The 72,089-nt window shown below is 46.7% G+C and overlaps 1 protein-coding gene and 1 non-coding gene across 2 annotated transcripts; both read left to right on the top strand.

Annotated features, from left to right (window-relative positions):
- Positions 1 to 19,793: 19,793 nt before the first annotated feature.
- LOC120684137 lies at positions 19,794 to 19,900 on the top strand. Its single transcript, XR_005679119.1, has one exon. It is a non-coding gene; the product is annotated as a small nucleolar RNA R71 (small nucleolar RNA).
- A 4,413-nt stretch (positions 19,901 to 24,313) lies between these two features.
- Positions 24,314 to 24,619, top strand: LOC120683062. The gene has a single exon (XM_039965078.1). The coding sequence runs from the start codon at positions 24,314 to 24,316 to the stop codon at positions 24,617 to 24,619; it is 306 nt and encodes a 101-aa protein (XP_039821012.1).
- Positions 24,620 to 72,089: the final 47,470 nt, after the last annotated feature.

Genomic DNA, 72,089 nt, shown 5'->3' with positions numbered 1-72,089 from the left:
CTTAGTTCTAGAGCGCCCAATTAAGGAAGATGAAACAAAGCAATGATACACGACTAGTCTATGCATATAAATCATTCAAGACAATCATAACTCACAAGAAGGATCACATACATAACAAGAGCATATGAACCAAAGTAATGAATAGAATAAATAAGCATCTAGTACAAACTTAAAGAATTACATAAAGAGAAAGTAATAAACATACCGAACTCTCCATGAAGACTCTAAGACCTCGAACTACGACTCAAACCCGAACTCCTCTAGTCCTAAGACCTCTACAAGAGAAGATGAACTACATCTTGAGAGAGTAACTTGATTGCTTGGATGCTTGGTGATGTCTTGAAATGGAGCCCCTCCCCTCATATATATAGTGGGGAGCCACCCTCTCGTCGGCCGTGGAATTCGCATGGAACCCCTGGAACCGACGTTGTGAGCCAATCAGAGAGTGCCACGTCGACGCCTGAAGGCGGTGGGGCCCATGGGCTGGTCGGCCGACTTGTAGGTCGGCCGGCCTCCCACTGGGCCCACCGACCTTCTCCTTTTTACTGTGGGCTATTCTCAGGGCCCACTGGTCAATGGTGTATGGCTGGGCTTCGTTTCTGCTGGATTTCTTCCCTAGTGGCCTTTTGGTCCATACGTGGCGACATCTGATCGGTCAGTGTTTGCTCCTCGGTACAAAGGGTGTGATTGTCCTCCATTTTCAGCTAAATCCTGCACTCATAGAAATCTAGAGGGACATGTGGAATTTGGTGATTTATTAGTAGCATGAGTGTAAGAAATGCAAGTCCGTCCATTTATTATTGCAATATTGACGCTCAAAAATGGTCGTTAGTGAGCGTCAACAAGACCCCCCAAGCTGAACTTTGCTCATCCCTGAGCAAAGCTAAACTTTAGGTTGTTGATCAGGAGTTGCTGCAATGCTTCATCTCTTCATCATGCACAAGTTACAACTACACATTCTATCTCAAACTGAATAAGTTGGTCAAACTTTGCTCACCCGTTTTACTTTAATCTCCATGGGGCTTTTGGCCTTCTCCTTGTCTTGGGCGGTTGAGAGATAGAACGTTTCATAGAGCACCACTTACCCATTCCTTGCTCAAGATTACGTCCGGAGGTTTTCAAAAGTTTTCGAAAAATAAAAACAAGTTCCTCGAATGACACTCTCATTCGCTCAAAAGTGTTTGTATCCTCACCAAGGCCTTTTTGTATGCCTTGTTTCTCCTACTTCTAAAGGCTTTTTGGTGGAGCTCAAGGTAAGGAGAAAAACTAAGGCATACTTGTCTCAAATATTTTGCAAAGTTAAAGATCGGACCCAAAGAGTAAACAAGTCATACAACCATGATCGAGAAGTGCATGTGTGTGGATATGTGGTGGATAGAGTGGAGAGCGAGAGAATAAGGATGTTCCATGATTTTGTCTCTCCCTTCTTATATTTTGGGTATGGCTAATTTTTTTGTCATGGACCTTAATGTGTCCATTTTTTTCATGGGCCTTCATGTGCCCTCTTTTTTTTTTCATTACATAGCTCATGCCCTTATTGGAGAGAATTTTGGGAGAGACTTTTGTGGAGCAAGGAACATAAAAGAGGGTAAAAATGAATGGATGGTATGGAAATGTTATCCTTCTGGTGTGGAAGTTTTAGCATGTGGGGGTGGTGTGTACGTGATTCTCGATCATGAAAGTATGAAAAGGAACTCACAAAGGTCACAAAATTTGACAAAGCTCAAAACGACACAAGCAGCATACAACAAGATGGTTTCTTTGTAGGCTTCATGCATATGGCTCTGGTAGGTATTTCTCATCATTGAGGAACTTTTTATTTTGTAGTTTTTAAAGATAAAAGTTCCGGACGTAAAATTTTGCTCAGAACATATTTGTAGCAACTCTAATCCATCATATCATATATCTCAACAGCTTAGACTCAGATCATGCACTCGCAACCCACAAATTTCAGGTTCAGGATAAACTTTTTGAGACCAACGAACTCAATTCTTGGAGAATATGAGTTGTAAACTTTGCATAACAAGGAAATTAAAATAGAGCAACTGTTCATCATTTCAACTGGAGAACTTAGGCATTCTTACCGCTCATGAGAAAACAAAGCAAATGACACTTAAAGGGGAATAAAGATGACTGACTCGACTTATTTTTTTTAGCATGCAATGCAAGATGATGAAAAAGGGAAATATGCAAATGCACGATACATGTTACCTTCGGGGACTCCTTCCCCGCAAGCTGGCTTACTGACCGGATGGAGGGTAATACCCGTAGTGCTGGTAGAATACTTGAACATCGTGATACTACTTCCTAAGCAGTTCCATGGTGGCTTCATGATTTGCTTGTTGTTGTGCATGATATCTTTCGGTGTCTTGAATATGTTGAGTGAGGGCTCCGTGGGTTTGCTGTGTCCTCTCATCAATGTCGTTGACTCGGATGTTGATGTCATGTATCCCCTGAGAGAGATCACGATAACTTCGAGCCGAAAACGAGCATCGGGCAGCAAAGAGTGGGGGCGCTCTACTCAAACTAGAACCACTGGCCTGTGCCCAGTTCGTTCGTCCGAGTTGATCCCACTCAGAGCTGCCACCGCTCTGCCAGGATGAACCTCCAGCTTTAGGTTGCGGGATATATCGGTCCCAACTGGACTGCTGCTCGGCCAAGGGTCCGGCTGTTCTAGCAGCGGGTGCATAACCTGCATAACCATGAAAAGCTTGTGGTTGTGGTGGTGGTATATCCATCGTAGCATTTCGCAACCGGCTTCTGGTCATCCTTCCCGACACACTACTCCTGCGAGGTACTTCAATGGGCTGCAACTCAAAAGTATAACCACGGCTTTTATATAAACGAAGCCCCGGGTTAGGAAGCGGGATCTCGTTTACATAGCCGGGAAAGAAAAATATAATAGAGCCGTCTGGAGCACTTTTTAGAGTATGTCCTTGAACTAAATATGCCAAATCGATCGATGGGCGTGGTGTATCAATAAAAGAAACTCGAGCCCATTTCAACACGCCCAAACTTGTGGCAATTCTAGTGACCAGAGAAGTACATTCAACTAGTCTGGTCATTCGAAAATTCCCGAGCCATTGGCGAATCATTTCTTGCATAGGGGCAATTTTTATTTTGTTCACCATGGCATAAAGAATACGGAGTTCATCCACACGAACTGTCCAGACATCATCTCTAGGGAAACACGTAAGAGCAACCCATTTATGCATCAAACGTAAAGTTGGATGCTGAATATCATTGCAACGGGGGTGCGTGTACGCGTTTAACCCAGAGATGGTGTGCCAAAAACTGTCCCGGTGATAACCCTTGGTTGCTTGCTCAAGTTCAAAATTACACCTATGGTGAAAACCCAAAACAATACTCAACTCTTTCCATGACAAAGAAAATTCCTCCCCAAAAAACCGGAATGAAATACCGTCGTTTGTTTCCACGAGAGTGCACATAAACTGAATGGTTAATTCTCTCAACCCCAACTCAGAAATTTCAGCAAATGAAGACCATCCCACAACTTTCCAAACACTCCTAAATTCAGCATCCATACCTGTGTTTTCTAGTAGTTCTGTATCGAACTCCCATGTATGACCGAAGGTTCGATCCTTCAGGATGTTGTACGCTTGGAGTTCTCACTCCCCTCGAATGTCGAGGTTGGAGTCATTCGGCGCCTGCTCTTCTTCTTGTTGTGCTGGCTGCTCTTCTGGCGCCTGGGACTCAGCTTGCTCATCTTGATGAGAGTAGCTTGGCGTGGGGGTGGACGAGCGATGCGAGCTTGATCGACTTGAGCTTGACCCAATCACCTTCCTGAGCGCTCCCGACATCTTCCTTTCGATGTTCCTGAAAGACATTGCAGCAGACAAAACAAGCCAAATACTCGGAAGGATTATGTGAGAGTTAGCAAAAACCAAGTTAGTGTCCAAGAGTTAGTAGTCCTTGTGGGGCATGGTTGCCTCTCACAAAAATCGTTCTTGTGGGTGATAACACTCCACAAAATCATTCTTGTGGGCGATGACGCACCACAAAACCGTTCTTGTGGGGGTAGTAGTACCACCACAAATACATTCTTGTGAAGAGAAGAAGGTAATCACGAAATGCAAATGAGATGCAAATGAAAATGCAAAAAAGGGAAATCTTTTTCTTCTTTTTTCCTTATGAACTTGGAGAGAAACAAGAGCAAAGAGAGAAGAGGAAAGGAGAGCTCGGAGTGAAACTGGTAGAACTGGGTAGAGGGAGTGCTATGAGCTCCCTGTGCACTGGCTCTTATAGAGGGGCGCCACCACTGAGTCGGCCGACCAAGGGGTCGGCCGGCCTGTGGCTGGCCTCGATTTTGTCCTCCTTTTTTCAGTGATTCATAATGGCTGCCACATGGTCCAAAAATGCTTGAGTGAGCGCAGGGGTAGGCCGGTGCAGGCCTAGGAGTGGCCCCAAATGCACTTGGACATGTAAATCATCCAAGTTCATGCATGCACTACACTCCAAACTTTTATGGCTGCCATTTTCTTCCAAAATTACCCCTTGGGCACTTGTCTAATTCCAAGATACATGGGGGTTTATGATGCAAAAGACGAGGAAACAAAATATGCAAGGGTTTTTATGCAAAAGATGCAATGTTCATGCAAGGAAGCAAATGGAATTGAGGGAAATTCAAACATGCAATGGTTGAAATCAAATATGGGATAACTAACGATTTACCTGTCGGCAAGGGCTCAAAATTTAGAGTCTTTTGAATGAGACATTTCATTCCGTCAACTTTTATTAGCTCGACAAAATAATTCCAAAGGGTGACACCGCTTCATGAAAATTATCGAAAGAATTCGTACCTCGATGTGGTGTCTGGGGTCTTCGGGATTATCATTTGGTCCTCTTCGATCGGGTTGAACTTCTCATGATATATATCATCCTGTAGTATTGCCCCTGAGATGTTAGAAATTACTTACCTGGATTGCACCGTAGTGTGGTCGCTTTCTCGGTTGATGCAGTGTTCATCGCTGTTGGTGATCAGGCAACGACAATAGAGCACTTCTTTGAACAGATAATTCGACCCTTTTCCAACGGTGGATGCAATCATGATCAACTCAATTGCCGAAGTGTTGACTTCTCGAAATCAAGAGTGCCAAATCATGCTTGTCTTGAAGTCGACTCGGATTCGTCATGGAATTCATTAGTGAATTGAAATTGATCGGAGACTACCCCTGTCTTCGCACAAAGAGAAGACAGCATGGTTGTCCTGCCAGATCACTGGCCACTAACCATAGAGATTTTCCTTAAATAAATTCTTTTAACCTATGCCTTCCCCGGCAATGGCGCCAAAAATGCTTGTTGGCGCCTACCAACGTCACCACTGGAGATCAGCGATGGCATCCGCAGACGTCAATGGGGTGGCAGGTAAATCATGGGCCACGAATAAATCCGCAAGCGCACGGAGTACCGCCATTGCATTTTACCCGAGAGTAACCCGGGGTGTCATTTATATTTCCACAGGGAAGGCGGCGGTATATAGAAATTAATTAAGTTAGGAGGAACCACTATGGATTAATGTCGATGACCGAACATGATAATAATAATCATGGTAAAAAGGGGGGTAGTGATCACGCAAGCACAACTGAATAACATGCTTAAGACGTCGGAGAAGAAAGAGCAAGATCAAGGATAACTAGAGCTATACTCTATCGTACTCTCGCGAGCAACTAAACTGAGTCGTTCACAGCAAAAGGAAAAGCCTGATCAATGGACTAGGGAGACCGCAACCAGATGAACAGGAGGAGCCTGAACATCCGACGGCTTTATGCACCTCCTACTCCTCTACCCGAACGTGGAGGATTACTCGAGACTGGACAGGGCTGTCACCACCTGCCGGCTACCTCTACAAACTGTGGGGTAAGGTCGCATTCAAACGTGGTCATCAGCCTAGGCACCACGCCTACGCTCACAAGCACCACTCTAGCCTTGCGCAAGGACACCCTTGTCTATCCGAGGCCTTAGTTCTAGAGCGCCCAATTAAGGAAGATGAAACAAAGCCATGAGACACGACTAGTCTATGCATATAAATCATTCAAGACAATCATAACTCACAAGAAGGATCACATACATAACAAGAGCATATGAATCAAAGTACTGAATAGAATAAATAAGCATCTAGTACAAATTTAGAGAATTACATAAAGAGAAAGTAATAAACATACCGGACTCTCCATGAAGACTCTAAGACCTCGAACTACGACTCAAACCCGAACTCCTCTAGTCCTAAGACCTCTATAAGAGAAGATGAACTACATCTTGAGAGAGTAACTTGATTGTTTGGATGCTTGGTGATGTCTTGAAATGGAGCCCCTCCCCTCATATATATAGTGAGGAGCCACCCTCTCGTCGGCTGTGGAATTAGCAGGGAACCCCTGGAACCGACGTTGTGAGCCAATCAGAGAGTGCCACGTCGAAGCCTGAAGGCGGTGGGGCCCATGGGCTGGTCGGCCGACCTGTAGGTCGGCCGGCGTCCCACTGGGCCCACCGACCTTCTCCTTTTTACTGTGGGCTGTTCTCAGGGCCCACTGGTCAATGGTTTATGTCTGGGCTTCATTTCTGCTGGATTTCTTCTCTGGTGGCCTTTTGGTCCATACATGGCGACATCTGATCGGTCGGTGTTTGCTCCTCGTTACAAAGGGTGTGATTGTCCTCCATTTTCAGCTAAATCCTGCACTCATAGAAATCTAGAGGGACATGTGGAATTTGGTGCTTTATTAGTAGCATGAATGTAAGAAATGCAAGTCCGTCCATTTATTATGGCAATATTGACGCTCAGAAATGGTCGTTAGTGAGCGTCAACAATGATGTAGTTGCCCCGTCGGTTTAGTGAAAAAGTACTAAGGCCGCAGTGTGTGGTAACTTTGTTAAGCGTTTGAACATACTAACCACATGCCGAGAAATATTGTAATCGGTAAGCTTAAGTACCTGATTGGACCGTGGGGTGGGACATACCTCCCCACCGTCTTTACTTCGGTTCCATCTAGCTAATGCGCGGGTACATAGTCTGCGTACTCTGTAGTCGAGGGCGGTGGGCCTGTCCCATGACATGAGAAGAAAGGGGAAATGTTGCGGGGTGACTTCGCTCCCCATGCGTGTGTGTTAGGTTTTCCTTGCAAGGTTAATAAACTCTATTCGAATCGTTCTGCCGCTCACGGACAATGAGATTGCTTAACACTTTTGCCACATAGAGTAAGAAGTGGAACAATGATGATGATGAATATGGATGGATGATTAATTGCTTTCCAACATGGATGATTAGAGATAGATGCTCACCTAGAATGGTTAATTGAACTAGAATTATGGAAGCTAAAATATGAAAGTAAAGATTTACTCTTAGATGCTTTTTCGGCAAAATAAACCCCCCAGCCAAAAAGCCTTGCATGTCTAGTTAAGTGGACTAATTTATATCCGTTGACAGGTAACCCTTGCTGAGTATTAGTATACTCAGCCTTGCTTGTGGCTTTGTTTTGAGGTGGGACACTTGAGGATATGATTGATGTCATATACGGGCTTCATCATGACATCTTGTTTCGACGCTAGTCTATCGTTTTATTTATGCTGCAATCAAGAACTCTGATGATCTCTATTATGATTCAAAAGCATTTTCTAAATTTGAACTCAGTTTGTAATAAATTTATGATGCACTCTGAAATGTAATAAATTTTGGAATGTTGTAATCTCTGGACTTGCCTTCGTGCGAGTGTTCTATAAGCTTTGGGTTCAATCGACGCATGAGTGGATTTTTCGGGATTTTACCCAACAGCGCTGCCAGATTAATCCGTTTGAAGTGCATGCTAACCTGTATTGCCTTTACGAAGATGGTTAGTGCACTTAACCTAGATTAATTTTGACGATTCGCCACAGTCACCACCTGCCGGCTACCTCACAATCCGTGGGAATATAGAACAACTGAGTAGTAAAGTCTAGCCTAGACACCAAATGTACGCTATTCCGTACTAATCCTAACCCTGGCCAAGATTATCCTTCTCTATCCAAAGTCTTAAGCTAGGATCAAATGCTACTCTAAGCATACACTCAATTCGATAAAAGGTAGAAGAAATAACTGGCGACTAAACTCTAATTCTAAATAAGAAAGTCTTGAACACTTACAACCGAATAAGCATCCGTCGAGGTACAAGCGGAGAAGAGTGCCAACAAACCCGGCACTTCCCCCAACTCCCCCTCACTCTCCTCCTAATCTCCTACACTCCAAGGCTGCCTAAAGCATCTAGGATGAAGACCTTTAAGCTCCAAGAGAAGAGGTATATGTTGGGTGTGGTGTTGTGTGTTGTTTCATTTGTCCACCCCTTCCCTTATATTTATAGGAGGGAGCCACGGCCGAGGGGAGCTCCATCTGTAGCTGATCCTTGGTGAACCAACCTAAGGAGCCAATGCTCTTCCTCCATGTGGCAAGTTGAGGCGGTGGGGCCCATGGGCCTGGTCGGCCGACCAGGTGGTCGGCCGGCCTTCCCAGGGCGCCAACTGCCCCCAACTGCCGGGGGTTGGGCTTGTTTGGGCCCTCTCTTGTCCTAACACCGAGGCTTGGCCTGTCTTGGATGGATTTGCTTTGGTTTTTGGGCTACACTTGGTCGAATTGAGCTTGAATCTGTGCTCCGGTATTTTCTGTGATTTTCTGTCGGGCCAAAGTGTGCTTGCAAACTGCATATTATCTCAAAAAATCACCTGCACAAATTCTGAAACACCATCTGTGGAATTCATTAGTAAATGAACCTATACTAGCTTTTATTCCACATTATGGTTGAATTTTGTGTAGGAGTTGACGGTCAGAATGAGTCGTTAGTGACCGTCAACAGCGATCGCAGTACCGCGACAGGCGTCCAGAGCCACCTTCTCCCAGATGTGGCCCGGCAGGTTCTGTAGGTGCTCAATGAGCATTGCTTCCACCGGCAAAATGACGCGGAAGATGCCGAGCGCCACCGACGAAAGGGCCTAGTGATGGTCCTCCAGGTCATTGAGGCGTCATCGTAGCCCCTCCGCCTCGTGGTACGCCACTCCCGCCTCCTCTTCTATGCCTGACAGCGCACGCGTCAGAGCAAGCGTACTCGCGGTTGGAACAACCCGAACGACAAAAGTAAAACATACTGGTGGCCCGAGCAAGCACGTCTGCGGTTTTTGCACTCGCCGCCGCCATCTCGCCGTTCGCCGCCTGCAAGGCCGTCTCCATGGCGGCAAGGTTCCCCATCAGCCGCTCTATCTCCACTATGGCGGCAGCATAATGGCCCCGGGCCTAGATCGCGAGCGCACCAGGTTTGTCACGTCCGGGTGCGGCTCCTCAGGCTCCGAGTCGAACGAAGAGGACAACGCCGATGAAGGAGGACCGGCGGGGGTGGCGGCCGCCTATGGTCCTCTGCCACCGCACGCTGCTGATGGTCCACTGGCACCGCAACCGCCGTGACCCTTCGGATGCTCTGGTAGGTCCCTCCATGATTTCGAATTAAAAACTGCTCGCCTATTCATTACGCGTGCTGGAGAATGTAAAAAGGCGATGACATGTGTCAATTAGATCCCGACCAGGGATTCCCGAATCGACCAAGGTTCTAAGACCGGTTCACAAAGAACTCTAGGTCACCTTGTGTCAAACAGAGCCAAGGAAGAAAATAGATATGAGCACCAGTGGCCGAAACCCGACCTGCTCCAGCAGAGCACGGGTCATCTCAACCTTCTTGTCTGATCTAGGCCTCTAGCCATCCCACAGAATTCCCATAGGAGGGAAGGCCGACGGGCCACCCGAGCCGAATGAACGGCTTGGGCATCTGCCGAGACGCGGGCCATGGAGTAGTGAAGTGCCACCAGCGGGCTCTGCCGACCCTGTTGCAAGCGTCGGACCCGAACTTCACTCAGATTGCCCTAAGAAATTACCTGGGCATACCCATTAGCAAGCTCACCGAGTCCAGCCACTCGGGCCAACGAGGCAAGTGGTCAGAACTCACCTCCTCTGACCTGCTGGTCACATATGGGGGTGACGAAACAACAAGTATGGGCACAAAGGTGGAGGGAAAACATTCAACTGCCACAAAAAACACCGCAAAAGCGGACATCTCTATATATCTCATAAAAAGAATAGTCGGCCGATGGCCATTACAATGGATAAAATCCAGTACTCCCACTCGGGGAGCCACAAAAGGGTCTCAAGGGGCGACTGCTTCAAGTGCGGTGAGAAGGATGAGGGCAAAGACTCTCGCAATAATTCTTCTTGCACCTCGCAAGCCTTCTCCTAGCACCAGCCGTGCCGAGAGATTCCGTGGTACCAGGGGCCTCCGAGACCAGCATGGGCCCAAGCCATTCACTCGGGCTGGCTTTCGACAGCCACTGCCGTCAATGAGTGCTCTCACAATGACGACGGCGTCCCGGCCGCACCCCCGGGAGGATTCCTGTTATCCTCCTCGAGCCGTGGGAAAGCGATCCGGGCCACCATGCCCGAGCCGATCACCTTCCGACCAACCTGGCACGGACGGCTCCACGACTCCGGGTTGACGTACGTCCATCATTGGCGCACAATCGCACCGTCACCCCACAGATGAGGAAGCTCCTCCCGGCACCTCGTAGTGGGCACGCATGGCAGAAAATGCCACGCTGACCGACCTGAGCTGGAAGATGAGGCAGCAGACTTGGCAGACCAAGTCCGTCCCAGGCCCCCCGCTCGTGCTCGGCCACGGCGCGCCCGAATGAGGATCTCCCGCAGGTATCCAGCACCCACCGGAGAGGATGCCAAGGTGACCACCAGCGAGCCACACGACGCTCCACCCCGCTCCGCAAGGGAGCAGGAAGAATAGTGGCCTGGCCTGCCTAACGATGGAAGGCAGGCCTCGTGCCCCCTACTCCGATCACTCGTAGTAGGGAAGAACAAAGTGGGGCGCCTTCTCCCTAGAGGATCCCTTACTGCTGGCAAGCATTCTTCTAGCACCAGGGTTGCAGAGCAAAGGCATCCCTATATATAGGGCAAACGGGTGTGCGCTGCGAAAGGTGAAATTATCAGAGCCATCTAAGCCAAGTTTTTGGAGAATGTGAAATGCAAGCTCCATGACATCCCTATATATAGGCGGCTGGAGGAAGTCGAAAGGGCCAAGCGGCTTCAAATGATAAGATCAGCACTGGCATCGGTACCCCCAAACGGACCGGTCAAAGTGACACGGAGGAGTCTCGGGACTCCGCTACGTCCCCGCTCCGGTGGAGGCATTAATACGAGAGGCAGCGCCAACCAGGCTGGAGTCCACTCGAGGCGGTTGGAAGCCCTACCCTCGACGTGATGCTCCATTAGGGAGCCAGCTCATGCTAGAGGCAGAACGGTGTAGATTCTCCGCGTTGCGCCGCTCATGATCGACCCGGCTAGTGGAAAAGATGTCTCCACTGCAACACAGCAGCGCGACCAACGGCTTCATGATTAAATAAATCGTAAAGCCACTCGGGGGTCTCTAATGGACCCAGGGACCGGGGGTCCCCAACGGGACACAAACAAAGAGAACAACACTCAGACGAAGGCCAGACTAAGGGCCTCCCAACCTCATCAAGAAAAGGCCACGTGGCCCCTGTCCGACTGGGTGCGAGCAGGCTTGCTCTGCACTCCACGCCCCAGCACAGAGACGTGCGGAGTCCCGCATAGCAGGGAGCGGATGCCTGGGGTCAAATCGGGCTGTACTTTTCGCATGCCTCACTGGCGCGGGCCGTTCCCTGATGCATGCAAGGTAACAGCTACACCCCCTACATGTCGTCTAGGGTGAGGGACGCTGGGGACTGTCAACTCAACCCTCTCCGGACACCGTGCCGCACGGCATCGTCATCACCACCCTGACCGCTACTCCACTACTCTATGAGGGCGACAGGGCAGGGCTCCCCCTGATCAGAGGGCGTCCTTCCAACAGGAATACCGCCTCCGGCTGGAGAAACTTGACAGGACGAGCGGCCATAACTAGGGAAATCCAGGGGAATCAGCAACCAGGTGCCCCCGACCGAAGACGGATACCCTCCCGACTGACCAAGATGCAACGGAAAGTATAGCGACCCATCAACCAAGGAACCTGACGGCAACCACTCCTCCATTCCCGACTGGCAACGTGGAATGCCCGGACCGAACCAGATAGAGAAACTGCTTCTTCAGCAAGACTCCACCAATAGACACATCTAAGGAGGGTCCCACCTTGAGGTATAAAAGGGGGATCCCTCCATGTAGATAGACAGGCTCATTCAGTTGCAACCTCCACTCGAAAGCTTGCAGCTCCCCTCTCATTTTTGAGCTCCTGGGCTCGAGCAACACGAAGAGAACACCACCCTCTCACTGGATGTAGGGCATTCACAGCTCGAAAAAGTATAAATCTTGAGTCATTGTGTGCTAAACAATATCCGATCCAACACATGACAAACACACAATCGAGTAGTTTGATAATCGACCATTTCAGGAACCGACAGATTGGCACCTTCTGTGGGGAGCGTTTCGTGTGTTCATTGCTTCGGCGATTGGATGGTTCCCACCACTCCTGCCGCCATGGCAGGCCAGAGTGAGGCGATTCGCTTTGGCACCTTTGTAACACCCGGTTTATAAAAGGACATAAACCGAGCAATCATATACGTGCCAGGATCAAGTCACATGTATATACAACAGAATGAACATTATATCACAGCACATATCACGTAAAAAGATATAATAAAGTGAGTACGAATGTTATTTATTACATTAATGACAAAATGTCTGATACAGAGTATGCGGAAGCGTAAAACAAGTACGGAACTCTCGGAAGCTGGGCGCCATAGGGACGTCGACTGGGAGATGACCGCCTAGAAGTCCTCGTACTCCTGGTAGCTCTGGGTGAACTCCCTCGCGTCGACAGGAACTGAGCAGCAGTAGTGTATCCCCAAAAAGAACAAGAGGAAAGAGTAGAGAAGGCAAGTGTGAGTACACAACTTGTACTCAACAAGTATAACACAAACTATGAGGCTCTAAGGTTGGCTGACTCAACTGCATTAGCTTTTAATCTTGGCAAAATTTTATTAAAACTAATTACTACAAGTTGATGAATTACCATAAACCCAGTTACATAGGAATTAATCAAATTAATTATGAACTACTGAGAACCAAACCAAACCAAGCCACCCGGGGAAACCCCCCTAATCAAAGGAAGATAACCCCACTAATCAAAAGGAGTATCTGGGCCACTCATGACCGTGAGCACGGCTAGTATACCAGTTTTACACTCTGCAGAGGTTGCACATCTTTACCCACAAGTCGTGAGCTACGCTAGTTGTTCATCACACTTCCTTAGGTGAGATGGCTAGCAAGCACACTACGAGGCCGTTACAAAGAATCTCGTTGGTAAGGCGTAACCGCAAAGAGTTAGATCAGCGACAATGGGGCCCACCTCACGGGGGTACAAGCACACAGCACAGACCAAGCTGGAGGAGCAGGAACCATAGAAGCTTACCACCCTTGCCCCGCAGGTAAGTTACTCCAAACCAAAAAGACCTAATTAGTAAGCCAAGACCATCCCATTCCAGTCTTGTTGTAGCATGAACAGTACCCGAAAATAATACAAAACATGTACTGGGGTGTCTTACACACAAGGTTTAGGGTCAGAACAGTGATTAACATGGTATTTAGGGGCTAGAAGGCAATATTAGCATGACACAGAAAAGTTGTGCCGCAATATCTATTAAGGACAGGGTCTGAATTGCGACAGTGCATCTATACAGCAGCCTTCACGTGGAGATATGGTTGTGTACTATACTGTGAACTCGGTCTATAGGATCCATGGACCAGAGGGCTATAACTGCAGTCTACGGTGAACCAAGAACACACGAAGGGGTATGCATCACATCTAATATGGACCGTAGATCTTAGATCTAAGGGCTCACAGGCCTTCTTCTACCTCTGGATGGCAACGAACAAGACCAGAACATGATGAACGCAGACTCCATGAACGTGTGTCCAGAGCTCTCTACTACAACCCTAGATCGATCTAGGCTCCACGGAAAACGTTTGAAAGCGGCAAAACGGAAAGCTCTCGGCACGGGGATCTCACCTAGGGCACTGGGGAGAGCTGCGACGGTGCGAGCTGATCTCGGGACGTGGAGAGCTCGAACTGGGAACTTCCTGGATCGGCAACAACGAGCGACGTCGAGCGGCGGCAGTCCCTTCTGGCAGTCCTGTGATGAGAAAGAGGGTGCGAGATGGATGAGACGGTGCCGTAGCGGCGTCGCGCCGATGGACAGGAAGTGGTGGCGGTGACGGCAACTTACTGGAACCGAGAGGAAGGGCTGCGATGACTCAGGCGACGGGAGGAAGTTCGAGTAGATGGGAAGGGCGACTGGCGGTCCCTCGGTTTATAGAGGGAGAGGGGCACGGGAATATTGCAGCTGCTCCCGTCATCAGCGCACACGATCGAGCGGAACATGGCCATCAATTTCGGAGTCCGTTGCTGCAGCGAGGGCGTCCATACTCGGATCGATGAGTACGTCGAGGTGTTGCTGTTACCGGGTTGGGCTCGGCCTAGGAGAAAAGATATGAGTTGGCTGCGAGAGCGGGCCATGCGAGGAGGAGCTGGCGCTAGCTGGGCCGAGGGCTGGCTGCTGGGCCCGCGCGTGATGATGTGGGGGAAGGTAGCGGACCGCCCGAGGCGGGGTTTGGGCTGGAGGGAAAGGAGGGCTGGGCTGGATCTGGGGTTGAGCACGGGTTGGGCTGCCTGCGGGACTGGGCTAGATTGCTAAAGGGTTTGCATTTTCTATTCACTATCCTTTTCTATTTCAAAACACCACTCAAACTATTTGAATTCAAATTCAAATTTGAATTCAACCCTAGCACTCAAACAAATAAAACAATGCGCCAGCATGAATGCACAAACAAGTTTAACTTAGAAATTTTTTAATTTCTTATGAAACTAAATTTGATTAAATGCAAGACTAATCATACTAAACCTTAGAAAATTAAATAAAGCCAATTAAATTTATTATTAAATGCTAAAATTTAAATTAGGGTGTTACAACCTTGGAGTTCCCCGCGATCCCCCATGTTGGATTATGGGTGCCTCCAACGTTCCAGCCATCCCAGAGCTTCCGCTTCGGGAGCTAGGAGTTCGTCGCCGATCAACTGGGCGCGCTTCGCCTCCATGAGGATGATGACGCCCCAGCAGCGCCCGATGAGCTCGTCCCTCCGACCCAGCTCCCTGAGCCGTCACACCGGCCGAACACTAGCCGGTGCCCCAGGGCCTGGGGTCCTTCGGGCCCTACCCGCTAGTGCTCCGACGCATCTCGCTCCTCCTCGCATCCAACCCTTCCGCCAAGGACGTTGTTGGCGCCTACCAACATCACCTGGCGATGACGCCCGCAGACGCCAAGTTTGGAGTGGCAGTATTTCATGAACCACGAATAAATCCGCAAGGGCACAGAATACCGCTGTAGCATTTTACCCGGGAGTATACCGGGGTGTCATTTATATTTCCGCAGGGAAGGCGATGAGTGGGAGAGTATATAGATTAGTTCGTGAGCTCTATCTAGATTTGATATTCTCATGCATAAACAGGGCTAAGATAATAACATGGTAGGAGGTAGTGTGACACACACACAAACTACCCTCTTGGATTAATAAAAGATAAAGATTGCTTTAGGCCGGGAGCAAGGTAAAAGTCAGAGCTCGAGTCAGCTATGCTAGGCTAACTATATCTACACTTTCTCATTAGTTAGCTTGTCAGAAATTAAACTACACAACAGGGAGATCACTATCGAAGTAACGGGAGGAGCCCGTACACCCCGGCGACTTTATGTACCTCCTACGCCCCCATACCGAACGTGGAGGATTACTAAAAGGCTCGGACAGGGCTGTCACCACCTGACGGCTATCTCTACAAACCGTGTGTATAGTTGACATCCTGCAACTCTTAGCTAATCTAGACACCATGTTTACACTAGTAAGGGATACTCTAGTGTCCCACGCGGAGCCCCCACCCTCCGGATGGACAGACATCACACTAGAGCAATCATACGAATACTGGAACAGTTGATAGAGTTCTAGGAACAAAAGACTATCTATCTCCAGCACAGGGCAATTATGCAATGAGATCATTGAATAATAATGCAACCATGACAAGAAGCATATACTCGATAACTCAGAATATACTTCAAGCAGATATCGGTAACCATAGTCTAATTCTATTACAAACCACCAAATATTACAAGAGAGAGCTAGAGATGAACCCATACCAGACTCTCGAGCAACTCCGGTGACTCGATGACTCCTAAACTTCTCCTAAACTCCACTAAGCCTAAAGACTATGCAAGAAGGAACTTGAGAGGTGAGTGAAGTGAGGTGTGTGTGTGTGTCCTATTCTCTACCCCCCTTGTATTTATAGGAGGGAGCCACCGGCCGCAGCACCCCAAACCGACCTAAAGGAGCAACAGGAAGGTGCCACATGGCAAAGTTGAGGCGGTGGGGCCCATGGGCCTGGTCGGCCGGCCTGCTCTGGCCGCCAACCGCCCCCAACTGCTGGGGGTTGGGCTTGTCTGGGCCTCCTTGTCTGATCCACGCTGGGGTTGGCCTGTCTTGACTTGTTTTGCTTTGGTTCTTGGGCTACACTTGGTCCATTTGAGCCTGAATCGGTACTCTGATATTTTCTGTGATTTTCTGCTGGGCAAAGTGTGCTTGCAACTTGCATATTAGCTCAAAAACACAACTTGCATATTCTAGAAGGTAATGTGTTGTTTAGGGAATTTATTGAATATAAGTACGTGTAAGAAATGCAAACTCTCATAATTTTCTGATTAAGTTGACGCCTGGAAATGGTCGTTAGTGAGCGTCAACAATATCCCCCAAGCTGTCCTTTGCTCGTCCCGAGCAAAGTAGGACAAATCAGGTTGTTGATCAGAAAATCACTTTGACTTGTACCTTACCTGTCATGTCATAGTCTGAAGCAAAGAGGTTGATCTTTAAGCTCAAATAAGTTGGTTAGCATACCTTTGCTCAATTACCTTACTCTCTCATGGGGCTTTTCAGCTGTCTCCTTGTCTTGGGTTGTTGAGAGTTAGAACGGTGCATAAAGTAATACTTACTCGTTTGTAGATCTACAATCCATCTGGAGATACCTTTTTGAAAGATTTTTGAAAACATGGCAAAGCTCATCTTGTATTTCCTTACCAGGGCAGTATTTGCCTTTGATCTTCCCTACTACTATAAGCCTTTGTGGAGCTCAAGGTAGGATAAAAATAGGGCACACTTGTATTCTATTTATTGTAAAGTCAAAGAGAGGATCCAAGAAGAAACAAGTCATGCAATCTCGATCAAAAGGTGCAAGTGTATGAGTGGATGGATGGATGGATATGGCTTACTCCTTAAGGTGATGTCTTTTCTCTCTCGAATCATCCCTGTCTCTCTTTTTTTTTGAGACATGGTTGCCCCCTTTTTCTCTCATTTTTTTGGGTCATGCTTCTTGGCATGCCATCTTTTCTTTGTGGGACAACCATACTCTGACTTATTTTATTTTAGAGTTTTTCAAAAGAGATCACCGAGACATGGAGCATTTATTAATGTGGAATGGATGGTAGTACTAATTCCCAGTGTAGGAATGTAGCAAATGGATGGGATGTGTATGTGCTTATGATCGAGAAAGCATGAAGAGTATCTCACTTGGGTCACCCAATTTGACAAAACTTAACAGAACATCAAGCAGCATATGTATAAGGGTTTTTCATGGAGTATGACATATGGCTCTGGTAGGACATTGCATATCGCTGGGGAACTTGCCTTTTTAAATTTTATTTTTGAAAACAACTCCAGACTTCAAGCATTACTAGAACAAGCTTGCAGAAACTTATTTACCATATCTAAACTCACAACAACTTAGACTCAGATCAAGCGTATGCAACCCACGGAACTTTCAGGTTTATTGGCAAGATACTTGCGTAACCAACGAATATAAACTCAAGAGAACTCTTATTTTCAAGACTAGGCACAACTAACATGATAAAGCAAAGCAAAACTCATCCTTTCAACTTATCAAGGGGAGTTAAAACATTCTTACCGCACGTCATGAAAAAGGGAAGTAAAGCAGTAAATTTTTATTTTGTTTTTTGAAAGTTTTTTATCAAATTTTATTGAAAGAAAATAAAAGGGATATAGTTGACTTAAGGGAGGGGACCTCCCCCAAGCTAGCTCTTGGTTTAGGGTCCAAAAAGCAGGACCTTTCTCCATACCTGATCAGGTTGATGTCTTTTCGTTCGTACCTGGAGAAGTAGTAGCTATCGATGACGTCTTGTTCTTCTTGCGCCACACCTTCTTGGTCTTCTTTGGTGGCGTAGGCGGCGTAGGAACAGGATCCTCGAATGCAGGATAGACAATTTCCAGATCTTCCCATACTGTGTTGGTGATGAAGTCAGGGATCTTCTGGTCATCTTCCACTGGCTCGGTTGGTGGAGTATGAATTTCCCAATCCTTCCAAGCTGGCTTGGAAGGGGGATGATAATCTTGATCATCCCAACCTGGCTCTGCCCATAGCCCTTGTTTCTCACTATCCACATGAATCAGAAATACCTCCCTTTTGTTCTGGAACTTGAATTTCATGGTCTTTCCCATGATACGGAGGCTGATTCTTCCTGTCCCACATCAATTCTGGCGTTTGTATCCTTGAGGAATGGTCGCTCAAGTATGAGTGGAATTCCAAGATCTCCTTCCATGTCAAGGACTACGAAGTCCACCAATATGTAGGTATTCTTGACTTTTACCATTAACCTTTCCACAACTCATTCTGGATATCTTATCATGGAATCCACCAGCTGAACACACATAGTGGTAGGGGAAATTGATGGATAGCCTAGCTTCTCGAAAGTTACCTTGGGCATGATGTTGACGCTGGCTCCAAGGTCACAAGGGGCGTGATCAAATTCATAATAAAAGATTGAGCAGCTGATCACTGTGGTTCCGGGATCTTCTCGTATTGTGGCTGCTAACTCGCCCCCACGCACCTCTTCTTGGGCATGTGAGCTTCTCTGCGTAGCTGAGGGGTGTCCTGCTATGGGGCTCTTTCCACATAGCATTAACGACATTCACGCTTTCTAGAGTAGACTCGGGTTGCCCTGGGATCTTCTCTAGTTCAGCAGCAGGTGTAGCAACCGCTAATTGAGCCAATTGAGTTTCTAGCGCCTTGTTGAAACTCAGCTGGTTCTTTATAGTTGTGGAGAGTCCGTCCATCTTAGCATGGATAGTCTCCATAGATTTGTCCATAGCGGCCAACTTCTTCTGAACGGACTCATTGATCTTCGCTTGGCCGTAGACAAGATCTCTGAAGGTAGGTTGGTTAGGACCGAAAGAATTCAAATTCCCATTACCTCCTTAGTAATATGGGCATGGTTGATTCCACCCCTGACCACCTTATGGACGAAATCCATTGCTGCCATTGAGAAATAGAGCTTCTTCTTGGGTTTCTGGGCAATTATCGCCTGAATGTCCAACATTCCCGCAGACCTCGCATGTCATGCGAGCTTCCAAGGCTTGAAGTGTTTGCATCTGAGCCTTATCTTGGGAATAATCCTCAAATTTCTTGAGGAGGAGATCAATCTTCATAGCGAGCATGTCAGTCTCCTTGACGGAGTTTATACCTCGCTGGTGCGGTTGGAGGCGATCATTGCTCCAACCTTGGATGGAAACCATCTTCTCGATCAATGATGTAGCTCTTTCAGTGGTAAGTGAGAAGAAAGCTCCACCCGCAGCGGCATCTACATGATCACGGGTTGACTGTGTCAACCCATTGTAGAAGTTCTGTAGAACGAGCCAATTGTCCATTCCATGGTGCGGACACGCCAGAATGTACTCCTGAAGCCTCTCCCAAGCTTCCGGAATTGACTCTTTTGATTCCTGCTGGAAGTTCGAAATCCGACCACGAAGAGCATTGGTTTTGCCCGTCAGGAAGAACTTCGAGAGGAATGCCTTGGCACATTTGTCCCTAGTATCCACAGCAGCCTTGTTAGCATAAAACCATTGCTTTGCTCTCCCCAAGAGAGAGAACAGAAACAGACAGAGCCAGATTGCATCTTGTGATACACCCTTGATAACAAAAGTACTCCAGAGTTCCAGAAACTGCTGGAGATGAGCGCTGGCATCCTCATTGGCCTTGTCACAGAATGGGCTGGCCTGCACCATCATAATGAGACCCATCTTGATCTCGAAATTCTCTCCTCCGGTGTTAACCTCGGGCCCGGTGGGGACCTGGTTAGCAGACGGAGTATAGTAATCACGGAGTGTCTTCTGGGCCATAGCTCTAGGAGCTGACGATGATGCGATGACTGGATTGACTGCCGAGAGTGATCTCCAAGGTGATACGAGACGAGCTCGCGTCCTCCTCAAAAGTGACTCTGGATCGGAATGAAAGTTTTGCGGCAAGTCGAAACCAGTCATACACTATCCTGTTTTCATATCAATAAAGACAAGAAAACAAAGCCAAGTTAGCCTGTTTAGCATGCAAATACCAATCTCGATTTTGTTCACAACTTTGCCTATATATTCCACTCTGTGCCTTCCGGCAACGGCGCCAAAAATGCTTGTTGGCGCCTACCAATGTCACCTGGCGATGACACCCGTAGACGCCAAGTTTGGAGTGGCAGTATTTCATGAACAACGAATAAATCCGCAAGCACACGGAATACCGCTGTAGCATTTTACCCGGGAGTATACCGGGGTATCATTTATATTTCCGCAGGGAAGGCGATGAGTGCGAGAGTATATAGATTAGTTCGTGAGCTCTATCTAGATTGGATATTCTCATGCATAAACAGGGGTAAGATAATAACATGGTAGGAGATAGTGTGACACACACACAAACTACCCTCTTGGATAAATAAAAGATAAAAATTGCTTTAGCCCGGGAGCAAGGTAAAAGTCAGAGCTCGAGTCAGCTGTGCTAGGCTAGCTATATCTACACTTTCTCATTAGTTAGCTTGTCAGAGATTAAACTACACAACAGGGAGATCGCTATCGAAGTAACGGGAGGAGCCCGTAGACCCCGGCGACTTTATGTACCTCCTACCCCCCCTCCCCGTACCGAACGTGGAGGATTACTAAAAGGCTCGGATAGGGCTGTCACCACCTGCCGGCTACCTCTACAAACCATGGGTATAGTTGACATCCAGCAACTCTTAGCTAATCTAGACAACATGTCTACACTAGTAAGGGATACTCCAGTGTCCTGCGCGGAGCCCCCACCCTCCGGATGGATAGACATCACACTAGAGCAATCATATGAATATTGGAACAATTGATAGATTTCTAGGAACAAAATACTAACTATCTCCAGCACAGGGCAATTATGCAATGAAATCATTGAATAATAATGCAACCATGACAAGAAGCATATACTCGATAACTCAGAATATACTTCAAGCAGATATCGGTAACCATAGTCTAATTCTATTACAAACGACCGAATATTACAAGAGAGAGCTAGAGATGAACCCATACCAGACTCTCGAGCAACTCTGGTGACTCGATGACTCCTAGACTTCTCCTAAACTCCACTAAGCCTAAAGACTATCCAAGAAGGAACTATAGATCGACCGGCCTGCCCTGGCTGCCAACCGCCCCCAACTGCTGGGGGTTGGGCTTGTCTGGGCCTCCTTGTCTAATCCACGCTGGGGTTGGCCTGTCTTGACTTGTTTTGCTTTGGTTCTTGGGCTACACTTGGTCCATTTGAGCCTGAATCGGTACTCTGATATTTTTTGTGATTTTCTGCCCGACCAAAGTGTGCTTGCAACCTGCATATTAGCTCAAAAACATAACTTGCATATTCTAGAAGGTAAAGTGTTGTATATGGAATTTATTGAATATAAATACTTGTAAGAAATGCAAACTCTCATGATTTTCTGATCAAGTTGACGCCTGGAAATGGTCGTTAGTGAGCGTCAACAGACGTCAACATGGTCCTTTACTCATTGGCCAATGTCTCTCGGCAGCAGGTGGGACCCCGCTGTCTCCCTCGTGCTCCCCGGACAGGGGCCTCCCATTCGGTCTCACAAACTCCAGGGGCACCTATGCCCGGGAGGTCCACAAGGCCGCGCATGAGCACCTCCCCGCATCGCAGTTTGTGGGCATGGCTGGGAGCTATCCCACCTTCGTCCACGACCTCCTATGCTATGAGGATCCTCTGAGTAACACCTCTAGAATGGGGGACAACTGTGCCGTCGAGTTGTCACCACCTCCTCCACGCATGTGCGCCATGGCGGACGCCCCACGGGACCTGCCCCCAGAGGTGGATCTGTCCCACATGACGCACACTCCTCCTGATCTCCGCACGCAGGCCCACGCCAATGCACAGGCCCATGCTGATCAGCTTCATCAGCCTCCGCCACCACACCCGCCACAAGTGTCTCATCCCCTATGGCCTCATTCCGAGCCAAAGGGAGGGAACGCCGGGAGAGGCGCCAGGCAGCGCGCGCAGGCGGTCAATCACAACATTGGCAATGACGCCCGCATGCAGCTCCCACAGGGGCTCCGCGCGGGCCAGAACATTGTCGCAGCGGTAGTCCTCCTCCAGGGAATGCCGGAACCGCAGGATCCTGCCCAGAAGGAGCTCCATCGCCGCGTTCGGGAGCTAGTCGGGCTAGCCACCGTGTAGCAGGCGGAGAGCTCGTCCATGCACCGGTGCCAGGCGGCCTAACGTCCGGCAATAAAGGGGAACCTCGCCACCAGAACCACTCTGCCCTGCAGCCGCCGCCACCAGTGCAGGACGGCACGGGTGAAGTGCCTGCGCCCATCCCAGTGCCGGCACCACATCCGCATCAGCCCCAACTACGACGCGTGGAGCGTCATCCACGGGCGATAGTTCGTGCGCCACAACGCCGGCATCGATCGCGTACCTGGCCGCACAGCAGACGTGTAGGCCTACGCGCCGAACCCTGAGGTCTCACCTTTTCGACGAGGGAGGCGCCCCTACGACCCGGACCACGACCGGAGCCCGAGCCCGGACGCCCCGGGTCCTCGTGCCTTCTGCAGGGCCATCCGGGGCACACTTCCCTCAGCGCTTCCGGCCTCCGGCCAGCATTATCAAATACACCGGGGAGTCAAACCCTGGAGTTTGGCTGGAGGACTATCGGCTCACGTGCTGAGCAGGCAGGATGGAGGATGACAACTTCGTCATCCAGTACCTCCCGATCTTCCTCGGGGAGTTTTTCCGCTCTTGGCTACAGTATCAGCCCACTGATAGCATCGGCTGCTGGTCTTCATCGGGAACTTTCAGGAGACATATGTCCGTCCTAGAAATTCCTGGGACCTCAAGGGCTGCAAGCAGGAGTGGGGCGAGTCCCTCCAGGACTACATCTGGTGCTTCTCCATGCAGTGCAACGCGCTCCCAGACGTGGTTGACGCCGACATCATCGGCACCTTCCTCACCGGCACCACCTGCAAGACGTTGTTGCACAAGCTAGGCTGTCAAAAGCCCCGCACCAGTCGCGAGCTCTTAGACATCGCGACCAACCACACCTCCGGCGAGGAGGCGGTTGGGATGGTCTTCATTCGGGAGCAACCCGCCGTGAAGCCCAAGAGAGCTCCAACGAACCTTCTTCCGCAAGGGAGGTCAATGAGGTTGTGGCCGCCGACCGCCCGGCGAAGTGGCCGGTCAGATCCGACTACATTGAGCAGTTACTGGAAAAGCCGTGCACCAACCACGGCTATTCGGTGAATCACAAGTTCAAGGACTGCGACCTCTTGAAGCGCTTGCTGCACAGGGGCAGAAAGTCTGGGAATGATGACCGTGGCAAGCAGTCACCGCCCGACAAAGAGAAGGAAGGTCCCGCGGACATGCCCTTCCCCGAGGTCAACGAATGCTTGGTCATCCTCAGGGGCCTTGAGGACGACTGTTCCTGGCGCCAACACAAGGTTCGGCTCCAGGAGGTCCATTCGGCCTTCAGCGCCATTCCCAGGATGCTCCAGTGGGCAACCACGCCCATCACCTTCGACTAGGCTGACCATCCGGTCACCGTCCCCTTCCCAGGAAGCTACCCGCTCATCGTCGACCCCATCGTCGGCAACAACCGCATAACTAAGGTGCTCAAGGATGGAGGCAGCAGCCTCAACATCTTGTACATAGACACGCTCGACGCCATGGGGATCCCGCGGGCCAACCTCTGCGCTTCCTTCTTCCCCTTCTATGGCATTGTCTCGGGGATGAAGGCCTATCTGCTCGGGAACATCGACCTCACGATCACCTTCGATGACCAGGACAAGTTCCGCACCGAGACCCTCATCTTGGAGGTGGTGGACTAGGAGGGCGCCTACCATGCCATTCTCGGCCGCCCTGGGTACGCCAAGTTCATGGCGATCCCTTACTACACCTACCCGAAGCTGAAGCTGCCAGGCCCCAAGGGCGACATCACGGTGAGCAGCTTCTTCGAGCAAGCCTACGTAAGCAGTCGCGAGCACTTTGACCTCGCTGCAACTACGGCCAACTCCACGGAGCTAACCCAGCTCCAAGCAGCCGTCGCCGAGTGTCGCCCCGACCCCGGCAAGCCGTCGCCCAGTAGCACTTTCATCCCAACTGAGGAAACCAAGGCGATCGCCATTGACCCCTCCGACCCGACCAAGACTATCTGGATCAGTGCACAGCTCACGCCCAAATAGGAGCTCGCGCTCATCGACTTCCTCCGCGCCAACAAGGACACCTTCGCCTGGAAGCCGTCCGACATGCCCGGCATCCCCAAGGAGGTCGCCGAGCATCATCTTTTCATTCTACAGGATCCAAGCCCATCCAGCAACATCTGCACCGCTTCAATGACGAAAGGCGTAGGGCCATAGGAGTAGAAGTAGCTAAGCTTCTAGCCGCAGGCTTCATAAAAGAAGTGTACCACTCCGACTGGCTCTCTAATCCAGTCCTTGTACAGAAGAAAAGCGGGCAATAGAGAATGTGTGTTGACTACACCAGCCTAAACAAGGCCTATCCCAAAGACCCCTTTCCCTTACCTAGGATAGACCAGATAATCGACTCCACCTCCGGGTGCGAGATCTTGTCTTTTCTGGATGCTTACTCCCGCTATCACCAGATAGCGATGAAAGAATCCGACCAGCTCACGACATTTTTCATCACCCCATTCGGTTTGTATTGCTGCGTCACCATGCTGTTCGGGCTAAAAAATTATGGCGCCACTTCCCAGCGTTGCATGCAAGCATGCTTCTCCGACCAGATCAACCCGCCCGCAGACGCCAACCAAAATGAGCCCCCAAAGCCGACGGTCGCGATCTACGTTGACGACATAGTCGTAAAAACACCACGCGCGAACGACCTGGTCACCACTCTGGAGGCAACGTTTGCCAATCTTCGGAGGTTTAGGATCAAGCTAAGCCCGAGAAGTGCACATTCGGAGTTCCCAAAGGCAAACTGCTTGGGTACATCGTATCTGAGCGCAGCATCAAAGCCAACTGCAAAAAGATCGCGGCCATTACCAACATGGGACCCATACGCAACGTCAAAGGCATGTAAAGGCTCACTAGCTGCTTAGCCGCCCTCACCAAGTTCATCTCCTGACTTGCCAATTCCTGTATTATTATGTAATCCAGTTGCACCAACTCACCCCCAATTCCTTGGTTCATTTTTTCCATCTTTGTACATTTGTGTGAAGCTTTTCTAGGCATCAAGCCCCATTTTGAGCTTTTCCGCCATCTCTTCCATCTCAAGCCCCAGCCCAACTCTACAAATCTGGATGTCATTGGGGGTGCCGGTATTCAGCTTAGGCAAAAGATGGAAAATGTATATATCCCTTACAAGTTGTCAGGCAAAGTAATCGACTGGAAGCAAAAGTGGTTTTATATTGGAAATCACAGCAATAACCTTCAAGTGATTGCCCCAGGGCCCCCAATCCAGAGGCCTAAATGGAACAAGAAGCCAATAGATGATAGCCAGATTCCAGATCTACAAGGGCGGATTGCGAATTTGAAGCAAGACCGAATAACCGGAGAGGCTGTAGTTTTTGACTGGATGAAACGAAGGATCCATCCACTACAAGCCCGGGAAACATTTAGTTTTTAGTATCAAGGAACAAGTGATCCGTCGCGGTACTCGAGTAAAGAGATCTCGAATGGAGAGGCTCTTTGTCGAGTACAGCGACTACTTATGAAGGTAGAGCATGTACCCCATCTACCTGATACTTTTTCAGCATCGAATCCTCCAAGACAGGTATGAATAAAGTAATTGTTTTGTGTTTTTGAGAACTTTATTTATTTAGATAGAACTATCTAATAAAATTGCTTCTGGTTAGGAAGATGTGGATGTATATAGAAGCAGCCTTCCTTTGACAGGCATTTTTTTGCCCTTTTCATCTTCTTCCAAGCGCTCATGCACCGCCAAAACCAGACCCAGAAGAATATCTATCTATGGAAAGTTATATAGATAGTTCTGATAGTGAATTTGGTTGTGTAGAAGCAAGAGAGGATGAGAGTGGGGGACGGAGCCCAGCGCGAGGCCGCGCGGAAGCGTCGGGCCTCGTCACAACCTAGCGACAACAGGTAAGTTAATTTATGTTGCAATCGACTACTTTTCTGAGTTTCATCGAGTTGTTTTTCTCAAGCTATTTTGCTTTTTTAAGTCCGGCAGAAAAAGTCATGCGGACTTCAGCATTTGGGGATGATTCTGGAGTGGGATCAAAAGTGCCTTCCACCCCAGCGGTCCCGTCAAAAGGGTCCAAAACTATTCCACCGAAGACAACTGCGCTGGCGGGTACTTCCAAGGGTAGTAGCGCTGCCCAGGGGGAGAAGGGCGCTAGAGCTGGTAAGGCACTAATCATCGGGCCTTTGCCAATGCTGTCGGCTCCAAAGAAGCTCCCACTCATAAAGGCACCCATGTAAGTGTTTGATACTTGTTTTTGTATTCATATTTTTGGCTTTGAGTCGAGTACTTAAACCCTGCCATTTTTGTAGTAACACGAACCTGGGATCTGAGGGATCTAGGGGTGACACATCCGTAGCCCTCAAGCCTACAAGCGAGGATCCTGCGGGTGTCACTGATGCGGACGCCCGATCTGCTGAGGAAATGGCCGATTCCATGCTGCTGGATTCGCCGTTACCTGACGCAGAGAAAGAGGAGCGGAAGCGACAGGAGGAGATCCCTATAGGTGATCCCATTGTGCCCCCTCCTCCAAATTTAGATTTACTTCCATTCGCTCGGCCTTTTTACTCAAAGAATTTTTCCTTAGGTCCTCAAAATCAAGAGGATCCTGTGGGGAAAGTTGTGGGTACGCCAGATGTCAAGGTGTCATTGGTGGTGGGGGCTACTGCCTCCATCACTCCTTCAGGGGGTGCCCCTCCACTGGTGACTAGGATCAAGCTTGCACTGGAGAACATGGATCTTGTGCAAAAGCTGCTGGCGGTAAGTAATCGCTTGATCGAGTAATTAATTTTTGCAAATCAAGTAGTTTAACTACTAATCTTTGCTGTTTATATATTCAGGAGCAGGCGGAGTAGGGGATCAGCAAGCCCCAGGACAACTCAGAGCTACTCGCTCAGAATGACCAAGTGTCCAAGCTCATACCCGAAAAGGCTGTTCTTGTTGAGAAGAACAAGAAAATCTCCAAAGAAAAAAGAGGTTAGTGTCTGCCTTTATAGAGCAGTCAACTAGTTTTTTGCATATGGTATTTATAAGAATTTTGTTTAACTGAATATGCAGCACTCGGAAAATTGTTAAAGTTTCAGGAGAGCATGGTTCTTGATTTAAAGATTCTTATGTACCACAACGTAGATGAAATTGGAAAGCTTCAGAAGATCAAGGCAGATTCTGACAAGGAGCTGCTTCAAGCATTGCAACAAGTGAAGAACTTGTTAGATTCCAACACTGCGCTGCAACAGGAACTCGACGAGTTGAAGGTTGCGGCCCAGGCTGTGGAGGACATGGTGGACATACCCGAGGATGATGCAGAGGCGCCTCTCTCCCTGGCAGAAAAGCTTCGAAGAGTTCCCCAAGGCGTAATGTGGTACATCTCGGCGACCACCCGATAGTACATATCCCATGTACTCGGGTTGGTGAAGTCCTACTGGCCACACATGATCCTAGATCTGCTTGGTGAGGGCATGAAATCCAATTACAGTGAAGAGCAGTTTGAGGAGTTCCTTGTTGAAGTCTCGCCAATAGCTAATAGGATTGTGAGCAGCTTGGAGAGTGCCTGAACTTCTGAGCTTTATTCGTTTGTAAGATGATGTAATTGGCTTTTGAGGCCCGAAATACTCTTGAATTTGTAAAAAATTAAATCTGCTTTGTACTGAGTATTTGTTGATGTCTTCAAGGAGTAATATTCCTTAGAGATCGAGTAATACTTGTGTATCTCTAGGCGAGTATTTTAAGTTTGGCAGCAGCGTGCCAACTCGACTTAGTGACAGAAGTAGGATATCTATCTTTTGTCTGAATGTAATGTACTCCATCTCATTCTTTAGAAAAGATGGAGCGGGAATTTTTAGTTTTATTCGAGAGTTCCATTCGAGTGGATTGTTCTTATGTGAGAACTGGAGAATCTTCATAGTGCTGACCGGTTAGGATTGAATCTCATAAGATTAACCAAGTGGGAAAAGCACTAAAGAAATAGTTAGGCCGTGGCCTAAAAGGAGTTTCCTTTGAAGAAAACTTTGTGTAGCTATCTGGTTAGGATTAAACCTCGTAAGGTTAACCAAGTGAGAAAAACTATAGGGAATTTTTGTAAGCTTTAAGCCATGGCTTTAAGATCTACTCGAATGTGCGAGTAAAGTGTCCTTATCTAAGGACTGGAGTAACCTCCAATGTTGACTGGTTAGGATTAACCTCGTTAGGTTACCCAAGTGGGACTAACTTTGGAGATATCCAAAACCTACTCGAGCTAGCGAGTAGGGTGTCCTACTTGAGGACTGGAGTAACCTCTAAAGTTGATCGGTTAGGATTAACCTCGTCAGTTTACCCAAGTGGGACTAACTTTGGAGATATCCAAAACCTACTCAAACTAGCGAGTAGGGTGTCCTACTTGAGGACTAGAGTAACCTCTAAAGTTGCCGGTTAGGATTAACCCGGTCGGGTTATCCAAGTGGGACTAACTTTGGAGATATCCAAAACCTACTCGAGCCAGCAAGTAGGGTGTCCTGCTTGAGGACTGGAGTAACCTCTAAAGTTGACAGGTTAGGATTAACCCCATCGGGTTATCCAAGTGGGACTAACTTTGGAGATATCCAAAACCTACTCGAGCCAGCGAGTAGGGTGTTCTACTTGAGGACTGGAGTAACCTCTAAAGTTGACAGGTTAGGATTAACCCCGTCGGGTTACCCAAGTGGGACTAACTTTGGAGATATCCAAAACCTACTCGAGCAAGTGAGTAGGGTGTCCTACTTGAGGACTGGAGTAACCTCTAAAGTTGACCAGTTAGGATTAACCTAGTCAGATTACCCAAGTGGGACTAACTTTAGAGATACTCCTTGACTAGGCCGTAGCCTAGAAACTACTCGATCGTTGGTCCCAAGTCTTGCTGGAGTCAACAGGGAACTCGAAGTAGTTTAAGGGAAGGGTGTAGGTTGTGGTTGAGGGAGAACTAAGTAATCGATTTAGGCGGAAATCAACTTTTATTAAAAAAACTGTTACGATTACAAGAGCTTGTAAAATGATAGACTCTAACTCTTAAGACCTACCCCTTGCCCATAGTGGTATGCACTTGTGCAATGGTTTACATGGCTAAATATAAAATATTTAGGAATAGCTTTAGTTGACTAGGTAGTCGACTAGACTCTTGGTAGAGTAATATTCAGCAAAGGTGCTTCGAGAGCTTTGCGGAGTGAGTTGCACTCGAAGACTGTGTGAGAGCTTTTTGGGTGCAGGAAGCACTTGCGTTGAAGCGTATTGTTGATCTTGTCACCCCCAATAGGCGCATCAGCATGATGCTGATCACGGGACTTGCCCTAAAAATCAACATGATGCTGATCACAGGACTTGCCCTGAAAATCAACATGATGCTGATCATGGGACTTGCCCTGAAAATCAACATGATGCTGATTACGGGACTTGCCCTGAAAATCAGCGTTCACCTGCTTGCGCTTCTTGGAGGGTCTTGGCCCATTGACGGGAATGTGATAGTTGGAAGAGGGGCTATAAGCCTCAATTTTCTCACGCTCCTTTTTTCTTGAGATGATCACGTTGCACGCGTCACGCCCAATGTTAATTACATTGCGGAGATCGCTATTGGAGTAGTTGTAATTATCGCCCTACTGCTCTTGGCGATGGTCAGCGACACGCTGGCGCCTGAACGCCCGCTTTTGATTGCGGACGCGGCGGCGCTCGTAGAGGTCTTCCGCCACAGGCTCGTCTTCCAACTGGACGGTGACTATCATAGCTGGTGGAGCTAAGGGCGGGTCTTCCACCACAGGCTTATCTTCCAACTAGATGGTGACCATTACATGTGGTGGAGCTAAGGGCGGGTCTTGCTTGATGGTTGTCTTGACTTCAATAGTTGCTAAGGGAGTGGACTCTATGTTGTCGGAGAGGTACTCGTCGTAGTCATCATAATTGTAGTTGTCGAGGTTGAGGCGTTCCATCGAATCATCTTCTGGGTCACGGACCTCTGAGATGCGAACCATGAGGATCTCACGGCAAAGGTCTTCGACTTCTTGATTTCCTTTGTGTTCCGGGAGGTCTAGCGGGACACCTTTCTAGAATGGGAGTTCGCCAATCTGAGGATCCGAGATCCCGGCATATCAATTGCTAAGCTCTTTTTCCAGATGCACTGTCCGGCCCTCCAGGGTTACTTTTATGACCAGGTTCGTAAGGGAGTCCTGATCGGTCTTGGAGTTCTTGTACGATTGGGTTTCGGCTTCTTTATTGTACTGGATTAGGTTGTCTAGCTCATCCTCCGAATCGTAGGAGTACTCGGACTCGGAATTGGTTAGGCCACCAATTCTCGAGTAAGTGTGTTTTGGTTGAGCATAGAGTGGGATGCCCATATCTACTCGGAGGGCGTTTTCATTCATCCAATGCTGCTAGGATTGAATTGGAGTTAATCCCTCTGGCTCTTTGAGCCATGGCTTGTCGAAGATCGACTTGCCTGGTTTTTCTGAGGATTTGGAAGTTTCTCCATGCTTCTTGAGCTTGGCTTCCTTCCATAGGATGTCTGCCATATGCGATGAGTGGGATATGGCATCCATGAATAAGTCGACATTGTCTGACCAGTCTAAAAGGTCATCATATGGTTCGAGGTTGTCGAGACTTTCCATGAATTTGTCGAAGTCCTGATCGAATAGGGGATCAGAGACGTCGGTTGATTCAGGAGTCCACTTATGAACAGGCTTTGATGAGGAGTCCTAGGGTGTCCCTGAGAAGGATGGTCCCATCCGTTCAAGCCGGGGGTTTACCTTCTTGAGTTTACCACAGAATTTTCCCTTCGGATCCTGTTTTTTGTGTTGCAGAGTATTCTCAGCTGCGTTAATGCAATCGATGAGCGAGGAATCAACTTGATCGATCCCAGAGAACATATCACCCATCCAGGGGCACCGTGGGTTCAAAGTTTTCAAGTTCTGCTGTATCTTAGATAAGCCGAGGGTGGATTCTGCAAGCTTGATGCATCCTTCGATTGATCGTGAGACTCGATCCATTCCGTCGAGTAGTTCTGCGTTAATGACCCTAGGATGTTTGATTTACTTGAGATAAGCCATGTATTTTTCCAATGTTTGAGAAAATTAGAAATTTTCGAAATTTGGGTTGGTATCAGACTCGGCTAACTCGTCAGCGCGAGTTGGAGTCGACATGTTCCCAAGGTTTTCCGAATTGAGCTCGGGTGGAACTTGATTCCCGCCGAATTCTGCAGCACCGTCTGCTTCGGCGGGGTGGTTGTCGAGTTTTGCTTCTAGAGCTTTGGGCGTGATTAGGTGGCCAGAGAAGCAGCCCGATCCATCATCTGTACAAGCCCAAGAACCGAAAACGAGGGTTGTGCCTTTAGGCACGGCGTTGGCGTAACTTGGTTCGGTCATCAAATTCGCGGATGGACTCGCCGAAACCCCTAACTGGCGCACCAGCTGTCGGTGTTTAGCTGCCAAGCTTGCTCAGAGATATCCTTAGCAGTAGGATTGTAGGCAAGGGATCAACTAGGTCTGGAACTCGATTGTGCAAGGAACACAAGGATTTAGACAGGTTCGGGCCGCGAGGTGCGTAATACCCTATGTCCTATGTGGTTGCTTGTATTCCCTTAGGTGTTGTTATGTTTTGAGGGGGTCCCTGCCCGCCCTTATATACTCTGGGGGGATAGGGTTACATGAAAAGTCTTAGCCGAGTACTGTTGGAGTCCTACTACAACCTGGTCGGGTAGTTTCCTTGTACTACAGCTAGTTCTACACCTTTTCGGGTAGTTACAAAAGAGGTAAGGTACATTCATATTCTATTCCTTACTCTAGAATCTTCTATGCCTACAGTCTTGCTGCCCCGGATCTGACAGATGTCAATACCTGGAGTAGGTGACTAACAGACCAGACATTTTGAGGCTAGCAAACAATGGGTACACGAAGGAGAAAGATCGATAGATGGCATGTACCCTTCCCTGAGCAGACACACCATTCGATAAAGCTCAAAGTAACACAAGATAGCTCATAGTGGTTCATGGAATTTATAAAGCTCTGGATGGGTCATTTAAACCAAGGGGAAACCTTCACCATGATTAAATTTTCAAAAGAATTCCGAGAGGTTCCCTACTAGAGCAAGCAGTTTAGATCCGGTTTGGGCTATCTCGAATCCTGCAACAACTTAGACTTTAAAAATTAAACTCATGCCTCCACACATCCAGATTTCAGTGGAACTATTATGTGCCAACTAGTTCAGGTACTAGGAGAGTAAAAAGTTGTATACGAGGCACATACAAAGCATAAACAGAGCAACTATTCATCATTTCCAAGGTAAAAGCTTACACGAATTTCCACTCATATGAACTTTATTCAAAGCTTGGGAATATTTTTTTTAAAATTAGAATTGTTATTATTTTTTCCTCTTTTTTTCGAACTTTATTTAGAACTGGCATGGTTGCTAGAAATGACGGACGAGATTGACAACTTACCTGACGGTGTGACCCCCCAAGCTTCGATGAAGCTCAGTCCTCCTCATCGGAGTCCTGTTCTCCCTCGTCGGGGTTCTCCTCCTCCTCTTCCTCATCAGAGTTCTCCTGTTTAAGCTGCTGGTATGGCTAGTGCTGCTGGAATGGCTGGGACTGCTGGTAGTCCAGCCCCAGGTGGAGGAAGACGTTGGACATGTCGTACTACATGGCGGATATCAACCCCCAGCTCTGCTGAGTGAGCTGGGTGTTGTGTATCATTGTTTCCTGCATTTGCTACTATTATGTACCAAGGGTGGTGATGTGGTTCGAGAGATCCGAGATGCTCTGTAGAATCGGATCCTCATAGTTGAAGCGTGCTGACGATAAATGACCCACCTGTGGACCATAAGACGGATGCATACCTGGGGGTAGTAAGGTTCTTGCCCACCAGCGTACCCACTACTGCCAGCCTGATACGAGGTCGGGTCGGTATGGGTGTAATACCCATATGCCTCCTTGAAACTCATGTTCTGTGTGGAAGGCCCTGGTTGTGCCGTGGTGTAGACCGGGGGTGCCTATCATGATGGTCCTGCTTCGGTTTGCTGTTGTTCGCGCTGGGTCCTACTCCTCGTCTATGGTCCTGCAACACTCCGCCGTGCGGGTTCTCTTTTCTCCATCTGTAAGGTTAGACTTTTCACCGAGTCGAGTAGAGAGAGAGAGTCTCGGGCATGGCAGCTCGATCTTCTTATCGTACCTGGGCAACACATAAAGATAGAGTTCCCTCGCCCCTCTCACATCATGTTCCCTTGCACAAAATGCTTCAAACCGACCTCGTATCTATACGCCTCCGTCTCGGGCAAGATGGTGACTTCGGCGCTGTCCATCACTTTGACATACCTCGCAATGCGAGTGACCAAAGAGGTCATGTCGATGGGGCTTTTGCCCGAAATTAACTTCTTCCAGTGAGCATGCATGCTCCTGACGGGAGAGAAATGAATCTTGTTTGCCATAGCATACAAACACTATAGCTCAGGTAAGCTGTAGAGGCGGAGGTCTGCACGAGGGTGCACGACTATGGTGAGCCACTTGGCAAAAAACCTCAGAGTAGGATTATGGATAGAGACTATGCTGTTCTTACTACTCACATGTTCATCAGAAGTTAAGCTCCACCAAGAATTACAGTCGTACTGGTATTTTTTAGCAAGCATGTTGGGGTCAAGGATGCATCTTTTGTGATAACCCAATGCTATGCTAAACTATTTTAGGGTCATTTCAAATATTTCTTTAAAGAACTGAAAGTAAATTTTAGTTTCGGAACAAGTTTCTTCAACGGCAAGAGAGATGAGGAATTCCATGGTTAAGAGGTGCGAACCTGGTTCAACGATGTCAGCGAATTCTTCCCATCCGGTGGTGGTGAACGCTTGATTCATATCCTATTTAAGTCCTGTTTTCATGAGGAAGTGGGTTTCGAACCTCTTGGCGTGGCCGAAATTTTGCCACTTCAATAGGTCGAGTAACTCCAGCTCGTAGTCATTCTTGACGACGATTTGTTCGACCATCGTCAGGATCCTGATGCGAAGGCGGGGCCTCGGGATTGCAGGAGTTTCTTCTTCCAGCTAAGATATGTTTGTACGGCAACCGGAGTCGACCGACATATTATCTCGGGAGGAGGACGAACTCTGCGAACTCCTCGAGCTCCTCGAGATTGCCATCTTGATCTTCTCCTTGGCTCGATTCAGCATGGTTCCTGCAAAATGTTAGCACAAGCAATACCCAAAGGATATAGAGATTAAAGAGAGGGTTAGTTTGCTAGTCGTTCTTGCGGGCCGTTAAACTACCACAAACGTTCGTTGTTCAGCGTGCCAGAATTTTATTCAAGGAAAATATTTTTGATGTTTTTGATTAATGAACTTCACTAACTACTGAATTTTTATTTGTTTTTAGGTGAGCTAGCACTTAATTTCTTAACTTAATTAGCTCAAAAGAGCTTGATTAAGCAAAGAGACTTAAGAAAAGGTAGAGGAGAAGCTTGAGCTCGGGCTGAGGCAAGTGAACCTGAGTCTCTGGTGCATCAAAGAGCATCATCCTCATCGCCTTATATAGGCGGGCGCAGAAGCCAGGCCGGCCGGCCTCTGAATGGCGGCGAGCGAGCCACGGCGGCGGTCTACTCCTTAGGCTTGTAGGTGAACGTGCCTTGGTTGGTGGTGACGGGATATGAGCAGAGGAGAGGAGCCGGCCGGCCTGAAAGGAGCCGATTGGCCTGCCCCCTGCACATCAGTGCTCCGCTCTTTGTCCCTTTTGATGTAGACTAGGCCCGATCTTCCGAGAGGTAGGGGTAAATTCAATTGGTGGAGTATGTGAAGTTGGTGATCCGGCTTCTAATCAGACACGATTCGAAGTCCCACAACCGTTACACCATTGCTCCGTTGGTTATCAAACAAGCACAACTTGATTGACCTCGCCGAGAAGGCTTTTCCTGCAAGCGAATCGAAGAACACAAGCAATAAAGTAGAAACACGCAATCTGAAATTGCAAATATAAATGAAACAAGGATAAATATGGGGTTCATGAACTCAATTCCAAAGGACTAATCGACACAGTGGAGGAGATCAAGAACGGGGGCCTTGGATCACAGTAAAAGGACTTGTCGCCACAGTTACAATGAATCTTTCTCAGATCCTCAATGGAAAATTAGATCTAAACAAAACCCAAGTCTTAAAGGCAGCGGCTACTGAGTTTATATCCTAAGGGATGTCCTAGGGTTGCTGGTGGAGGCCAAGGGGGCGTCCACCACTTGGGCCAACACGGTACACAGGCCAACAGCCCAAAAGATGGTGTTGCAACAACTTGACAGATTCTGAACATTCACTTGTTTCGACGATTCCAGTCGACTCCGAATAAATTTGGGCCTCAAACCAGGGCCATTGGAAGCTCCTTGAAATTATCTTTCCATCCATATAAAGAGCATCCCAAACAGACTCCGTATGCGGCCTGGGCATTGATTTTAGTGTGGGCTGCTCCTGGACTCCGAAGCAGACTCGAACTCGACTTGGATTGGGCCTCCAACTCGGCTTGGCTGCCCTTGCTGGTCCACCATGCCTCCAAACTCCTCCCCAACGTCCTCCTCATCATCTCCATGGTTTCTAACAATAATTAAATCATTAGGTAGTAATCTATTCTCAAATTCAGATGATAAATTTATTTGGAACGAGCTCACCTTATAATCAATGGTCGTATCCGAAGGTGTCATGCCCTCATCATCCTCCCATTCTTGACAACAAACCATCCTCGGTTTGATCTTAGTTGGATGATATGGGGTAGGTAACAACCAATATTGCTCCCCTTCTTTGAAGTGAACCTGCTTCTTTAAAATAAAACTAGAGTAACTTGACATTACATGATTAGTAGTATTGCAGCCCTCTACTTGATCACAATGTTGCACGATAAGTGTAGAATTCAGATTTGAACAAATATAAACTCGATGTACCATGTATTCTCCTTTGTTATTATATTTGCCAATAACATAATATGTATGTCTAGAAAAACATGGCAAATCAGCATATACAAAATGTTTTTCCTCCAAATCACTAAGATTACACAGAACATCAAATTCAATGTAACCCAGAGTTTGTAAAGAAGACAACAATTTCATCTCATCTATATCACTAGCAACATGAATCACATTTGTAAATTCAGCAGAAGTGTGTGGTTTAGCTCACTCATGTTCATGATCAGGTAAGTCATCTTTATCACAGGGAATATGAAGCAAATCATCTTGTGACAAAGGTAAATCAAGAGTTGGTTCCACTAATTGTTGCTGTCATAGCATGATTGGTGGAAAAATTTAGTACATCATGAGAATTCTCACCTTCCGTGAGTGTTGCAGCGGTAGTAATGTTGAGGGCATGACACCTTCGGATACGACCATTGATTATAAGGTGAGCTCGTTCCAAATAAATTTATCATTTGAATTTGAGAATAGATTACTACCTAATGATTTAATTATTGTTAGAAACCATGGAGATGATGAGGAGGACGTTGGGGAGGAGTTTGGAGGCATGGTGGACCAGCAAGGGCAGCCAAGCCGAGTTGGAGGCCCAATCCAAGTCGAGTTCGAGTCTGCTTCGGAGTCCAGGAGCAGCAAACATTAAAATCAATGCCCAAGCCGCATACATAGTCCGTTAGGGATGTTCTTTATATGGATGGAAATATAATTTCAAGGAGCTTCCAATGGAGCTGGTTTGAGGCCCAAATTCATTCGGAGTCGATGGGAATCATCAAAACAAGTGAATGTCCAGAATCTGTCAAGTTGTTGCAACACCATTTTTTGGGCTGTTGGCCCGTGTACCGTGTTGGCCCAAGTGGTAGACGCCCCCTTGGCCTCCACCAGCAACCCTAGGACGTCCCTTAGGATATAAACTCAATATCCGCCGCCTTTAAGACTTGGGTTTTGTTTAGATCTAGTTTTCCATTGAGGAACTGAGAAAGATTCATTGTAACTGTGGCGACAAGTCCTTTTACTGTGATCCAAGGCCCCCGTTCTTGATCACCTCCACTGTGTCGATTAGTCCTTTGGAATTGAGTTCTTGAACCCCATATTTATCCTTGTTTCATTTATATTTGTAATTTCAGATTGCATGTTTCTACTTTTTGCTTGTGTTCTTCGATTCGCTTGCAGGAAAAGCCTTCTCGGCGAGGTCAATCAAGTTGTGCTTAGTTGATAACCAACGGAACAGCGGTGTAACGGTTGCGGGACTTCGAATCGTGTCTGATTAGAAGCCGGATTGCCAACGTCACATACTCCACTAATCGAATTTACTCCTATCTCTCGGAAGATCGGGCCTAGTCTACATCAATTGGTATCAGAGCTGGGCCCTTGTTAAGGAGGTGGGAATGATGAGGACATCCTCCACTATTACCCGCTGGCAAAGACGCAACAAAAATGGGCCAAAAGTGGCCCAATTGTAGTCGGGTGGCGACCGTGTGAGCCGCATAATCCCGCCTTGCTTAGCTTGGGAGGAGGAAGCCACCTTAAAAGGGAGAGCCACCCTTCCCCTATTGGACTAGTCTTTTGGGGCGATTGGGTCTTTTCCTGAGTGGGTGCGCCGGAGTGCGCTGCTAAGATTGCCGAGGCACAACAAGAGGCCCTAGTGGCGTTGTAGGCCGGATCGGTGCGTCGTAATTTCGGATGTCGGTGCTAAGATTGCAGGATTCGGGGAATCCGGATCGGTGTGTCGGGCTTTTCATCCAACCCCACCTGGGCCGGACTCATCACCTTTGCTTCATGTGCACTTCAGCATCTTGTACCTTGCTGCTTCTGGCCAAAGTGAGGAAGGTGGGGCGGCCGGCCTAGCATTTGGCCGAAAAATTTTGAAAATTATTGTGAAGTTCTATCTAATGCAAAGTTTCAGAAAATAAACATGTTTTGTTTGAAATCAAAAATGCTCATGCAGAGATGAAACAAAATTTATGCAAGGAAAATGAAACTATCCTATATGCAATGCGATAATGGATACATACCATGTACCTCATGGCGAGGGCTTGGGTTTTGAGTCTAGAGCAGGACTCTCCATACCTTTGGTTCGGTTGTGGTCACCGGGTGGAGTCCCTGATGATGACACTTTCTTCCGCCACACTTTCTTGGTTGTGGGCGTTGCTTCGACCTCTTTATTTTCCGATTCCAGAAACTTCTTACATTGGATTCTGCATCTCGCATTTCTGTGGTTGTGAAGCTTGATTTGCTTCGCCTCCTCCTGAATCCATAGTCTTTCTATGAATTCATTGAGGGCTTCCATGGATGGGATGGATGGCTTCTCCGGCTCTTTCACGGATTTCTTTTTTCGGTTGAAAGCCTTGACTTGTGAGCACTGTTTGACCTTTGGTTTGAAGGAGAACATCTCCTTTTGCCTGTTGATGTAGAGCTGGATTACTCCGGCTCCCACATCAATATGTGCAATTGCCATACTCAAGAATGGCTTCCCAAGATGAGAGGCGTCTTGGTGTCGACTTCCATGTCGAGAACGACAAAGTCGACGGGGATAAAGAAATTCCGGATCTTGACCGGAATGTTCTCCGCAATACCCGCGGGGTAGCGAACCGATTGATCCGCTAGCTGCAAACACATGGTAGTAGGGGCAAGCGCATGATGGTTAAGTCTGTCGTAGACTACCTTTGGCATGATGCTGACGCTTGCTCCCAAGACGCATAGAGCGTTCATAAAATGTTGGGGTCCCGATTGAGCATGTGATGGTAGGGCATCCTGGGTCCTTCTTCTTCACCAGGAGAGGATCGAGTATAGCTGTGCTACACTCCTCTATTAACTGCACGACCTCAGTGGTGGGCAGCGTCCTCTTGTTTCCAAGGATATCTTTGGTATACTTGGCATACATGGGTACCTGCATTGCATCAAGAAGTGGTATATTGACATATAGCTTCTTTATTACCTCGATGAACTTGCCGAATTATTCGTCGGCCACCAGCTTCCTTATCCACTCCGGAAACGGTAAGGCAGTTGTATCGTGGTAATCCCGTGAAGTTCTATGGGGTTCCACGGGGTCTTCCTGGGTTGTAGAGGTGTTGGATTCGATGGCCTCCTCCCGCTGAGTCCCTGCATCCTGTGGGAAGGGTGGCTCTTGTGTGGACTTACCACCACTTGTAGTCACCGCACTAACATTTTCTTTTGGGGTAACTTCCGGTTGCTCGGGCAATTTCTCCGTGTTAGCGTTAGGACAAGAAGAGGCTAGCTAAGCTACTTGTGTTTCTATCATCTTGTTAAAGCTCAACTAATTTTTAATAACAGAATTAAATCCCTCTAGTGCGCGGCCATAGACTCCAAAATCTTGTCATTAGCAAGAAATTTCTTGCTAATGTTGTCATTTATCTGCTTCTGGCGGTACACTAGGTCTTTTAAGGTGGGCTGAAATTTGTTATTGAAATTCATACCTTGTTGTTGACCGAAGGGGAGGTTGGGCTTTGAGTTCCAACCCTGCTGAGGACGGAATCCCGAGTTAGGATTGTTGTTGGCTCCAACAAAGTTCGCGCCCTCTTGAGTTAATGGGCATGAGCTGCCCGAGTGCCCAGTCTTGCCACATGTTTCACATGTCATCCGAGGCTCCATAACCTGGTTAACCTCCTGGTGTAGAGATTCTAGCTTCTTCATGAGAAGATCCATCTTGGCGGCCAACATGTCAACACTGTCGATTTGATGCATGCCCCTGGGACGGGCTAGCTACCTTTCACCTTTCCAACTCTGGTTGGAAGTTATCTTGTCAATCAGTGTCTTTGCTCTCACAACGTCGAGAGAAAGGAAGGAACCACCCGCTGCTGCATTGACATGGTCCTGAGCTTGCTGATTCAGGCCATGGAAGAAGTTCTGAATGATCAGCCACTCTTCCATGCTGTGGTGTGGGCATGCTTGAATGTACTCCTGGAGATGATCTCAGACTTCTGGGATGGTCTCATCCGGTAATTGCTGAATTCCAGAGATTCTGTTCCGGAGGGCATTGGTTTTGCCCACTGGAAAATATTTGGCCATGAATGCATTGGAACAAGCTTCCCATGTTGTGAAAGCTTCCTTCTTGGAGTAAAACCACGTCTTGGCCTTCCCGAGCAGTGAGAATGGGAATACCCGAAGGTGGACGATATCCAATGTAGTTCCCTTGGGGTTGATGGTATTGCTCACTTCTAGGAAATTCTGGAGATGAGCATTGACATCCTCAGATGCCTTACCGCAGAACGGATTTGCCTGGACCATGTTCACCAATCCAGTTTTCAGCTCAAAACTGTCATTGCCGGCTTGGTCTTGGTGCAGTCCAGCAGGAATGTGGCTGCTAGACAGGGCTGAGAACTGACGATGAGTCTTCTCGGCCATGGGTGATGAAGCTGATGTGGATGGGGAACCTGAAGGCCAAGTAAGTCTTTTCTGAGGTGGGACGATGCGGCGTCTCACAATTCTCCCAATTCTTTCTGGATTCGGATTGATGTTACTTCGTAGGTCGAAACGGTCATGCACTGCTCTGCATCAATCAGAAAGATAGAGAGAGCAATGATAAGCCGGCTAAGATTAGTGGTGACAAACTAGTGAAGTATATCAAACAATTTACGATATCTTTAGCCAATTGCTTCCCCGGCAACGGTGCCAGAAATGCTTGTTGGCATTTCTTATGCCCAATAGAATATATATTCCGCAAGCGCACAGAATCACCACTGTAGCACTTCACCTTGGAGTATTCCAGGGTATCGTATTTTTCCTTAGGGAAGCACTATGGTAAAGAGTATCATAAATCGAATGATAATCGTACTAGCTTAATCAGCAGGCTAATTAGACGGGGGTAAGCCAGATAGGTAGGTAAGATAAATGGCCAGTCAATGACTGAGTGACACACGGAGGCTCAACTCCTTAGAGAGGTATCAGCTAGGAGGACAACGAGCGAGAAAGATACCTGATACACTTCTGAATTATCAAGCTGGCCTCTTCTAGATCAGACTAAACACCTAACTAATCTCCTTGAAACCAGAGCTTACTTCGGCGGCCTCAAGGAAGGACTCAGACTGGGATGAGAAGGGAGTCCAACGGCAGTCGGCACTACTGCTATGAAAGCACCCGAACGTGGTGGACTACAAGGGATGGAGAGGGCTGTCACCACCTGCCACCTACCACAAGGGTACCGTGGGGTGGAATATACTTTCTAGCTAACACCAAACTCGGACACCACGTCCGTATTCGGTGTTTGGATTTCTCACGAGGCCTTCGAGAGAAATCCCCCTCAACCTAGAGAACTAACTTGAGTTCACTAGTCCGGGCGAGAAAACCCATAAGGTAAGATCCTAAAAAGAAGAAAGATAACTTAACCCAAACTAAAGGTAAAACTTACTTCCGTGCTCAAACTGATCTCTTAGACTTGAGAAGGTAAAAAGATGCAAAAAGTAGAGCTGACTCAGATAAATAAAGAAGATAACTTATATTAATAAAGTTAAAAGAAAGATATAAGAGCTATACAAGACTTCCAACAACTCCGGAATCCCGAGCAAGCTCGACTCGACTCTAACTCCCAAACTACTAACCTACTCTAGAAAGTGAAGAGAGATTGAGCTCCAATGGTGTGTGTCACAAGTGAGGGATGAGTGTTCTATTTATTGGCTTCCAAGGTCGGCTCCGGGCACTTGAAGCACGTGGCATCAGTTGCAAGCAAGTAATGTCAGTGCGCTTGTCTTCTACGCGAAGCCAAGATGAGAGACGCTGTAGAGTGGGGCCGGCCGGCCTCTCCTAGACCGACCGGCCTAGCATTGTGGCCACGCGGCTACCGCCTTCTCGTAGACGTCTCTGATCTCCTCTTGTGGTCGGTGATAGTTGCTTTGGACAAACGCACACACATGCCAGGCCGGCTGGCCTCCATCTGGCTCGTCTCGGCCATCTGTTGCGCCGACGTTTCACTTGTACGCTTGTGATCTTCTCTGGTTAATGTGTCAATGACCTGGACATGAGTTTGCACTGAGTTGTGTGTCCTTTGATCCATGTGCAAGCCTTTTGATCCATTCGGTCAAACCGACGTCCAATCCATGACTCAGAGGCATTGTGGGTGTGTCACATTGTCTCTGGATCGAAGACATGGCACTGTCTTCTGGGGTGCCAGGCTGGCCGGCCCAGTAGAGGCCAGTCGGCCTGAGTTCATGCTAAATTTCGTCCTATTTTGGTGCACGATCTCCTGAAATCACAACTCATCCAAAACTTGTGGAACTCGTTAGAAATAACTAAAATATGAATGGAATATAGTGTAAAGCTCTATTTATTTGGAGAAGTTGACGGCCAAAACGTGAAATAATAGCCATCAACAATGCCGAAATCAGGTATTCTCCTGCCGAGAAATTATGTCTTTGCTTATACTTTTCTTGTACCAAGCTTAGACATTATTTGCTATCGGCTGAGTGTGTTGTGGTAAGCAAGGATGATGTGATTAGATATATGCTATCATTGTCGATTTTGAATGGGAGGATCAGTAAGTGGATTCTGGCTTTATCTGAGTTCGACTTAACATATGAATCAACTAAAGCAGTCAAGGGGCAGGTAATGGCCAATTTTGTTGTTCAGCATTGTGGGCCAGAGTTTACTGTTTTGGACCTGCTCCTTGGACCTTGTTCTTCGATGGTTCTTCATGCGGGGCTGGATCTAGTATTATCATAGTGTTGGTTTTCGCCTCGGGGGGCAACTTTTGAGTTTTCGTTTCCGATTGAGGCTTCTGCTACTAATAATCAGGCTGAGTATCGTGCAATTCTTAAGGGAATTCAATTACTCAGGGAGATTAAAGCCGATGAAGTAGAAATATTTAGGGGTTCCATGCTGGTAATTAATCAATTAATTGGGGAATATGAATGCAAAGATGATATCTTGCGGATTTATCATGAAAAATGTCTCCAGTTATTAAGGGAATTCAAAAAAGTGACTATCTAGCATGTTCCCAAATTTTATAATAGTAATGCAAATCGGTTAGCACAACATGCTTCTGGGTATCAGCCGATAGAAAGTGTGTTGACTTTGGAACTGATGGCTGATGACTGGAGAAAAGAGATCACCGATTATTTGAGAGATCTAAGCAAGAAAGTGAATCGGAGGATAAGATTCCAGGCAACCAAGTACGTGTTGCTTGAAGGGGAGTTGTATTATCGGATGATTGATGGAGTATCACTAAAACGCCTTAGCAAAGAAGATTCTAAAGTTTTGATGGGAGAACTACACAAAGGTGTTTGCGGGTCACATCAATTGGCTTTCAAAATGAAATGGGTGATTAGGAGAAATGGGTATTTTTGGCCAACAATGTTGGAAGATTGTTTTGCATATTGTAAAGGCTGTCAGGAGTGTCAGAAATTTGATAATGTGCAAAGGGCTCCGGCATCGGCTATGAATCCTGTAATCAAGCCGTGGCCATTGAGAGGATGGGGAATTGATTCGATCGGTCAGATATATCAACCATCCAGTAAAAATCACAAGTTCATATTGGTGGCAACAGATTATTTCACAAAATGGGTTGAGGCAATTCCCTTAAAGAATGTGACATCTAAATATATGGTGGAATTCGTCAAACAGCATATCATTTATCGATTCGGTATTCCTCAGACCATTACAACCGATCAGGGAACTATATTCATATCTGAGAAATTTGAAGAATTTGCTGCTAGTATGGGAATTAAATTATTAAATTCTTCTCCATATTATGCACAAGCCAATGGTCAAGCAGAAGCATCTAACAAAGGAATAATCAAATTGATTAAAAGGAAGATTGATGAGCAGCCAAGGCGGTGGCACACCACACTTAATGAATCTCTGTGGGCATATCAGTTGGCTTGTCATGGTGCCACCAAAGTGTCTCCATATCAGTTGGTATATGGGCACGGAGCAGTTCTTCCTTGGGAGCTAAAGATGGGCTCTAGACGTGTAACATTTCAAGATCAACTAACAGCCGATGAATGGGTTGTTGTCTAGGGAGTCTTGCGCCTGAAAGAAAAGTAAAGTTAACCGATGGAAGCTTTGAATATTGTGAAATCGTTTGAGAAAAATAATTAGTTGCTTCAGGTTTATTTCATCAAAGCTGGAACTAGGGAGAGGAAGTGATGCAGTCATCAGCAGGGGAGTGACAGTCTCAACATCAAAAGCGCTGCATGGAGAAGCTGACTGACAGGAAGTCCTAGACAGTACTTGCTTTGCAGTAATATCCTGAAGATAATTATCAGAATCAAATGAAAGCTTGCAAGATAGGGGTTCAGAATTTTTACCTGGGAAGGTGAAGCAGTCGTTCTTGCTTTCTTTGATGCTGGAGATAATGTCCTGATCTGAAAGTGATTGACTGATGTTAGTGGTCCAAAGATGACACGAAGAAAGGAGGGTAAGTAGTGCCAAAATTAACTTACTCTAATCGAAGGGGGAGACCTTGGTGTGTCTTCAACAGGTTCTCCAGCTGATAATATAATTGAAGTCAAAGGCAGGAATACTGAATTATTCTAGTACAAGAATTAAAAGGCTGAGTTGATTACTTGGCGAGGAGTCGAGGATGTCCACAATAAACGGGCCAGTGACTTGTACCGATGATGATGTAATCGGTGGAAGAATCTGTTGGCTTGAGGACCCTTGGACTGGAGGCTTGCGCGTCACTATTTTGGTGCTGGAGGGTTTGTGTTTCATCCCAGACATGATATCATCCAAAGATAGAGCAGTGTGACCGATGAGGGGATTTTCTGATGAAGGAGCATATGCAATCGGTCGATTACTCCTGCTCATCGTCAGAGGAGGTGCACTGGGAGCCTATCAAATAACTTTCAAGGTTAAACAAAAGAAAAAACTAAACAATTGATCACCAAAGTTCTTACAGTAATTGCTTGCCGATAAGTAGAACAGGTGTTTTTGCCATTCTGACCACCAATACTTGAAAGGGAGAGATGTAAAGGGGGCGATTTGCCAATCGCCCAGGTCAATGGTACTCGCATCAGCTTCCAAACCTTTTAGACGGCCGTAGGCCAGGACACTATTGACAGCATCCCACGCTTGGAACTTATCGGCGAAGAATGGATGGATTGGCACTTGAACAAATCCTAGTTGCCGAGCTGCTGCCGATGGATAATAGAACTCATAGCTGGGTTGACCTCATCCTAGCGTGAAGTTAGCAGGCAGAATCCATGGAGCAATAGCCTCTCTTAGACTATTGGTTGCGTATTCATCGCCCTTCCAATTATCAAGCTGAAGCTTCACTGGATTTTCAAAATCATGATTATCATCATGATAAGCAAACTAGACGATGGACTCATCGGCAAAACCATTATAGAAGCATTTGAAGAAGTCATTCACACTGAAGGTGTCTATTGACGGTCCTTAAGTGTCGTTTTCGACCATCAACTCTTGCAGCTTTTTACCGGAAATAATCACCAAACATAGATATAGGGCTTACAACTAACCATTTCCACGAGTTTTGGTGAATTATCATCTGCAGGCACCCACATATGTAAAAGAGGGAAAACACAAGTGAACATGAGGAAAAATGCACAAAAGATCCACACTGAAACATGTCACTTAAAAGGAGGGCCCACATGTCAGAGCAAACGGGGGAACCAAGGCAAATGCACCACGGGATCTTGACATGGGCCCACAGATCAGACTCCCCGAGAAAGATAAGGACGAGAGGCGACCAGGTGGGCCAGCTGACCCCCTGGGTCGGCCGAACCTGGCCGGCCTCCCGTCTAGGTGCACCTCGACGTGGCGTGCCCCCTACTCCTCCTGATCACCTTCCATATATGCTTTTGGCGGGAACCGACCTTGAAGACTATAAAAGGGGGCTCCCTCCACCTCTCACAACACACACCATTTCATATGTGAAGGAGAAGAGTAGAGAGGCTGCACCTCTTTGTATCATTAGCCTAGGGAGTGTGTGAGGAAGGAGTTCGGAGAAGAGCCGGACTTGTCAGCATCTCTTTGGCTTTGTACCTCTACGGATACGGTACATTTGGAGTACATATCCGGGTTCTTCTATTTGGTGAGTTCTAGTAAAGTTATTCTTTTGTTCTCATTCGTTCGTGGGTTCATCGTCCGTTCTCGTAGCGGATACTCTAGAAGAGGGCCCCTGATAATGACGGGATAACCCTGCGCAACTCTAGAGTAGTAGTCGAAGGCATAGGCGTGGTGTCTGGGCCTTAGATTACCTTTGTTTGTCTTGTGCTCAGCTGGTATTGTGGGGTAGATGGCAGGTGGTGACAGCCCTGTCCGTCCGCTACGGAGACAGTTTGCGTGGTTAGTACACTCCCCCCCCCCACCTGGGTACGACATAGAGCGATACCGGATATTCCTTGGCAAACCAGGGTCAAACCGGTGCCTGAAGTGAGTGAGTGGAAACATTAGTGTATCTTCGCTTGAACCTATCCATAGATCAGAATCACTCTACCCTAAGGTCTCTTTATCTCCTATCTTCTTCGGGGTAATCTAGATAGAAGACAGTTACACACCTGTTCCTCGTGGAAAATACGATACCCTGAATACTCCTGGGTGAAGTGTTACAACGGTATTTCCGTGCACTTGCGGATTCCTCTATGAGAGTTAAGAAATACCAACAAGTATTTCTGGCGCCGTTGCCGGGGAACGGTTGCCGTAGTTGTCTTTGAACCTAGTTGCTCGTGTGTCTTTTCTTTCATCCTTTCTTTTCTTTTTATCCTTATTCCATGGATACCCTTTCTATCCACCAACTCTCTGCTCCCTCGGGCGAGTTCTTAGAGCCACCACAGTCATCCAAGCCAATCACAGCTTCAGGCTTTGAACTCCACCCTGGCTTCATAGCCATGGTCTAGGAACAACCCTTCTCAGTTTATGAGCTAGAAAATCCCTACCATCACCTACGAGAGTTCGAGCAAATGTGCTCTTGCTTGTCCATTGCAGGCATGGCACAAGAAACACTTCGATGGAAGTTATTTCCTTTCTCCCTTGTTGAGAAAGCGAAACAATGGTACACCCATAACGTAGGAAAGGTAAACGGAGAATGGGAGGAATTGCGGAACAGGTTATGTCTCGCATTCTTCCCTATTTCTCGCATCGCTTCCCTGCGTAAAGAAATCCTCGACTTTCGTCAGGATGAGAATGAGACCCTTGGGACAGCCTGGGCTAGATTCTCACAACTCACACATGCCGGCCTAGATTTGTCCATTCCCGACCATGTGCTGCTTCAGCACTTCTGGTTGGGGCTGAACAATGACACAGCCCAACAGCTTGATATCACCGCTAGGGGATCTTTCGCCTATAAAACCACTTCCGAAGGGGTGGCACTCCTAGATCGTATCCTGGAGAACACCTCCTTCACAGAATCCCTCCCAGTAGTACAACCTTCAAGCCAAGAGGAAGTTTTGATAGCTGAGCCCATTCACTCTTTAGTAACCCATGACGAATATTCGGCCAGACCTTCCCCTGAACCAGAAGACCCGGAGGAGGAAGAAATTCTACCTCTGGAATTTCCGTTTAACATTGAGGAGGATATATTCTATGACTTTGGCAATACCACATTATATTCCCTCCAGAAAAGGCCTCCAGTCCCTTTAGACCCACCGGGCGGTCTCGATAAGGCTTCCCTTAGAGAGACCGTAAAAAGGGTGACCGCTATCATGAGCAACGAATGGGTACAGGAAAGGGAAACATCTTCCGAAATAATCCAATTTCATGCCCCCTCCTTAACCATTCCATGTTCCATAGAAGGGACTGCAGTCACGGCTCTTTACAATCCTACGGTTGGAGTAAACATTTTTTCTGCTTTGTTCGCTTCTGATCGCTTAGGCGAAAGACGTGTTACTCCAACTAAAACATTCCTTAGAACTGGGCCACGTTCCACATTAAGAGGGATCGGGATTATGCACGAAGTGCCTTTTTGGCAGAGAGAAACGGAGATTGCTCTAGACTTCCATGTCTTCGAAGTCCAGGACTTCGACATCTTGATAGGGCATCCCGTAGAAAAGCTCTTCCTAGATGTTCTTAATCTAGGAGAACTTCTGGTGTCTCTTGGGGGAAAACCATTCAATTTGCCTATCGGCCAAGCCAAAAACTCCATGGCCGAATCTGATCCCCAAGAAGGACCAATTGAGGAAGTGTTGGCAGTCATGCCAGAAGATGACTCTAAGCCCTCCTTAGAACGAGATGCTGAACTCTTCATCCAAGAAGAGGATGACTTAGAGGAAAAACTCGAACTGCCCATTCACGAGAAGCCGACACAACCTCCAATAGAACTAATAGTCCTTCCCGACGGTCTTTGCTATGCTTTCCTCAATGGTGACACACAAACTCCCGTCATCATTAGTAGTCACCTTTCCGACGAGGAGACGGCTAAACTCTTAGCCGTATTAGAAAAGCATAGATCCGTCTTTGGCTATTCACTCGAGGACCTAAAAGGGATCAGTCCTACCCTCTGCACTCATCGTATCCCTATTGACTCTACCTGCACACCTTCTAGGGAGCCTCAGCGTAGGCTAAACAATATGATGAGAGATGTCGTTAAGAAAGAGGTCCTTAAGCTCTTACACGCCGGGATCATTTATCCCATGCCACATAGCGAGTGGGTGAGCCCGGTACAAGTTGTACCAAAGATGGGAGGTATGACGATCGTTCAAAACAGCAAAAACGAACTCATACCTCAAAGACCTGTCACGGGGTGGAGGATGTGCATAGACTATCGGAAATTTAACTCGGCCACGAAGAAAGACCACTTTCCGCTACCCTTCATTGACGAAATGTTAGAGCGGTTGGCCAAGCATTCTTTCTTCTGTTTCCTTGATGGGTACTCCGGTTATCACCAAATTCCCATCCACCCTGATGATCAAAGCAAGACCACATTTACTTGCCCATACGGAACCTATGCTTATCGGAGGATGTCTTTCGGGCTTTGTAACGCTCCCGCATCGTTCCAGCGGTGCATGATGTCTATCTTTTCAGACATGATAGAAAATCATGGAAGTTTTCATGGACGATTTCTCCGTCTATGGAAAAACTTTTGATCATTGTCTCGAAAATTTAGACAGGGTCTTGAAGCGATGCCAAGAAAAGGATCTGGTGTTGAATTGGGAAAATGTCATTTCATGGTCCGCGAAGGCATCGTCCTTGGACACCTTGTGTCCGAGAGGGGGATTGAGGTGGACAAAGAAAAAATCGATGTTATAGAACGTCTCCCACCTCCAGTTAATGTCAAGGGGATCCGTAGCTTCTTGGGTCATGCGGGGTTCTATCGCCGTTTCATTAAAGATTTCTCTCAGATCGCTAGACCCCTTACAAACCTTTTAGCTAAGGATGCGCCCTTCGAATTCACGGATGAGTGCCTTCGCGCCTTTGAAATCCTAAAAAAGGCACTCATATCGGCTCCAATCATTCAACCCCCAGATTGGAGCCTCCCGTTCGAGATAATGTGTGATGCTAGTGACTATGTCGTTGGTGCGGTCCTAGGCCAAACCAAAGATAAGAAGCATCATGCAATTGCCTATGCTAGCAAAACTCTGACAGGAGCACAATTAAATTATGCCACTACTGAAAAAGAGCTCCTTGCAGTTGTTTTTGCTATTGATAAGTTTAGATCTTACTTGGTTGGAGCAAAGGTTATTGTTTATACTGACCATGCAGCTTTGAAATATTTGCTCACCAAGAAAGATGCTAAGCCCCGTTTGATTCAGTGGATTCTCTTACTCCAAGAATTTGACCTTGAAATAAAAGATAAAAAGGGAGTAGAGAATATTGTAGCCGATCATTTGTCGCGTATGCAAGTTACTAACCTGCAGGAACCACCAATCAATGACTTCCTACGCGACGACATGCTGCTCAAGGTGACGGACTCCAACCCAAGGTACGCAAACATTGTGAATTTCATGGTTGCAGGTTATGTACCACCTGGGAAAACAAGAAAAATCTTATCTTCGAGAGCAGACGTCACCTTTGGGATCCACCGACCTGTACAGGGTGTGTACGGATGGATTATTGAGGAAATGTGTCCCTACAGCAGAAGGGGTACAGATCATAGAGAAATGTCATACTGCATCATATGGAGGCCACTTTGGAGCTTTCAGAACACAAGCAAAAATCTGGCAAAGTGGTTTCTTCTGGCCCACAATGTATGAAGACACCAGAGAATTTATTCGATGGTGCCGAAGATGCCAGTTGCAGGGAGGCATCACTGCTCGCAATGCAATGCCCCTCACATATAATCTCCAAGTTGAACTATTTGATGTCTGGGGTATTCACTTCATGGGACCATTCCTAAAGTCCCATGATTGTGAGTACATCCTGGTTGCTGTGGACTACGTCTCCAAATGGGTGGAAGCGTTACCCTGCCGAGCTCCAGACGCCAAGGATGCGAGGAAGATGTTTCATGAAATCATCTTCCCTCATTTCGGAACACCAAGGATGGTTATAAGTGACAGGGGGTCCCATTTCATCGACAAGACCTTCCGTCGCTTCCTAAAAGAACTTGGCGCAAGACACAACATTGCTACACCCTATTACCATCAGACCAGTGGACAGGCAGAAACTTCTAACAAACAAATCAAGAATATTCTGCAGAAGATGGTGAATGAGATGGGTAAAGGATGGAAGAATATGCTGCCTGATGCACTTTGGGCATACAGAACAACATACAAGACCCCCATCAGCATGTCACCGTATCAACTGGTCTATGGGAAGACGTGTCATCTCCCAGTTGAGCTTGAGCACAGGGCCCACTGGGCCATTAAGAAATGGAACATGGACTACAAGCTCGCTGGGAGAAATATACAAATGCAGCTGGCAGAGTTAGAGGAATGGAGAGAAAAAGCGTATCACAGTGCCAAGATTTACAAGGACCGTACCAAAAGATGGCACGACAAGAGGATCAAGCCTAAGGAGTTCAAGCCAGGTGATAAGGTACTAATGTTTAATTCCAGGGTAAAACTCTTCGGAGAAGGGAAACTTCGAAGCAAATGGAAAGGCCCATACACCATCATCAACACATCTTCTCACAGGGCAATCACACTTCAGGATGATGAAGGTGAGTACTTCAAGGTAAATGGCCATCGGCTTAAACTTTTTCATGAACCTTTTCGAACTGGTGAAGTTTTTGATGAAATTAAGTTAGTAGACTTCGATTCTACACATCTTCTTCTTAGAGATGAAGCCCATGCACCCCCTGATCACCTAGCCCATGACCTTAGAAGCCCACACAAGAAAACGGAGGCCCAACCGAGCCCAGAGGGGGGGGGGCGGCCGAACCTAGGGGTCCACCTCGTGGCCGTTGGTGCTAGATCTTTGAATTTGAACTATCCAACATCCCTTTTCATGTTTCCTTGTGTGGAGACACCGAACTTCGAAAGGTTTGGCACCATTTTGATCCTCTCTTCCCTTTAAATTCATCTCCTCCCCTCTCCTTCTCCTCATTCACCCAAGATCCAAGCACTCCACCTTTCCTCAGCCTCTTCCCACTTGCAAAGCACCATCTCCATGGCCAGAAAGACGATCGTCCCGTTTGTTGGGTCCGAGTTCACGTACGGACTCAACGGCGAGCCGTCTCCCGCCAACCAAGCTTTAGCGAGCCCTGCAGTGGAAGAAGAGGCAATGCATATTGCCATGACACCACTAGCGATCCTGCCAGCACCTGGGAGGAAGACGGCACCGAGGGGCGCCGAGAAGGGGGCGGCCGACCCCCTGGTTCTGCCGAACCTGGGAGGAGGTCCCTCGGCCCCCCCTTCGGCACGGCGCATCGTCAAGAAGGCCTCTGCCCAGAGGGGCAGGGGAACGCACCCAGGGACTACGCCAAGGCCGACGATGGGCGAACTTCGCCCAAAGGATGTCTCCGTTCGCCTCTTTGCCGATCCGATACCTCCGATGCCCATGGAAGAGGGAATGCAGCACGCTTACACTGTGAGGAACAAAAGCGGCGACGTAGTTAGCCACCATTACACCACTTCTCTCACCCCCGTTAGTGACAACACTCCAAAACGCTTTAGGGTCGTAGGAGTCCGGACTCCCGGAGGGGGGTACGGTAAGGGCCTCTTTCCCGTGCTCTCCCCCAAGGAGAAGGGAGAGGCCGAATCCGTTGCATCCACCCCTAAAAGGGTGAAAAGGCACCTAACTCCTCCTCCCATCACACGTCCTGAGGGGCAGTACAAGAGTGAGGACGAGAAGATCCTAAAGGGGCCTAAGGTCATCCAGCTTCTGAAGACTATAGTTGCGTTAAAGAAAGAAAACTAGAATCAGGGTGACCAACTGGCGGAGTTGTCCTTAGAGCTGAAATCGGTCAAAGACGACCTCGATACCCTTCGCCGTGGCCTCAGCTCCAGGATCTCACGCCTGGAGAAGGGTAAGGACATCGCTTAGGTGTACGCCTCCACCAAGCGACAGGGCGCATTTACTTTTCATGTTTAGTTCTTGAGTTTACCTTTGCATCATGTAATAAGCGCCCTTTTCATTTCAATATAATAAAGTTTGAGCTCCCCGGATTCCAATCCGGTAGAGTTCCCTTTTTATTTGTGCCATATTTTGTCTTGAGATTTTGTACAGGCACAGAAACAAGTGTGGGGGGGATGCACCTCGTAAAAATGCGACACAAAACTGACACGACCAGCACACAAAAGAGAAGGGTGAAAGGGCCCACCTCAGGGGCGGTCGAACCCATGGGTCGGCCGGCCCCTGGTGAAGCCCACTCGACTCCACCCAACTCCAGATCGTTGGTCTGTGTCTCCAAATCCTTAAACCTCCCAGCATTCATTTAAATTCAATGAATTTCTTCGCAGAAAAATCACAAATTCCTTATGCTTTCAAAAAAATATAAAACCTTGTATGCATTTTATTCTTAACTTTCTTTTAACCTTGTGAATAAACTCCTATAGGGACCCCATGCTTTCTAAGTAATTGATCAATGAGTTATGACTCGGTTTGATGGCATCATGCTCTTCCTTGCAAAAGCACTTGTTTTCTTTTTCAAAATTTAAAATAAATATAGCTTGACTCCTCAAATTATCATGAATTCCTACCAAAGCCAAAGACAAGTTTTCATGCCCAACATTCAAATGTTGTTTACCTTTGCTTTGAGCTTTGTTAAATTCTTCGACCCCTGTTAGAGATTTGTCATGCTCTCTTGATCAAGATCACGTACACATACTATACTTCCACACTGGGAGATAATCGCCACATCCATCCATAAAAATAAGAACTCTATGACCTTGCTCTCCAAAACGACTTGGGCTATGCAAAAAGAAAATAAAAGATGTCTACCCAAAGAAGGTAGACCACATGCTCATGGAGTATGTCAAAAAAAAGAGAGAGAAAGGAAAATATGCATACCCAAAGAAGGCATGCCACATGCTTGCAAAGGCATGTAAAAAAATGTTGATAGCTCACGGTTGAAAATAACAAAGGGAGAAAGAGTCAGGCAAAAGGAATTCATCCATGAATCACCAAAAATAGTCCACACACTTGCACATCTTGATCAGGTTGTATGACTCATTTCTGCTCGGATCTTGTTTTTGACTCAGCAATACAAGCAAGGCAAACATGCCTCTCCACTCCTACCCTAAGCCCCACATAAGACTGAGTAGATGGTAGGAGAAGGACGACAACATCTTTGCCTTGGTGAGGATATAAAACAAAAAGAGTGATCCAGAGAGTAATTTGAGGAGCAAGGCTATCTTTCTATTTTCAAAATAAAAATCTCCAAGTGCTAAGCAGGGAGAGCTAAGAGCCTGAATTCTGAGTCGTTTCATTGCTCAATTACCCAAGACTGCATGGTAGCCAGACAAAAATTCACAAGGATGAGAAGAAGCTTGGAATAACTTGTATGCAGGTTGAATTCAAGGAGTAGCATCCACCATGGTCCTTCAAACTTTACTCGAGGATGAGCAAAGAACTAAGTGTGGGAGTGTTGTTGACGGTCCTTAAGTGTGGTTTTCGACCGTCAACTCTTGCAGCTTTTTACCGGAAATAATCACCAAACGTAGATATAGGGCTTACAACTAACCATTTCTACGAGTTTTGGTGAATTGTCATCGGCAGGCACCCACATCTGTAAAAGAGGGAAACAAGTGAACACGAGGAAAAATGCACAAAAGATCCACAGTGAAACGTGTCACTTACAAGGAGGGCCCACATGTCAGAGCAAATGGGGAACCAAGACAAATGCACCATGGGATCTTGACATGGGCCCACAGATCAGACTCCCCGAGGAAGATAAGGACGAGAGGCGACCAGGTGGGGCCAGCCGACCCCCTGGGTCGGCCGAACCTGGCCGGCCTCCCGTCTAGGTGCACTTCGACGTGGCGTGCCCCCTACTCCTCCTGATCACCTTCCATATATGCTTTTGGCGGGAACCGACCTTGAAGACTATAAAAGGGGGCTCCCTCCACCTCTCAAAACACACACCATTTCATATGTGAAGGAGAAGAGTAGAGAGGCTCCACCTCTTTGTATCATTAGCCTAGGGAGTGTGTGAGGAAGGAGTTCGGAGAAGAGCCGGACTTGTCGGCATCTCTTCGGCTTTGTACCTCTACGGATATGGTACATTTGGAGTACATATCCGGGTTCTTCTATTCGGTGAGTTCTAGTAAAGTTATTCTTTTGTTCTCATTCATTTGTGGGTTCATCGTCCATTCTCGTAGCGGATACTCTAGAAGAGGGCCCTTGATAAAGACGGGATAACCCTGCGCAACTCTAGAGTAGTAGTCGAAGGCATAGGCGTGGTGTCTGGGCTTTAGATTACCTTTGTTTGTCTCGTGCTCAGCTGGTACTGTGGGGTAGATGGCAGGTGGTGACAGCCCTATCCGTCCGCTACAGAGACAGTCTGCGTGGTTAGTGCACTGCCCCCTCCTGGGTACGACATAGAGCGATACCGGATATTCCTTGGCAGACCAGGGTCAAACCGGTGCCTGAAGTGAGCGAGTGGAAACATTAGTGTATCTTCGCTTGAACCTATCCATAGATCAGAATCACTCTACCCTAAGGTCTCTTTATCTCTTATCTTCTTCGGGGTAATCTAGATAGAATACAGTTACACACCCGTTCCTCGTGGATAATACGATACCCTGAATACTCCCGGGTGAATTGCTACAACAAATTTCCGTGCGCTTGCGGATTCCTCTGTGAGAGTTAAGAAATACCAACAGTGTCGTTGGCTATCATGGCTGCAACTTCACTGAAGGAAGTGCATCGGCGGATCTGGATCGGCTGCCCTTCTGCATAATTCTCTGACGGAAAGGACATCTACCTCAAGTTCAGACCCATGGTTTTGTGCATATACATGTTCAACCACAACTAAATGAACCACCAGGGCCCTCCAAGATTGCCGATTGGCTGATTAGCTCTGAGCTGGACTGATACTTGATGGAGTAAGTGGTACACTGATCCAAGGAGATGTTTTCCTAGTGGAATTTGATTGCCGCTTGCTAATGTCTCTGCCATTTTTAAAGTATTGGATGTTGGCCCAATAGTTTTGCAGCAAAAGATATATTTCTCAAGCCACATGTTCAGAAAAGCGGCATGCTCCCGTTGATCTGCAGCTCCAGATTTGGAATATCTCTCTATATAGCCTTTCCAACCTCCAATATTCCTAGTATCAATTTTGAAGTCGGTTCTGGAAAGGAGGTCATAGGATTGGTTGGAAGCAGAAATGTGGAGACCAGTCAACATAAGGATGTCTAGCAGGGTTGGTGTCATTGGCCCATGGCCGAAAAAGAAGGCATTCAGGGCATCTGACTAGAAATAGGAGGCCGATACTAGCATCGGCTCGTTCCTAATCATCTCTAACAATGACAAAGTTATGCACTGCCTTATATCATAAGTGTCCCAGTGAGTCTGGTGCAATGATGACATGCGGTGGAACCAATTCCTCCATCCGGGAGTAGGGTTTGGCCAGGATCTGAAGGTTTGTGACCAATCTAGATTCATGTTGGCAGTTTTGAAGGGGATCCTGTTGGTCTCTAGGTTTATAAATTAAGTTGGATCTGGATCACCCATGGGGCCTAAACAAATCATGCTGGGCTGGTCTGCCATTGGGATGACTATATTGTTCCTAAGATTCTAGAAAAATGAAGAACAGTGATGTAATGAGCATGAGCGCAGAAATGGCGGAAGGTAGCAGATAAGCAAGAACATCATACCCGGGGGATTTCAGAGAGAGAAGCCTTTGACGGAGAAAGGAGATGTCCTTGGCACTGAAAGGAGAGGGATTCTTGACTCCGAAGGAGGTACTTCACTTGAGACCTCGAGTGCGGCGGAACAGATGAGTTCTTGAGGAGAGAGAAAGAAAGAAAGAGCTATAGACCGGGTGCTGGCGGAGAAGAAGGTGGAATAGTGGAATGGGATATTTATAGTGTTTGCCTGGAAGCGCACAATGGGGATTTGATGCACTGCTTGCACGGGATACGAAGGATGGTTTGAATGCCGTTTGAGGCATCGGTTCAGGAAGGCAATCATGACTGGAGCGAATTTTGGAGTAAAAGGATATATTACTCTGAAACTGGGAGGCATATGTCGATGCCGTTTTTTGACACATGTCAAGGTAAACGATGGAATGGAGAAGGGTTGACAATTTGGAAGGAGCCAGCTGTGGCGGCACCAGCCAATTTATCCCGGCTTAAGAGTGCCCGATCACCCTTTTACAAGGGTAATCCAGCCAACGCTCTTAAAACGGAACAAATCCGGTAGTCCGTCGGGTTTCACCCTATTCAACCACCAACAACCATGTCTCAGATATACGTACAGGATCATTTTGCTTTGGAGAATCAGATATTACACACAAACGTTAATTGTATATCAGAAAACAAGATGAGATTTATTACACGATAAGCACAAACCTTAGTGCAAACCAGTTCTATAGAGTTTCAAACACGTAAATCCTATAGCTGTAGGGTTGGTTAACATGCAGGCCTATTCTCACAAGATTTTGTAAAACATCCGGAGGTGTATGGACTCGGCGTACACCCCAGGTCTTGAGGTCTTCACTCCCGCGCTTCTCCCGGCGGCACTGTTAAAACAGTTAATGCACAAACACTGAGTAGGAAGGTACTCAGCAAGACTGGCCCGACTATACCAGTATAACTATATAAACAATCAAGGAGCATGCAAGGTTGTATTTGGTGGACTGGCTCATTTTTCAAACCTTTGGTCTCCAAAATAGTGACTATACCTAATTAAGGACTTACATTAAGACACTAGTTCAAGATTAACTCTAATATACAGGCACCAAAATACCTCTAGGTTCACAAGCAATAACTTTTATACTGGTTGCATCGTAATTAGTTACGATGTTTAAGCGAGATCAAGCGGCATTCATATCTGAGAATCGCGGTGATTCGAATCGATTTTACAACCTGCAGGGGATACCGGATCACACGTCACGTACGAGTCTCGAGTAAACCGCACGTGGCAACCTTTCACGAGGAAGATACTAAACCCTGAACCAAGCATACCAACACCCGGGTTCGCACCCCATGCAGGACCCCCCGTCGGGCCTGATCACAACACGGGTTTCAGGCTACGACCCCGCCACCAATTCCACGTCGAGTGGGGTACAACTTGGTTCAAGTATTTAGGTCAACCAAGCTACCGGGCTTGCTGGTTCCATATGTCAGCATATGACCGGTAGGTTCCGCTCTCTCTACGGTCAAACATACCATAGTTCCTTATTCTTTCTTTGGAAGTGAGTACAGAGCTAGAACTCCTCTTCTGCTCTATACTCAACGACCACCATACCCATCATCAACCATTGTCTAGTTTCATCAAGTGAACCTCCGAGTAATATCTAGACTTTTGTTGCTTTTAGTGTAGGTTTCTTTTAGACCCTTTGGTTTGATCTAACTAGTTGAGAAGGTGGCAAAGATGTCCTTAAATCAAGAAAGTTGAACATGCATCAAATGGGTCTTAAGCAATTCCTAGACTTAAGCATTCATATGCGATGACATGAAAATAACAGTAATAGTTAGGAAATTAGTAGGTGTAGATGCTCCGGTGCTTGCCTTGCTCGGATTCGAAAGGTGAAGCTTCTACTTGAAGTTCTTGTACGAGCTTTATCCTGATGAACTTCCTTTCTCCTCTTCTGAAGCTTCGGATGGCGACTTGACGATCTCAGGTTGGACGACCCCGATCGAGTTTTGGTCGCGATGGTATGCAGTGTTAGTGCATGAATGCAAGGCATTTGGAAGAATTGAATTACAACTTTACAGCCCTATAAAGTTGTAATCCAACACCCAGCACACACTTAAAAACTCTTTACCACAATTTTAATTCTAATTAATTAAGTCTAAATAAAATTTAACAATCATTTAAGGTTAACTTGAATTATTCTATACTAAGAAAATCCTAATTACCTACTTATTATTATTCCTAATTATTTCTAATAATGGGTTAAGTATTATCCAAAATTTTTACTATTAAATGACATAAGGGTTTAAGTATTTATTTAAATCCCTTAATGAATAAGGAAAATAAATAAATAAAAATCCTTAATATTAACCTAGGGCTTTTATATTTTTAATGCATAGAGGAAAATAAAACAAACCTAATAAAGTTGGTTTGACTATTTTAGGAGACCTCTACAATTTATAGCACATAAAACAAGTTTAAAACAAATAAATAAAATCTAAACTAGATTTATTTACACAAAACCCCCTAGACTTCTCTCTCCTTCACTTCTACCCTTTTCTTTTTCCACTCAGCCCCTTCTTCTTTCTTTCCTTTCCCTCTTAGCTCCTCTCCTCTGTTCTGCCTCTAAGCGCGCACGGCAGGGGGCAGCAGCCCTGGTGACCTGCCGGCAGCGGCCTCGCCGGAGGCCGGCGGCCCGCCCATGCGGGCGCCCCTGCTCCTCCTTTACTTTGTGCCCCCGAGCCCCCAGGAACACCCCTCTCTCCTTGCTGGGAGTCGCGCCACCATGGCCGCGGCGGCGAGCCCGCGTTCCGGCGAGACTACACCCGAATCGGCCAACCAAACTCACCACCACTCTCTGCACACCTCAATCTCGCCCATAGACCTCCCAAACCTAGCCCCACACCACGGGAATCCCTTCTTCTCCGGCGACCTCACCTTAATGGACGGTGGTGACCCAAGGTTGAAGACGACGGCGAGCTGGCGGCGATGGTCGATGGAAAGGCTAGGAACTCTCAAAATAGATCGAGAGAGGGCTGGTGGCGCTGTGTATGCGAGGAATCGAACCGAAATCGAGCGAGGACGACGAATTTCAGTGAAGATCAGAGAGCTTGAGTTGGGGGAAAAAGTGAGCGGGAGGATGACGATGAGCTGCACTGAGCAGTATTTATTCAAATTCTTACCGCCTTCCGGTCCTCCACCTCATGCTTGCATGCTAGCTGCTGGCACACACCCGAATCGACGCGTGGCCTTGGTTCAAATCGTTGCCGCCAGGTGCACTGAACCTGATGAACACGAGCTCGGCTCTCTGTCTCTGTTCCTCTGTGTCTTAATTCTCTCCTCTCTTCTCTGAACTCGCGACTTCAGGCCCATGTATCTCCAAAAACCAATAAAGAACTTCAAAATCGTCCAATACCAAACTTGTAGAAGGTACATTCCTTGACATTTTTCTCCATATACACTTCTCCTTATTCGGCCATAATTATAGCTAAAATCGGCCCTGAACATTGCTGTTCTAATGAATTCGACCAAAAATGCAGTGTTTCAGTTATCGGCTCAATCCTGCCATGTTTGGGTCCAAATATTTCCAAGTTCTATTACTGAAAATTAAAATATTCCAACATAAAATTTGTAGAGGGTTTATCAATCTATCTTTTTCATGTTGTGCACTTCCCTTGATTCGAGCTCTAAGTTATTCAAAAAGTGCTCTGAACATTGCAGTTTACACTGAGTTAAAGCTGAATGTTTCTGAACCTGATTCTTGCAATGTACTTGTCTCCAAAATTTTCCACTGTACATCGAAATCTCCCAAAATAAAAGTTGTAGACCTGATATGTTTCTATAATTTTCGTTGCAGGCACTTCTTCAAATTCAGCCTCTAACATAGCTGAAAACTGCTCTGAAGCTGACTGTGTATATTGGTGTCAGACTGAACTTCTCTGTACCTGAAACTTGTAGGTAAACGGGTAGGCTACGCTAGCATTACTACCGCATATACCCAAGATACTTGCGAGTAGAAGATCATAGATCGTTAACACTAGACGTGCAGCGCAGCGGAAGAAGTCGCGCGTCGATGTAGAGGAAGTAGTCGATCACGTCCCACGAACCGAGCTCCTCGTACTTGATCCCAGCAGCCGATCAGCGCAGCAGTCGTAGCAGCGCCTCCACGAAGTCCACATGTACGGGGATGAAACGCCGGGCGTCTGTGTGCTAGCACCGCATGCACGGCATGGGCGGCGGCCGAGAGAGAGAGGGAGGGGCGGCGGCTAGGAGGTGGCACGGCTCCCAGGGGTCTCGCCCCCGTAGCCCCTCCCTCGTATATATAGGGCGTACTAATGGGCTTCTATCTCATAGGCCCATTAGTTACCCTAATCCCTCTTGGATCAATATCCTCTTGGGCCTTTAAACCGTATTGTGATGATGGGCTCTTGGGCATATCACCAACAATCTCCCACTTGCACTAGAGACAATCATACAGGCAAGTTTTCCAACATTCCAAACCCCTTAAGTGTGTGACCCGTTAGATTCATGTGTAGGTGGTCGTGATCGAAAATCATTTCCGAATCACAAGTCAATAGCGGCACCTAGCAGAGCATATTGACTCACAAATACACATAAAGATCATATCGGCCGAACCTTAGATATACTCATACACCGATCCCTTTGCCACACGATACCAGCCATGCTCAAAGCGAGATGTGTGCCACCTTTGTGATAGCTCGACCATTCTCTCGATCTAATAGTGGATTCTATTCATAACTAACCTTTAGTCATCATGATTTAACTCTTTAATCACTTTGTCATGGCCATGCACTTTCAAATCCAACTATCTCGAGGGGCCCAGATATATCTCTCCCGTTATCTAGGAGGGGCAAATTCCATTTTGATCCGCTCGCATCACATTCCATGTTTCATGACACACCTGTAAGCTACTTTTGTAACTACCCAGTTACGGAGTAGCGTTTAGCAGCCCCAAGATGCACCACTACACACAGTGAGAAACAATGGCGATCTCAGGTCTAAGGATCCAGTAGGTATAACACTCAAGAACAACTAATGGCACATACAAAATAACAATCCCAACATTATCTTGGAGTGGGTCAATCCAACACCATGTTCACCAACATGTGTCCACATCATTAATCCGATATCTCCATATCCATGATCCGTGAAACATGATCATCAATTAATGCATGTGCTAGTCTCAACGTCGTTGTTGTCCCACATAACGACATAAACTAGGGATAATTTAGAATCATATCATTGTCAACAAAGAGTTTCACGAACAAGTCACATACTTGATAATCAATGTAAAAAATAATCATCCATGGAACAAATAACAATTATTCATCATTACATAAACATACTCATGACACAAAATTCTCCCACGCACACTAGAATTACTGATGTAAGTATCTAATACCCATAGATCTCATGTGCGCCTCATGCTTTGGTTGTGGGAGAGGCTTCGTCAATGGATCAGCAACGTTTGAATCCGTGTGCACCTTGCAAACCTTCACATCACCTCTCTCATCAAAGTTACAGATGAGGTGATACTTCCGCAGTATATGTCTGGACTTCTTAGTTGTTCTAGTCTCCTTTGCTAGTGCAATGGCACCACTATTATCACAATAGAGGTCCACTGGACTGGACGCACTAGGAACAACACCCAAGTCAGAAACAAACTTTCTGATCCAAACAGCTTCTTTTACAGCTTCGGAGGCTGCAATATACTCGGACTCTATCGTCGAATCAACCACCGTATCTTGCTTGGAACTCTTCCAGCTCACTGCCCCACCATTGAGGCAGAAAACAAAACCGGATTGCGATTTGGAGTCATCTTTGTCTGTTTGAAAACTAGCATCGGTGTAACCCTTTACAAGGAGCTCATCTTCGCCTCCAAATGTTAGGAACATATCCTTAGTTCTTCTAAAGTACTTAAGGATACTCTTTATAATTGTCCAGTGAGCTTCACCGAAATCTGACTGATACCTGCTCGTAACACTTAGAGCAAAGGAAACATCTGGGCGCGTGCAAAGCATAGCATACATGATCGACCCTATGGCTGAAGCATAAGGAATCATACTCATCCTCTTTTGCTCATCAGGTGTCGTAGCACACTGACTCTTGCTTAGAGTAATGCCATGTGACATTGGCAAGAAACCTTTCTTGGAATCTTGCATATTGAACCGATTCAATATCTTGTCAATGTACGTGTCTTGGCTTAATCCAATTAGCCTTTTTGATCTATCTCTATAGATCCTAATACCCAGAATATAAGCCGCCTCTCCTAAATCCTTCATCGAAAAACTCTTTTTCAATGAGGTTTTAATGGCTTCAAGCATTGGAATATCATTTCCGATCAGTAATATGTCATCCACATATAGGACCAGAAACACAAGTGCGCTCCCACTAGCCTTTTTGTAAACACAAGGCTCATCTTCATTCTTGATGAAGCCAAACCCTTTGACCACTTCATCAAAACGAATATTCCAACTCCGAGATGCTTGCTTCAATCCATAGATGGACCTCTGAAGCTTACATATTTTCCCAGCATTTTAGGATCAACAAAACCTTCAGGCTGTGTCATATGCACAACCTCACTTAGATGTCCATTAAGGAAAGCAGTTTTGACATCCATTTGCCATATCTCATAGTCATAATATGCGGCAATTGCTAGGAGAATCCGAACAGACTTTAGCATTGCGACGGGCGAAAAGGTTTCTTCATAGTCAACACCTTGAATTTGTTGGAAACCTTTCGCCACCAATCGTGCCTTATAGATGCGAACATTTCCATCCATGTCTAATTTTTTCTTAAAAATCCACTTACAGTCGACAGGTCTTACACTGTCAATTTGATCGACCAAGTTCCAAACTTGATTATCATGCATGGATTTTAACTCGGATTCCATGGCTTCAAGCCATTTGTCGGAGTCGGGTCCCATCATTGCTTCTTTGTAGGTCAAGGGCTCATCATTTTCCATCAATAATACGTGGCGCTCCTCCGTAATAAGGAGGTTGAGCTTGTCAGTAGCGCGACGTGCCCTTATGGACCTTCGTGGGGCTGGTGCCTCAACTACGGGTTGTGCAACATCTTGCACATCTCGTGGATGTTCAGTGGTTGCTGAAACAGTTTCGGGTGTTTCCTGAATTTCTTCAAGTTGCACCTTGCTCCCACTAAATCCTTTTGAGAGAAACTCCTTTTCTAAAAAAACACCATTGCGAGCGACAAACACTTTGCCTTCTGCCTTATTGTAAAAATAATACCCTTTGGTTTCCCTAGGATACCCCACAAAGAAGCATTTGTCTAACTTTGGAGTGAGCTTATCTGACATCAAACGTTTGACATAAGCCTCACATCCCCAAACTTTGAAAAAAAAGATAATCCGGGACGCTTCCCAGTCCATATCTCATATGGTGTCTTCTCAACAGACTTACTTGGAAACCTATTCAGTGTGAACGCAGCAGTTTCAAGAGCATAACCCCAAAATTATAATGGAAGATCAGCTTGGCTCATCATGGACCTAACCATGTCCAACAAGGTTCGGTTCCTCCGTTCGGATACCCCATTCCATTGAGGCGTTCCGGGCGGAGTTAGCTGCGGAATAATTCCACATTGCTTCAAATGATCACCAAATTCAAGGCTCAAATATTCTCCTCCACGATCAGATCGCAGAAATTTAATTGTCTTGCCTAATTGATTTTGTACTTCATTCTGAAATTCTTTGAACTTTTCAAACGATTCAGACTTGTGCCTCATTAAGTAGATATAGTCATATCTACTAAAGTCATCAGTGAAAGTAATAAAGTACTGAAAACCACCTCTGGCTATTGAGCTCATTGGTCCACATACATCGGTATGTACAAGTCCCAACAAGTCACTCGCCCTCTCACTATGACCAGTGAAAGGCGCTTTGGTCATCTTTCCAAGCAAACAAGACTCACATGTGTCAAATGATTCAAAATCAAATGAGCTTAACAATCCATCTTTATGGAGTTGTTTAATGCGCTTCTCATTTATATGACCTAAGCGACAATGCCAAATAAAAGTGGGATTCAAATCATTTGGTCTAAGCCTCTTAGTATTAATGTTACAGACCGATTTATCCTCAAGATCAAGAACATATAATCCATTCACCAATGGACAATGAGCATAAAAAATACCATTGCAAAAAATAGAACAACGTTTGTTCTCTATTACAATCTTAAAATCATCAACTTCTTCCAAACATGAAGAAGAAATAATGTTCTTGCTCAAAGCAGGAATGCAATAACAATTATTTAATTCCAAAACTAATCCGGAGGGTAGAGACAAGTGGTAGGTGCCGACCGCCAACACCGCAACCTTTGCACCATTGCCGACACGAACGTCCAACTCGCCTCTTGCAAATCTTCTAGTCTCACTTAGACCCTGCAACGATTTGCAAGTGTGAATCATCGATCCAGTATCAAATACCCATGATTCACTGGAAGATAATGCAATATTAATTTCTATAACATTTATACCTGAAGTGGAAGTCTCACTTCCCTTCTTCTTCTTCTTTTCTTCCAAGTACTTCTTGCAGTTCCTAGACCAATGTCCCTTTTCATGACAGTGGAAGCATTCATCCTCAGAAGTAGGGCCAGATTTGGCCTTAGGTGCTAGCTTTAGCTTAGAGCCCGAGGACTCACCACTAGAACTCTTTTCCTTGCCTTTACCTTTGGGATTAGGAGGCGTCCAATGCTTCCTCTTTTTGTTCCCCTTCTGAATCATCATCACATGATTGAGATTCTTCTTAATGCTCTCCTCTGCTGTCTTTAGCATCCCATGCAACTCACTCAATGTTTTATCCAAGCCATTCATCTGAAAGTTCATGATAAAAGGCTCATAGTTCGTCGGGAGCGACTGGAGAATAACATCAGTAGCCAAGTCTTGGTGAAGTTCAGAACCAAGTCTGTCCAAAGTCTCAATGTAACCAATCATTTTGATCACATGAGGACTGACTGGGCTACCTTCTAGCAGCTTGCACGCAAACAAGGACTTTGAGATATTGAACCTCTCAGTCCTGGCTTGGTTCTGAAACATTCCACGCAGCCCCTCGATCATGGTGTGAGCATCCGCATGCTCATACTGCTTTTGCAGATCAGGGGACATCGTGGCGAGCATCAGACAGCTGACATCAAGTGAGTCATTGCAGTGCTTCTCATAAGCTCTGCGATCAGCAGTAGTTGCATTGTCAGGGAGATCATCAGGATATGGCTGCTCAAGAACATACTCCTTTTTCTCTTGTCTGAGAACAATTCTCAAGTTGCGGTACCAATCAATAAAGTTTGTTCCATTCAACTTTTCTTTCTCAAGAACAGAACACAACTTGAAAGCGGAATTGTTACTGGCAGACATGATCTACAACATTAAAGTGAAGCAAGATTTCAGCACTAAGTTTATGTAAAGACTTTCATTAACTGATTTAACAAAAGACAACCTACTATATCAAAGTCATCTTCCCTCTAATGACATATAGTGGTTCAAGATCCATAATCACTAAAATCCTAGTGAGCTTTAGCATCACGGCTAGAAAAGTAGTGATACAGGTAAGCAACAAATTACTAATCACATCTCTATGCGACTCTTGTTTGTTGGGTGGCATCCAATGCCCCGGCCCTAACCCTATGCCTTAAAGTCCAAAACTGTTTTGATAGCTTTGTTGAGTAAACCAATACTATGCTTGTGAATGTCCGACATCCACCCTATACAAAAGTGATAGCTGAGGGTACTCTACTTTGGTAAACCTACCACACAACGATCAAAATTTATAGGTGCATCTATTGGTAAAAGGCATGAAAAACTCAACCTTTTCTAAGGGAAGCTTATTCTATCATGATTAAAACATCCACCATATGTAAAAGCATGAAAGAATAGTATGACAGGAAAATAAACATCACAGGCATATAATCATATTATATTGTGAATAGTATGGCCTATCGCCATGGCTCCAAGGTGACCTCCATTGCCATCCGTCCTGTCTTGTGGTGATCATCATCGCCATCATGATTGAAGCCTCCATGAAAAGATACTAAGCTACTACATCTAATAGCTAGTGAAATAATTACATGAGGATTCAAACATCACAAGTCGACACGCAGGTCGTTATACAATAATGGTGCAACCTCAACCCGGTTGTGTTAACTTGTGACACGCAGGCTGCACAAATCATCACATACATCATCACATGACATTGAGGCCATACCATTCACATCACACCCTGCAAAAACAAGTTAGGCGTACGACGTGTTCTACCAAAGTAGCGCTTAGGAAGCCGCTACAGCGAGAAAGCAACGGCGGTCCCGCTGGCCGGTCAGCGGGCGGGGGATCGAGGGTCTCAAGAATTACCCTGCAAAAACCTCACAGAATTACACAGATCGCATCTATGGAATCCCTATGAAAATCTCATCAGAGTGATCGCATCACCTCAAATCCGAGCCATTCATAATGCCTCAATTTTCACTAGGTCAATCACATTGACCGTGCAAACTTTACACTTGAGAAGACTGCATCTACACATGACCTCGATCTGTTGGTTCAATCTGCTGACTATGCACACAGTTAGTCCCTGATGGTGATTCCAGCCGGTAGGGACATGTCGTATGCATAACAGAGAAAGAACACGAACTAATCTTTTTGTCACATGCCGTGCAATCAACTCACTCCAGTTTTAACCCCTTATGACCAATTGATCTAATCAAACCGTGCAAAAGTAATAGATCCAATCTACTACAACAACATATCACCTATATGCTTATGATCCAGACCAAAAACTACGCAAGATGGCTCTGGTACCACTGTAGGTAAACGGGTAGGCTACGCTAGCATTACTACCGCATATACCCAAGATACTTGCGAGTAGAAGATCATAGATCGTTACCACTAGACGCGCAGCGCAGCGGAAGAAGTCGCGCGTCGATGTAGAGGAAGTAGTCGATCACGTCCCACGAACCGAGCTCCTCGTACTTGATCCCAGCAGCCGATCAGCGCAGTAGTCGTAGCAGCGCCTCCACGGAGTCCACACATACGGGGATGAAACGCCGGGCGTCGGTGTGCTAGCACCGCATGCACGGCATGGGCGGCGGCCGAGAGAGAGAGGGAGGGGCAGCGGCTAGGAGGTGGCGTGGCTCACAGGGGTCTCGCCCCCTAGCCCCTCCCTCGTATATATTGGGCGTACTAATGGGCTTCTATCTCATAGGCCCATTAGTTACCCTAATCCCTCTTGGATCAATATCCTCTTGGGCCTTTAAACCGTATTGTGATGATGGGCTCTTGGGCATATCACCAACGAAACTTGCAATGCATTTTCCTCCAAATTCTTCCACTAAACTTAAAACTATCCAATAAGCAAAGTTGTAGCTTTTATAATTATCTACAACTTTTGTTTCAGGCGCTCTTGCTGATTTGTCCTCTAACCTGTTCAAAAATAGCTCTGCTTCTTGATGCATATATCAAACGTAATATTAATGAAGAGTTTCAGTCTCCCTATTTTACAACAGCAAGCTTTTGGTTAAATCAGCTGTTTTCGAAGTTGAATTTGGAAGCCTTACCAAATGTTTGCAATGAAACAAATGGCACAGATTTGTTCCCCAATATTGTGGCAGAACTGCCCGAATTAATCTGGCTCAAGTGCTCTAACCATCACCATAAAGGTAATCCCGGCTAACACGCACTTCAAACGGAGTAATCAGACAGTCCAGTCGGATAAAGTCCCGATAAAACTACCTGAGCTGCATTCGAAATTCAAAGCTTACATGCAACTCACACGAAGGTGAGTCCAGAGAGTACAACATTTCACAAATTTATTACATTACCGAGTCTTAACTTAATTATTACAAACCAAGTTCGAAAACTCAGAAAGGTACTTGAAGTTCAAATTGAAAGTAGTTCAGAGTTCAACTGCAGCGGAAATAAAGCGAGTTCTAAACGACGATACAGGATGTCATGATGAAGCCCGTACATGACATCACTTGTCATTGCCATCATTGGCCGGAGTCGTATCCCACTCCACCGACCAACCAGGAGGTAAAGTACACGTCCAAGTCAAGTTAGCTATCTGATCTTCAAACGTATCACCTGAAAACAAAGTTGAGCCACAAGCAAGGCTGAGTATACTAATACTCAGCAAGGCTGACCCGACTAAGGGTATATTTAGCCCTTAATCTAGACATGCAAGGCTTTTGGCTTGAGGGGTTTGTTTTTCCGAAAAGCAGTAAAGAGTAGATCCTTAATTTCAGGTTTTAGCTTCCAAATTCTAGTTTAATTAACCATTCTAGGTGAGCATCTATCCAATAGCATACATGGTGGGAAACAATTATCTTTCATCATCAAACCAACCATATTCATCATCATCATCATCTTTCACTTCTTACTCTATGTGGCAAAAGGGTTAAGCAGTCCCAAACCGTGAGAAGCGGACGATTCGAATCGAATTTGTTAACCTGGCCACACAGACCTAAACACACGCATGGGAACAGAGTCACCCACGCAACAGTTCCCTTCAATTCCCGCTTCACGGAACAGGCCCACCGCCCTCAAGTACAGCAGTACGACGACTCTGTACTCGCCATTAGCTAGATGTGAACGAGTTCAAGATGGTGGGGAGTATGTTCCGGCCTCGGTTCAATCCAGTACTTAAGCTTACTGATTACCATATTCTCGGCATGTGGTTAGTACGTTCAAACGCTTAACCACCACTACCACACACTGCGGCCTTATCCATTTTCACTAAACAGACGGGGTATCACAAGTACCACAACCCCGCCCGTGAACCTTATAGTTGCAGTATGGAGTAAACATCCAACTCCTATAAATCTCGCGAGTGACAGGAAATCACTCGACTTCTACTGAACCATTAGCATAGCCAACTAGCGACCGATACATGCTAGTATTCAAACATAGGTACATAAGATTATGCAACTAGAGTTCCAAGCAATTCCTACAAACTTAAATGCACAAGTAGATAGGAATATAAGCAGTTGCATAAAACTACAATAGATAGGACATGCTCCGTGGCTTGCCTTACTAAGCAAAGTTAACCTTGGGCTCTTCCGAACTTTGGTTCGGGTCTTCGGCGGCTTCAATTAGATTAGCTTGGGCTTCACGCTGCTCACTCTCGGACTCTGGCACCAGCTCGTACGTACCGTCGGCGAGAGTAGGCGTATCTATATGAAATGCACATGCATGAGTTGTGTGACCGTAACAATTTATTATTTACTTCACTATAAAGTTGTAAAATATTTCATTTACATCTACTTGGGCAATCGTTTATAGAGTAGTAATTAACTTGGCTTAAACTTATAGAGCAAGTTGGATTTCTTATTTTTGTCTTTTGTCATTTTTCACATAGAAACTTAGTTTATTTACTATCATTACTAGGAAGAGTGTATGGTGTTGAAATTTTTATGCAGAGAACAAAACTAAACAAAAAGCTTAATATAAAATTTTCAGCCATTTTCATTAAACATATCTAAAATGAAAATTAAAATACATGAATTCTTCTATAAACAAGATTCATTTCTACAAGACGGAATATGACAGTACTGGTGCTCATGATTTTACAGAGTATACCAGATATGCTAAGAATCCTACTGTAAAAGTTTCAACAAATTTTAGTAAGCAAATTAATCGTGAAAAATAAAACAAATAGACACTGCTAGAAACAAAACCTATTTATACATTATAAGATATACAAGTTTTGGTGTTAAAACTTTTTCTGAATATTTCTAATATAGTTTAAAGTATTCTGTGAAGTTTTAATATTTTTCTAGTTACGAGAACTATTTATCATGAAATAGCACTATTAAACATGGATTAAATCACACATATAGCTAGACCGATAAAAAATTAACCAAACTTGGACAGTAGTGTTTACCTAGCATTACAAAAACATAGAAAAAGTTTCATGTGCATATCTATAGTATAACATCCAGAAATAAATAGCAAGTTGTTATGCTAGATCTAGCAAAGACTATGATTTCATCTAGTTAGGTGTGTCAATTGATGCTCAGATTTTTACACAGGTCTACACATTGGCGGAAGTAACATCTAGCCAAAAATCAGCTATATATACTGAGTATAACTCCTAAAACAAACATAACCCATTTAATCTAATCTTTTTCCTAGCTTAAAATGTAGACAGATTATGAAGATGTGCATATAACAAAACTTGTAGATATTGTGACAAGGATTCCAAAACAGTTGAGTTTGCATTTTTCATATTTTTCAACGAATTTATATAGATCTTACAAGTTCGCTGTTTTTGGAAACAAAAAGAAAAAGGAAACGACAACTTGCATCTAGACCCCCTGGAATGATTTGGGGGCTCGCAAAAATGCCCCTGGCCGGAGCCAGGAACAAAGGAGGCGGCGGCGGGTGTTTCCCGGTGAGGAGGAGGCTCGCCGGTGGCGGGGATGGCGTCCAGGGGTGAGAGCTCACCGAGATCTACCTGGGGTGGGTGATGTCGTCGACGGGGATGGCCGGGGGCACGGGTTCGACGGCGGCGCAGAGAGGGATCACGGCGGCGTAGGTGGCGGCGGTGCTCCGGTGGCTTGGGGGGCAGTCGAGGGGTCGGGGAGCTTCATGGAGGCGAGGAGAAACTAGCTAGGGGGTCCATTGGAGGCGAGGAAGGGCGGGGAAGGGGGCTCCGCGATGGGGTGGTGCTCGGCGGCGGCAATGGCGTGGGCGGCGGTGTTCCAGGGCACAGGGAGGGGAGTAGGGGCTTGGATTGGGGTGTAATGGACAGGGGAGGAGCGGGAACACGGGGTGGCGAAGTAAATTTGGAGGAGAGGGGCTGCAGAGGGGAGCTCACGGCGACCCGCTAGGGGGCGGCCATGGCGGACGGCAGTGGTGTTCTTGGCGCAGAGAGAAGCTCGGCTTTGGGAAAGGGAGTGGAGTGGGAGGGAGAGGAGGCTTCGCCGCGAAGGGAAATGTGGGGTAGGAGAGCTTGGCAAGGGAGGGCGAGGGTAAAGGCCGGGTGGCACTGATGGCCGTCGGTGCCGAGAGCGCATCGTGGAGCCGGCGTCGCGGAGTGCCATCGAACCAAGCAGGGGCGCAGCGAGGGCGGGCGAGCGCGTGAATGTGTGCACGGGTGCAGCGAGGTGACCGTGGAGTCAACGGTGGGGAAGGGCGCGTGGCAGTGTGGCCGGGCGGCGAGGCAGCAACGGCGCCGCAGGCGTGTAGGGGCGATGATGGCGAGGGTGCCGTGCGGGCGGGCGACGCAGCGAGTGGGGTCCGGGGCGTGCGCACTCGAGCGAGGGTTGATGGCAAGGCCCAGCAAGGGAGCAGCGCGGTGGCAGCAGGGCAGCGAGCTCGGGTGCTCGAGTGCTATGCCGCGCGCGCGCACGGAGGAGGAAAGGGGAGAGAGAAAGAGAGAGGTCAACGTGTTGACTCAGGATTTTCTCAAAGTTTTCCATGGAAACTGGAAAAAGTTTGAACACGAAAGTTGTTCAAAATTCAATTTCCTACA

Source organism: Panicum virgatum, chromosome 7N (assembly GCF_016808335.1).
Source record: "Panicum virgatum strain AP13 chromosome 7N, P.virgatum_v5, whole genome shotgun sequence".
NCBI classification, from domain to species: Eukaryota; Viridiplantae; Streptophyta; class Magnoliopsida; order Poales; family Poaceae; genus Panicum; species Panicum virgatum.
The sequence above is the reverse complement of the archived record's forward strand: the minus strand, read 5'-3'. Positions and strand labels throughout refer to the sequence as shown.

Coding starts and splice junctions, on each gene's coding strand:
- LOC120683062 (XM_039965078.1), top strand. CDS start 24,314: ATGGCGATCCCTTACTACACCTACCCGAAGCTGAAGCTGCCAGGCCCC.